General features: G+C 37.7%; 2 protein-coding genes across 4 annotated transcripts; one reads left to right on the top strand and one right to left on the bottom strand.

The window, feature by feature from the left end:
- Positions 1–27370: 27370 nt before the first annotated feature.
- Positions 27371–41904, bottom strand: Aasdhppt (aminoadipate-semialdehyde dehydrogenase-phosphopantetheinyl transferase). The gene is made up of 6 exons (XM_013009839.1): positions 41624–41904; positions 39625–39850; positions 32836–32957; positions 32170–32331; positions 30093–30164; positions 27371–29108 (listed from the first exon to the last, which is right to left on the bottom strand). Exons 1-6 carry the CDS (start codon positions 41804–41806, stop codon positions 28944–28946), a joined length of 930 nt encoding a protein of 309 aa, XP_012865293.1. The 5' UTR covers positions 41807–41904; the 3' UTR covers positions 27371–28943.
- A 251-nt stretch (positions 41905–42155) lies between these two features.
- Positions 42156–55385, top strand: Kbtbd3 (kelch repeat and BTB (POZ) domain containing 3). Of its 3 annotated transcripts, none has more exons than XM_013009431.1 (4): positions 42156–42251; positions 45195–45232; positions 49995–50239; positions 52718–55385. In XM_013009431.1, exons 3-4 carry the CDS (start codon positions 50019–50021, stop codon positions 54318–54320), a joined length of 1824 nt encoding a protein of 607 aa, XP_012864885.1. In that variant the 5' UTR covers positions 42156–42251; positions 45195–45232; positions 49995–50018; the 3' UTR covers positions 54321–55385. The 3 variants fall into 3 exon arrangements, with proteins under 3 accessions (XP_012864885.1, XP_012864887.1, XP_012864886.1); XM_013009432.1 differs by lacking the exon at positions 42156–42251 and adding an exon at positions 42653–42712; XM_013009433.1 differs by lacking the exon at positions 45195–45232.
- The last annotated feature ends 16704 nt before the right edge of the window (positions 55386–72089 follow it).

The raw sequence follows: 72089 nt of genomic DNA, 5'->3' as shown, positions 1-72089 counted from the left end.
AGCTAGCCTGGGCAGAAAAGTCCTCAAGACTCATCTCAATTAACTACCAGAAAACCAGAAATGGCCCTGAGGCTTAAGTAGTAGAGCTCTAGCCTTGAGCTGAGGAGCTCAGAGACAGTGCCCAGGCCCAGAGTTCAAGCCCCATGACTGACAAAAACAAAACAACACAAAAGATAATAAAAATATTCAAAAACAAAAATAGTGTATTTATGACACCTAAGGAAAAGAAATACATCCTATCATAGGACTGAGCTCTCCATTGGTGCTGTCTATAAGACTGCTCATCTCAGAAGAGGGAAACACAGCAGATATCTTAAATAAGGAGAGAAATAGGTTAAGCTAGCAGAGGTAGGATTTCATATAGACCCTACAGTTATTTTTTTCTTTAAAATAAGTGAAGATTTGTAAGATGCAATTAGATGATACGTGGTATTGACTAGATCAAACTATACATTTTATGCCTCAATTATTAATCTCATGCTGTGTAATATTATCACAAATTTAGCATCCCAAAGTAGCACACATTCATTATCTTGCAGTTGCAAAGAGCCAGGATTCCAAGCATTGCTTAGTTGAATTCTATACAAGGCGAGCGTTGGCCAGCACTATATTCTTATCTGAAATGCTGTGTGAGGAAGCATTCTTGGCAGTAAACAATATTCAGTTCTTCTCAAGCTGCCAAACTGACGGTCTCAGTTTCTTGCTGGCCGGAGGCTGTTCTCAGTTTCCTTCTTGCATGACTCTCTCTCTCCATAAGGAACTCAACAAAATGGTAACTTGCCTCCACAAAATGAGCAAAGAGGAAAGGTCTCCTCAGGAATTAGAAGTTATAAACCAGGCACTGATGGCTCATGCCTGTAATCATAGCTACTCAGGAGGCTAAGATCTGAGGATCAAGTTTCCAAGTCAGACCCGGCAAGAAAATTTGTGAGACTCCTATCTCCAATGAACCAGCAAAAAGCTGGAAGTGGAGCTGGGGCTCAAGTGATAAAGCACTAGTTGGAGTAAAAAGGAGACAGGGAGCCGAGCGCCGGTGGCTCATCTGTAATCCTAGCTACTCAGGAGGCTGAGATCTGAGGATCACAGTTCAAAACCAGCCCATGAAGGAAAGTCCATGAGACTCTTATCTCCAATAAACCACTAGAAAAGTGGAAATGGTGCTGTGGCTCAAGTGGCAGAGCGCTCTCCTTGAGCTGAAGAGTTCAGGACAGCGCCCAAGCCCAGAGTTCAAGCTCCACAACTGACCAAAAAAAAAAAAGAGAGAGAGAGAGAGACAGGGCCCAAGCCCTGAATTCAAGCTCCAGAAACAACACATACATACGTAAATTAGAAGTTATGATCTTACTTAGTTTAATTGCATAGATATAATCCCATACATTCTGTCCCCCTTTACATTATTCAATCAGATAGAAGCAAGTTTCAGGTTTGTGTACTTGTAGGGGAAGGGATTCGATGTTCACACCTCAAGACGTGAATACAGGAGATGAAATCCTGCAGACCACATTAAAAGCTGTCTAATCCTACTCAGCACCACAAAGATAAAGACCTACTGTTCTCCAATCCCAGACCATAATATTGATGTTCAAGTACTTGGTTGACTCCTCTACTTAAATATTAATCTCTTGCTAACTGGCTTTCGGCAGCAAGATTATGAGAGCTTCTTAAGCAGGGATGACTTCAGAACCTAGTTGGTTGGCTGGTTGCGTTTTTACAATTTATAATCCATACCCCATTCATATACCACTCTCTTACTAGTTTCATAAAGTATTTGAAAACTCCTAGTCATAGTGTTTCTTCCTTATCTTTATCTCCATTTGAGAGCTGTATTAAGTATTAGGGGAATATCTTGACCAAAAAATATCTGGAAGGCAGATAAGTGGGAGAAAGTTGGCCTTGTACTTCAAATATATCAAAGAGGCTATATTTAGAGGGGCTAATGGCATTGCTTCTATCACAAGCTTATTCCAACACTTCACTAATCTTATCTTTAGAGTCATTTCCAGGAGTACAAAGGCAAAGAGCATTTGAATTGACTATTTCAGTTGGCCAATGTACAAACCTCCTTTAACAACTGTTTTAACCTTATCTTAGTTCTTAGACCGGTTAGAGATTTTTAACGCAAAGCTATTAGGACTAACTCTGGGAACTTTCGTCCTCCTCCTTTGCACAGACGCTGTATGCCAAATGTTTTGCAGCAATGTTGTTTGTCCTTATATAGCAAAAGTCACAGTATGATTTTTTCCCATCCAACCGTGAGCAAAACAATAGCAATCACAGAATAAATCTCATAAAATGATAGCTAAACAGATTGACTGGTTAGTTCTAATAAGACACCGTATAGAGCAAAAGAAATTGCTTGTGTTCAGTTTCCAGTCTATTCTTTCTAAGCACATTCACATGAAGATTTTTAAAGCCACAAGATGCATCTATAAAAGAAAAACATTACAATAAAAATTGTCCTTCAGGCAGATTATAAATAATAATCTATCTGAGAGGCTCACCTGCTAGAGAGCAGGGCTGAAAAACTATCTGAGCATATAATACCGATGCAGAGAAAGAGAGAGGGAGAGAAAGAGATTGAAGCAATTGTTCAACTCATTCTATTTATTAATTGCCATTTCTCCTACTCGTTTTCTTTCCCTTCTTCATTTCCTCAACCCTGGTAAAGGCTTACTTCATATTCTCCTTGATACTATTTCTAAATTAGTTTTTTAAATTGCTTTTACCGTGAGGTTGAACTGAAAATGCTAACACAGAAACATGTTCGCCAGACCAGGGAGCGGCTACTGAAGATGGATCAGGCTCAGTATGAGTCCAATTTTTGTCTAAATACATATAAATAATATAAAAATGAATAAGTCATACTGTATGAAGATATATATGCATATAAACAGATTAAAATTCTGAAAATGCATCGTTAACATTTAGTAATAGGGTTGTGGGAAAAGGTAGAAGTTGGGAAATTGAGATATATATATAGCTATATATATATATATATATATATTCTTAACCCACTATATAAATTTTAACTCTCAGAAATAAATATACTACTTTTACAGAGACAAATTAATATTTTCAAATTGCTGTTTACACAAATTCCAATTATTCTTGATGCTGTCTAGTTTCTACTCTATTATTCACAACACTGAACAATTTTGACAAAGATCAATTTCTTCCTATCAACATACAATGCCATTCCTTACAAGAAATATTGCCTAAAGTTAAGCTAGGCACTGAAGTTTATAGCTGTAATGAGAGGCTAGTATCAGGAGGATCAAAGTTCAAGGTCAGCTTGGACAGAAGAGTTCATGAGATTCTTCTCAATCCTTAGCTGGGCATGGTGACATAAACCTGTCATCCAAACTTTTCAGGAAGCTGCAAACAGGAGGACTGAGTTCCTAAGCTGAGTTCTGTACCTGGGCAGAAAAATCACCCAAAGACTCCATCTCTATGAAAAGCTGAATGTGGTGGAAAGTTTCTGTCATCCCAGGTACGGCAAGAGGTAAAAAATTAGAAGGATCAACGTCCAAGCAGATGCCTGTACAGGAAGCAAGACCTTAACTCAAAAAAGGGTTGTAGATGTAGTTCAGCAGTAGAACACCTATCTAACAAGCACAAGGCGTTAGTGCTACAGCCAACTATATATAAGTTAGAGTGTATAATATATATGTGTGTGCATATATATATATATATATATATATATATTCAAAGCTAAACAAGCACCCCTTCCATTCAGCACTCTTCAATTTTTTCTGTATTTCCATGACACCTGTCTCTTAGAATCTTCACTCCTAGGCTGGTCCCATAATGGAAAAAAAAATGTGCTGCTGTGCATTGCACCTGCCTCAGCTGTCAGGTTTATTGAGTTAGCTAGTAAATAGTTCCCCAGGGAGAGGTAGCATGCCATTAATAAAGCAAATCTACTGCAGAAATGGGAATCCAGAGAATAATTTCAAAACCAATAATACTCCAAATCATAAAACTTTCTACTTGGAGAGTCCTTCATACTTCTTGATCTGCTTTGTGGTTTGTTTTGATTGTTTGTGGGTTTTCCCTTTTTCTCTTGATTCTCACAAATCTCAATTTGGTATACTAAGAAGCATGTACAAAGAATGTCTGATTTTTGCCTCTTTGCATTTATATACAACACTGCTAAAATCCTTACACTTCATTTGTTTTCCTGATTAATTTGCTTCATCATCAGTTCACCTTCAATGTACAGAAAAATCTCACTGCTTTGCTATCTGGAAAAACATAGCTGAAATAAGCATTTTTCTTCTCCATGGAGAAACACAGTGTAAAAAAGAACATGGAGCCAGACAGACTCCTGATCTAATCTCTGAATGTCTACTTACTAAGTCAGGCAGTCTTAGCCAACCTACTTAACCCTCAAAAAAATAACTCAATTTCTCCCACCAGTAAAACAGGGATTGTAATCTCTGTTTAACAGGAGCATTGGAAGGATCTCATAAGAATCTAGGATAAAGCAGCTAGCTGCCTTAGAGAAATCTCACCAAGCATTTGAAATCTGGCAAAAATAAAATAAAATAAATCTTTCCCCTGGCTCCATCTGCTGGAAATAAGCAGTAAAGTCATGTTAAATAATTAAGTAAAACAGCTTTTTAAATGTCACTATTCTATGGTTCAACCTCACTTATAAAAGTTCCTGATATCAAAAGGTGTTCTGCTTTTTAGGAATACTGAATTTCCATTGATGGCCTTGTTACAAGGTCAAGTAAAGGACACAAGTCAGGGTCCTAGAGCTAGAGCTGGTAATGGAAGTTCTCACTTGGAGTCCCCAAAGTCAAAGAGAAGATAGATGGCCTTCAGGGAGGAGGTAACCGTTGTCCCAAGAAGCAGTGTGGGTCACCTGGGTGTGGACCTCAAGGAATGGTAGCAATGGAAAAAGACATAGTATAAGATCCTACCAAAATAAGATACCCCAAAAGACAGTTGACGCCATTTTGCCCTTTGAGATTTATTTAAAGTTGGTCAAAGCTGTCAATAGCTCAGAAAAAAAACAAACCAACAATATTCTCGGAAAGCTTCTACCAATTTCCCTGTTTGGCTCCATTTGTTCGGGGTGAAATGCCTTTCTCATCTTAAAACCCATGGCCTCAAACCACCATCACTCAGTGCCAAACTCAATGTAGACCCGGCTTGACACAGAATGTATTTTTTTCTATAGAAAACTTTGCTGAAGGTTTGGAGGAATGATGTCATTCAGTGCTGCTAAGGAAGCTGTCGACATGAAGTGTTGGATGTTCATGATCCTTTAGAAGCTGTTTGGGACTCCAGCTTCCTACCATACACTCCTTTCTCCCTCGAGTCTCTCACCTCTGAATTCTCCTACCTTACAAAAAATGGTATTCTATCACATTCATTAATTAAGCCCATTGAAATCACATTCCATCCAATCTGAGTATTAACCATCTGAAGCACAGACTAGAATGTCAAAAGATTTAGGTCTTAGTTGTTTCTCCTCAAATCCCAGAGTCTCTGTAAATAAAATACAGCAATATAGATACTGACATTACTCCTGAAAAAAGTTAAGGCCAACCTTTCCTCCTCTTTTTCTCTAATATACACATAAAACTAGAAGACATAGGAGCTACAGTTTATTATGACTTTGGATTGCAATTTGAATCCCATTACTGAAAGAAACAAAAGAGGTCAGGACTGTTAACTTGCCAGTTAAAAAAGAAAAAGAAGTAAACATGATATTATCAAGAACACGCAATTGGAAGGGAAGGCAGTTGGAAATGATGAAGTCTCTGGTTTTGTGGCCCCTGAGTCCGGAAGTCCCTTGTGCTGATAACACATCTAGGCTCAGAGGAGAATGAAGAGGTCAGCATTTGGAGTTGAAGATGACCTAGAAAGCAACATAAAAGGCATAGCTCAAACTATGAGAGAAGCTGTGCTCTTCAAAGAGAAAGGAATGAAAGGAAGGAAGGAAAGAACAAAGGCCCAGCCGTAGGCAATGCCCACAGTGAACAGCTGGTGGGAGAAAGAGAAAACACAGCTACACACAAGGAGCCTTGGCATTGTGGAGATTGGGAGATAACCAGAAATACAAAACAATAAGAGGCACAGCCAGATCTTCCAGTGGGAGTGAACAGTAATGTCAGAAGGCCAAGAGCATTGCCTCTAACACTATGCAAAAATCCAGGGCATTCTTAGCACCTTGACTTGCAAGCTAGTACCAGAACAGGTGTTTCCAACTATTTAAGAAGCTTGTTCAAGTCCCCCAAACCTCCTTGTTTACTGTGAATTTTCATGGAAGGAACGTGAGAACTTTCTTTTCCATTCCTGCAGTTTTCTTTTCCCCTTACTTCTCTGAATGCTGGGTATTCACTAGGCAATAAGAATTTCGGACTTTCATTATGCTGTTAGGCATCCACCAGTATGTATGTTTTCTACTCTAACCAAAAATCATTATGCGGTACCTAACTGTATACTGAGATTTTTTTTCCAGCCTTGGAATTGTGTGTATCATCAGTTTTAAATAAGATTTTTTTAATCCTGACCCCTCTCACATTTTCCCAAAATGTTTACCTTTTTCCTGCTATCAATTTTATACAACATATGTATAATTTAGGTATTTATACATTGAGTAGAAAGTGTCATTTACATATGATGAAAAATAGTACGATTTTAGCTTTTCTTATCATCCTTCTGTAAAACTAAAATATATTGCTTCACATTTTTCTTCACCCAAGTTCTTTCTTTTATGGGCTGTAGTTCACAGCTCTTGATAGAAGGAGTTCTTAATCGTTGGTTCATGTATTGCTCCATTTATTCTGTCAGTTTTCATTAAAAATTATAAATGAGGATACAAACTTGCTTAAAAGTATCCTCGAACAATAGAATCCTATAAATTGCTGAGAGATCAGCTGCTATGGCTTTTACACTAAAAAGAAAAATACAAGAGAAAGATAATCTCTCTGGGTAGGTAGGTGCATATCTGTGATCCCAGCATTTGGAAGGGTAATGCAAGAGGATCATGAGTTCAAGGCCAGCCTGAACTACATAGCCAGACCCTGTTCATAAAAACCATGGAGGTGAAGAAATTCTGCTACCAGCACACCTATGTTTTTAGAGGCATTATTTATCATAGCTAAGATATGGAAGCAACCCAGATGCCCCTCAGTAAATGAATGGATATATCCAATAGAATTCTATGCATCCATCAGAAAGAATTGACACTGCCCCATTTGTAAGGAAATGGAAGGACTTGGAAAAAATCATATTAAGTGAAGTAAGCCAAACCCATAGAAACATAGGTACTATGGTTTCCTTTATTTGTAATTATTAGTATACATCTAGGATAATCTTAGCAAATGAGCAGAACAGCTTAATAGCTATGTACATATGAACATATAGGATGATGCTAAGCAAAATGAACTCCAAGACATGGATGCAAGATGTTCTTCTTCTTCTTCGTTGTTGTTGTTCTCAATGTACTACATGACTTTTTTTTTCTTTTGTGTTTTTTTTCCCCTATGGTTTATCCCCTGCTGTCACTGTATTTGATTTTGGTACCCTGGGTATTGTATACACGTTTATCTGAACTAGGGAAGGGAAGGGAACAACAAAATGGTGAGATAAAGGACAAAGTGGGAACCAATGCAACAGCAAAACTCACAAGACAATATGTTGGAAAGGATCTATACAACTTGTGGGGAGATTGGGCGGAGGGAAATAGGTAATGAGGTAGACAAGAAAGGTAATCACTACTTTTGTAACTGTAACCCCTCTGTACATCACCTTGACAATAAAATTAGAACTAAGGGAAAAGATTTTTAAAAAGCATGGAGGTAGGATTGCTTAACATAATTGTTAGTGCAGCATTCACTTTAACAAACAGCCTTCTCCTCTTCACTCTCTCTGCTCTTCTATGGTCAAGCAGATGGTTCAAGAATCCCAGTAACAAGATCAGAAATAGTCGACTCTCCTCTGTGCTCTCTTCTAACATGAGCATTGCAAGTGACCAAGAATTAATCGAAGTTTTCCCCCACATTCTTCTCCTTAGCAATACTAGCACAGGCTCCAAAAGCACATTTAAAATACAGTGGGATAAGCAGGACCTATGTTTCAACACAGAAAGTCCCATTTGCTTTACTGTAGCTGACTACCCCAACTTTGCAAATGAAGCTGTAACATCTGAGATTAGAAGGGATCGCACAGTAAATCACTGGACGTGAGGCAGCATCCTTGCTGTATTTCAGAACAGCTTTTCCATTAATGAGGTCTAATAATTTTAAGAGTTTAATGAGCAATTACACTAAAACCAATGATAGCGCCAAGGTGATTTGTCATAAGTTATTGCTTTTGCTCAGGTGTGATTTGTAACAATGGTGCAGGCAGGGTCAAGATTGAGGTTTTACCAGTATCTACAACACCATTTTCATTACAAAACGTGGCTTCCCACTGCCTGGTACATCCAACAAGTGGAAAGGGGGAAGAAGAAAACTTACATTTATTAACTATCACGAGCATAGGAATATTCTTACATATTACTATTTAATATATACCTAAATAGCACTATGAGATAAGTTTGGGGATCTGGTGGAAGAGGTTACTGGGGTTTGAACTAAGGGCTTCACCTTTGTTTGGTTTGCTTACTTGATTTGCTTGCTTGGTTTGCTTGCTAGGCTGGAGCTCTATCACTTGAGGAATGCCTCCATACTGGCTTTTTTGTTATTTAGGCGATAAAGACTAGGGGATTTTTCTGCCTCAGCTGCTCTCAAACTGAAATCCTCTGCTCTCTTAAGAGCTAGAATTACAGGTGAAGGACACCAGCACCCAGCAGGCATAGGAATTTTTAAACATGAAGAAACACAGGCTTGTATATATATTTAGGAAGTTCTCCAGGAATAGTAGAAATCACAAGAACCATGTTTAAATCTAGTACTTGTTCCAGCTTATCACTTTTTTTATAACATTGTAATTGTATATTGTTCTTAATTCAATGTCCAAAACTAGTATTTAACTTCCATTTCCATTTTTATTTCTTTTCTATTCTAGTCTATTCTTGCATTGTTTGATAATTGATAAATGGATTTGCATACTACTTTTTGTTTGTTATTTAGGTGACTTTATGTGTCCAAAGACACTGTCCTAATTTTAATAAGCTCATATCACATATATGTGAAGTCTAGCTATTTTTTTTCAGGGTTCATTGCATTTTATTTTTTTTATTGTGAAAATACTGTACAGAGGAGTTACAATTACATGGGCAAGATAATGAGTACATCTCTTATCAAGCATTGTAGCCTCCTCCTTTGTTTCCCCTTCCCATCCCATCATCCCCCGGCCCCCCCAAGTCTAGCTATTGTATAAATAAACTTTTTTGTTTTGTTTTGTTTGTTGGTCATGGAGCTTGAACTCTGGGCCCGGGCACTGTCCCTGAGCTCTTCAGCACAAGGCTAGAGCTCTACCATTTGAGCCACAGCACCACTTCCAGTTTTCTGGTGGTTAATTGGAGATAAGAGTCTCATGGACTTTCCTGCCCAGCCTGGATTTGAACCATGATCCTCAGATGTCAGCCTCCTGAGTAGCTAGGATTACAGGAGCGACCCACTGGCGCCTGGTTTAAATGAACTTTTTTGTTAATAGCTATCCATCTACTACTGTCACAACCATCTTTACTGAACCCTTTCTTCTCATTATCTGAATAAATAGGAGCAATATGAATTTCTGAGTCCTACAGTAAAGTCCTATGGTAACATTCACTAGCTCCTCGTGACTTCCTAAAGTCACTGCTGATTTTTTTGGAGGTACTGAATGCAAGGACCTTGTACTTGCTAAGCAAGAACTCTAAATACATGAGCCACATCCCTACTCCTTCCTTTTTGGCCCTGCTAGTCTGGAACCACAGTCTTCCTACTTATTCCTCCCATCCCAGCTAGGATGACAAGGGTTTGTTGCAGTGTATGTCTGTGGTGGTGATAATGGGGGTGGGGGGCGGGGGAGGGGAAGCAGATCTTGCTTTTTGTCCATGCTGGTCTTGAATTGTGATCCTCCTGATCTCTGTCTCTATATAAGGGATTGCAAGCATAAGACATCAAACCTAACCTTTTTTTATTTTGTCTCCTATCTGCTACCAAACCTGTTCAGGATCTTGGTCTGTAACCACTGTTCCTTGGTCCATAACTCAAAGGTTTCCTAAACACAAAGCAAATATATAGATGAGATATACAATGAGAGTAAGGGCCTTTCGTTTTCCTTAGAACTCAGGGCAAAAATTAGTTGCAATTCTTGTCTTGGAAATGTCACCATCTTGGGATTTGTTTTTAACCATCTCCACGAGGTTTTGCTTATAACCGTGCTAGTTGAAACCTAGAAAGTTTGTATCATTTTAAAAGCTATCATAAATCCATAACTCTTAATTGTTGGAAGTGATAAGCGAATAAAAATGATATTGTAGAATCTATCCCTGTCTTAATTTAAGTCCTCCAAACCATGTTTATCACAGTAAAAACCAAATAAGTAAATTTTTCATTATTTATTTTGCCCTTTGGGGAGCTTATGTAATGTCAATAAAATCAGATCTCAACCTGAGAGGTAATAAAGAAGTAACTTAGCAATCAACATCATAAGATTCATTTCCCATTTATTTCCCCAATGCCAAGCCCAAGTGCATCTGTTGTGGGAAATTTAATCTCTGCAGAGGACTAAGGTCATCAAGTGTGGAATTGCCTGACATTTTATTCTTAAGTTGGCCCAATGCCCCATCAAGCTGAAATTCTACAGGTACAATTTAACTTGGGTTCCTGTTAAATGGATTTGAAACATTCTAAGTTGAAAACAATCATTCCCAAAGACATTAGAAAATTGCCCTGGAAATGAAAAGTGATAAAATAAAAACTTGGTTTAAATAACTCTAACAAGTCTAAGAGTTAGTCCAAAGGAAGGCTGCCAAAGACTCCAGGGAGAAGAATGACACTAACCGCTGTGCTTCACAGCTTCCTGGCCTAGGAGAATGAATTTACAAACTACTTCAAATGTCTATGGATCAAATGCATGGTCATCAAGCTCTATATTAATAAAAGGAAGCTATTTCTTTACGCAAAAGATGATGACAAAATGTCATGTTGGGGAAGCCAATGTGCTCTAACAGGGAGTAATTATCTGAAAGGAACTTCAGGTCCTGGTTCGTGGATCTACAAGAGGCCAGTGATCTGGCCTCTTCTGACTTCTCTGTATCCCTGACTTTCCATCTTTTCCCCCCGTGATTTATTAGTAGCTTAGATAACAGACAATAGCATGCCAAGCACCTTAGAGGAGGACAAAGGGTAGGGGTTGGATTTGTTCAAAGTACATTAAATACATACATGAAAATGTCATGATAGAAGCAAAAATGTACCCCCAAAAGGAAATAGAACCAGCTTTCATTAATTTAAATGGAGAAAGGAAAAGAAGGAATGAAAATTATTCACATTTGCCTCTATCAATAAGTGATAGTGTATCATAGTCATTTTTCACCACTAATCAAAAATATTTCTTAAGAGTACCTATCATTTGCCATATAAATATATCTAGGAAACTGAGTTTTCAGAATTCTATTAAGGCAACACTGAAAGTTCAGTGTGTGTTGTCATGTAAGATTAAGGATACTACAAACCAAATGCCCAAAGTCATATTCACTTCTAGATCTGGCTCTTGAACGAGATCTCTTACCACTTTTATACTCTTACCACCTTTATACTCTGGTCCTCTCCTTTGTAGACTCTAAAGGCCTGGAGATTCTGACCTGTGCAGGTTCAAATTCATTCATTCCTTTACTCATTCTAGCTTTTCTGGGTACCTCCATGTTCCAGACATTGTAGACTATATACACAGGAGGTTAATTCAATAGACTTAGAAAGTAGAAATAATACAGAGGATGACTGAAAAGGGGAAGTTGGGGAGCATGCAGTCAAACATTCAATGTATATACTAGAAATTGTGACTTGTACAACTACTTAAAGATAATTGATTTAAAAAACAAAAGAAAAATAAATGAAAGATACACGTTAGAAAATTTGGATTGTCTTATTTCTAAAATAAGGAAATGTAATATTTGGATGCCAGTGATTTAAAAAAAAATCAATGATAGGGGCTGGGAAGGTGGCTCAGTGGTAGAGTGCTTGCCTTCCATGAATGAGGCCCTGGGTTCGATTCCTCAGCACCACATAACCAAAAAGAAAAAAGCCGGAAGTGATGCTGTGGCTCAAGTGGTAGAGTGCTAGCCTTGAGCTGAAGAGCTGAGGGACAGCACCCAGGCCAAGAATTCAGGCCCCACGACCGGACCCCCCCAAAAAAATTTTTTTAAAAATCTATGATAAAATTTGGGGTAATATAGTTAAAAAGAGCAAGCCTTTGCTTTTACTCCCAAAGAACCAATTTTCACCCTTTTGGGGGTGATAGCACTCTTGTTGAGAATACAGGCCCCAGAACTAGCTCCCAATTTTCAGGAATTGCAGGACACAGAAGGAGAAATTAAACAACACCACAGGCTGCAATCATGAAAGCCAAACAATGTGTGTGTGTTTGTGTGTATGTGTGTGTGTGTGTGTGTGTGTGTGTGTTTAAACAGAAGAACACAATAAGAACATTTTTGAAACATGTACCTAGAAAGGAGTTAACACAAGGTTGAACAGGCACAGAAGCTGAATTTACCTTAATGTATCTTATTTTGTACAACTGGTTTTGCAAATATTCATTTGCAAATTAAAATGTAAAAACCTAGTCCCCAAAAATGTGAAATACAAAAGTAAAACAAATGAACATAGAAGTTAAACTATAGTAACCTCTTCCTACCCAGCAGTCACTAGATATTAGTTGTCTCACTCAAGGTCATAACCTTGAGTGAGGTAGCTCCTGGGGAGAGATTCAGCTATGAGCCATCACTATGAGCCTAGCTTCTGAATAGAGTGATGAGGGCCTTGATTCTGCCAGAGTTCCCAGAAGGCACCAGAGACTCCATTTCAATGTTTGCTATTAATCACAGGACATTAATCTGTTTCCAATATGATCTGAGAACATCTGCTCTCAGTCACCCACACAGTTCATTGTGGCACACGCTCGAGTAGCCTTGCAGAGTACCTCAAGAAACACCAAGGTGCTTTAGATAACAAATCTCAAGAAGATGAGATGGAAATGATGATAACTAATTAGAATGCAAGGTTGAAAACAGCATTCATAATCAGATGCAGAAACACACCGTCCTGGCATCAACACACGGTCCTGGGGATTCAAGAGAGCAATATTGTTTCCAACTGAGTAACAAGAAATATTTTTATGGAAATGAGAGTAGATGGAGTAGAGTGAGACATGAAAGCGCTAAGATTTGAACACAGGGAAACAAGAGTGGGAGCTAGAGCTATTCCAGGTAAAGAACTCTAGAGAGCTCAGATGAGGAAGAAGAAATAAACTTTCATTTGTTGAAATATAAGAGTAATGAAACGAGGTAGAAAAACTTTCTGTAACAAAGGAAGTTTGAGGAATATTTCCCAAAGGGTTAGTGAATACTTGGATTGATGCCATAAGGACAGAAGACCTACGGAATGAACTACTTTGAGCTAGAGAATGACACATTAGAGGCTTTGTTTCAGGAATGTGAATGTGGATTAGAAGGAAGCCTAGAACTCTCCAAAAATCATGATCATCCACTCTTTAATGAAGAAGGAAAAATCATAACAATTTCTGTCATTCAATTGCTTAGTATATTTTACCAAATGTCAATGTCATGGTATTTCATTTACCAAACTTATCTTCTTCCAACCGTGTCACTATTTCAGCCCTGGCTTTTAATCTTTGTCCAATAGATGTTGTCTTTAATCAAGCTTTTTCCAATAATCATATACTTTAGCCACCAGGATCACTCAGGGATTGGTCACTTCTTTCAGCCTAAGATCTCACAAAGGCCAAGGTCAAAAGGTCAAGGGCACCTAGCAGAGACAAAGTCAGTGCTCTGTCACCCTCAACCTTCCCAAAAGGAAAAAAAAAGAATTCTATATTTAAAAAAGCTAAATCAACTGCTTGTTGATAAATATGTCATGATTTCTAATAGATAAACATAAAAGACACACTGTTCTATTACAGTGATGATATCTCTTGCCATTTACAACCTGTACTATTTGTCCAAATTATTAGATAGCCTTCAGATTAATATTTCTTCTGCAAATAGGACAACTAATTGTATCTGCCTCAAGTGATTTTTAAAGATTATGTGAATTAATATACCCACAGCCTTTACAAAGTACTTGGCACAAAGCAAGCATCCAGCAGATGCTCATCATCATCATCATCATCATCATCATTGTCATCTTGCCAATTCAGATCACTTATTCATGTAACTTGTTCTAAAGATATACATGCATATTTTTACATAGTTTGGTATATGCATTTATCAGCATCCAATTATTTATTATTATTATCTTAGTCAACAACTAGATCTTTCATTGATAGGCCAAATTATGTTAAAACAATATCCAAATGGAACGTGTGTGTGTGTGTGTGTGTGTGTGTGTGTGTGTGTTTTAAGTCTGCCAATCCCTCAGTAGTTACACTTTTCCATCTGCTGCCTCCTCCTCTGTCCTGCCACCTCTCCTTCCCACACTTTGTTCAGAATTGTGGAACAGATAAAGCAGCAGTCCCTGACCGTTGCAAAGAACTATGTGTGAACTCATAGTGAATGTTTCATAACCGAACTACACACTCAGCCAGCCCAATCCCTGCCCATTAACCCTGTTCCCTCCTTCTACACCTTTGTCACCATAGTGAGGGGAGTAGACAGAAGGAAACAGGCAAGCCAGACTCTTCTGCTTCTATACATTTCTTTCCCTCTTGATTCCACTGAACACTTAGTGATTGGGGTAGCACATTCTCTGTGGGCAATGCCAAAAAGCCATAACTACCCTCTCCCTTCACCTTCCCTCTTCTAGATCATGTTGTATTTCAGACCCTGAAATACACCTGCCCAAGGGCCACATCCTACTTCTAGGGCCTGCTGCTCGTATCTTTTCTCTAGGTCTGGGGCAACTATTTGTGCAGTGTGAACACGGCTTGATTGCGTTGGCCAAGATGCCCAAGTATATGCAAATAATAGAACAAGATGCAGGCCTGGAGCAGAGGTGAGGGGCTCCCTGGCCACGTGGCCTCAGGCAGCATAGAATGAAGGGCAACTCGAGTTTTCTGAAGTTGCACTTGGCCTTCCTTTCTAGCCATGGTGAGGATAGAAGCAAAGTGGGATGACAGAACATATTTTATTTAATGTTTTTGTTTTTGAATATTTATGTTAGAGTCTCCTTTTGGGCTTTTAGTGCCACATGGTGCTAGTCTGGGTATTTGCTTGCAGACTGCTTGAGTTCTCCATTCTTTCAGAACCAAGTAGCAGGGGCTGGGAAGGTGGCTTAGTGGTAGAGCACTTGCCTTACATGCATGAGGCCCTGGGTTCGATTCCTCAGCACCACATAAGCAGAAAAAGCCAGAAGTGGCACTGTGGCTCAAGTGGTAGAGCGCTAGCCTTGAGCTGAAGAGCTGAGGGACATCGCCCAGGCCCAGAGTTCAAGCCCCACAACTGATCAAAAAAAAAAAAGAGAAGAACTAAGTAGCAGCCTAAAAGCTCAACAATCTAAACGAACTTGAGTCATAAACCAGGACAGATTTGTCCCAACCAAGAGTCCTGAATTTGGTAAAGTTAAACACATTAAAATGCCTGCATGGTTCACATATCTGTGCTAACTCAGTACATAACTGAATAGCATTCAAGATTTGACAGATAAAAACTAGAGAATGAATAAATGCAAACCTACCCTACAGGAGATAACCCTGTCCTTGAAGCAGCATTCATGTTACTGGTGCAGGTGTCTGCACGTAAGAAGCTGTAGAGCCGAGGAACAGTGTCAGGAGATTTGAAATTTGCATAAAATGCATTTAGGAAGAACTATTTTTTTCTGCTTTTAAACAACACATTGAGGCACTCACACATGTAAACCAGGGAAATTACACTTGGAAATAAGCACCACTTATGTTCCTCTCCTTGATTACATATTCAAATGAATGTACACAGTGTTATTGGTATGTGTAACTCCATGTGAATGGGAACATTCTAACCAACTCATTCGGTCCATTTATTTAGATCTCTGATGGCTCATTTTGGTAAAATGCATGTACTTTCCCTCATGTTTCTCCCAACACCGTTAACTAGATTGAACATCACTTAAAGTACTTTGTTAAAATAGCTGTAAGGATATTGAGTTACTTCTTCCTTTCTTCCAGGTACTGTCACACTGAACTCCAATATATAGGAATGTGAGTACCTCCATGAAAATGACCTCTGTATTCTGTATGACCTTTATAACATTCTATTGAGCCCAACACCCTGCGCATAGCAATGTGTATGTGTAAAGAGGAAGAAAAAATCCTACTAGGAACTAAAAAAAGAGAGTTGCTGCCTTGCTATCCTTGTGCACTGAGGTTGGCTGGGGGTAGATCATTATGTTTTCATCACAGTATAAAGGTTTAGCAGGTGGAGCGAGGGGAAGTTTTAGGAAATGAGGCAAATTTTTTTTATTTTAATTTTAATGAAAAGTGATATTAAAAGGGGTTGCTTTTACATAAGTAAGGTAATGAGTACATTTCTTTTTCAACAGTGTTACCCCCTCCCTCATTCTCTCCCACCTCCTTCCCATTCCTCTCCCCACCCCAAGTTGCAAAGTTCATTTCCAACATGGTGTCTAGTGAGTATCACTGTTAAATTGGTTCACCCTTTGTCCCACCGATTCAGTGATTCCCCTTCCCTTCCCCAAATCAGATAAACTTATATACAAGATAAAAGGTACAGAAATAAGTAAAACAGTGACAGCAGGGAATAAACCAAAGGAAAGGAACAAAGAAATAACTGCAAACAGTACAACTAAAAACAAAACAAAACACCTCTGGCTGGGAATGTGGCTTAGTGGTAGAGTGCTTGCCTAGCATGCATGAAACCCTAGGTTTGATTCCTCAGTAGCACATACACAGAAAAATCCAGAATGGTGGTGTGGCTCAAGTGGTAGAGTGCTAGTCTTGAGCAAAAGAAGCTCAGGGACAGTGCCCAGGCCCCTGAGTTCAAGCCCCAGGACTGGCAAACAAAACAAAACAACATTTTGTTTCCATTTCTTGCAGTTCATTCCAATAATCATTTTATATGGTCATATGTACATAGCTATTGAGCCATTGTGATCCTCTGCTAAGAATATCCTAGACATCTTCTAGTTGTTACCAAAAACATGGGGTACAAGGGCTTCTCTAACCCTTATTCTGATATGATGCATGATAGGCTTGGAGCTGAGATTCCAAAAGATTAATTAATTAATTAATCTACCAGAAATTCGAAGTTCTCATGATTTACCCTGAACATAACTAGCTTTTCTATTTGATTCCTACACCATCTATGGAGATGTTAAAATATTCACCAATCTAACATAAATTCCTACAGACTCCTTCTCTAGTCAACTTTGAGTCTCTTTTATCACCAAACTACTTCCTCCTCTTATTTCATCTACATTTCTACTCCCTAGGTCTGGCTTTTTTGTAGTGGCACAGGCATTCTTGCTTTCTGAGGTAAGCTTGTGCCCACCTGCCTTCATCCTCTGAGGCTACCCCCTGCAGCCTACATCTCAAGCATTTCTTTTCCCTCCTTCACCTTGCCCAGTTCTTCTGTCTTTGTTGGCATTTTCTTCACTGGAATTCCTGGCTCATCATTCAACATTCAATATATCCACATTCACCATATGATTCTTAGGTCTGGATCGCTAGTTCCAGAGGCACATCCAAGCTCCAGCCTCATATTTCCACCTGCCTGATAGAAATCTTCTGGCCTTCTTCTGGATTTTTCTAAACAAGATTACCCAAAAAGAAACTCACCAGCTTCCCTCCCAAATTGCTTCTTTCTTCCCAATATTCATGCTCCCAGGCAGTCATAATCAACGTCCATCATTCATTCACTGAAAAAAACAAACAAGCAAAACTGTAAACACTTGGCAAACAGTCTTGGGCCTGCCTATAAGCCAGCACAGGTTTTCTCCTGCTTCACTGTTATATAGGGACAGCACTTGGATGGACAAAATGGCAAAGTACATCTTAGATGGGAAATGTAGAGAGATTACACATCTTCCCGTCTGGATACAGGTCCTCTTTCAGCCTCTGGGTACCCATTCTTGCCTCTTCCCCCTTTAATACCTACTCATTTACCTCTGAGTCCATTCCTTCCTCTGTCCTTCTTCATCAGAGACAGACTCAGGACTCCGAAAATGCGAATACCATTATTTAAAGCCCTTTCACTTGTCATTTCACTAATGGAACAAAGCATAGAAAGTTTTGGTTATGTTTTCTAAAGGAACTCCCAAATGTCTACCCAAAAACATGTCAGCTTTTTAGTTTAGAGTTTAGGTTTTCATGCCTGTCGTAACTTTGTTTTGCAAACGTCATTAGGGCATATTGATTGTGCAAAATAATGGGTTTCATTATCTAGTTTAGATTTTGAGCCTTATCTCTATCTAGGTATTGCTAGAGAAGGATTGCTTATCAATAAGCTATTGAACTGTACAAGTAATTTGCATTTGCTCTTCTATTTCAGCTCACTTTTTCTCAACTATTATTCAATCATTTGTGCAAAGTTTTACATTAAATATTGTGCTAGATAGCAAAGCTTCCAGCTCTAGATAGCAAAGCTTCCAGCTCATGGTAACTGTTATGTATATCAAAAAAATAAAAACAAAAACAAAATACATCATACCTCCCTAAAGCCAAGGCACTACTTTTACTTCCCAAACTCTGCCCAAGCCCTCAAATGGACTCAAGTTTCTAATCCCAAGGGCATTCTCAGCTTGCCTTCTTCCCTGCAGCAGGCCTTAGTCCGGGAACTATCACTCAAACTTGTTTGTTTTTAATCTTTGTGTCCCCAGTCTTCACATTGCACACATGGGCTTTCTTTTTAAAGAATGCAATTTAAGTAGCTTCAGCTATGCTTGGCATTGTGAGCAAACAATCCAGCACAAGAGTTTTGAATTAAGTTTCTGCATATAGAGTGATGATGAATGCTAAGCAGCTTTACAAAAATGTTGTACGGAAGTCAACCAATTAAACAAGTATAACACAAATCAGACGAAACAACAATCGACTTGACTGCATATAATTTTAGATGGCCCTAATAACTTGCATTGGGATTTTTTTGCTGAAGTCGAAATAAATAAGTAGTCAGAGGTGTGAGCATTATTGCATCACCAATGTCATATATTCTTTGTAGATGTAAAGAAAAAGTGCACAAAGCTGAACTGAATGAATTACCTGGGTTAGAGTTAATCTATAGGCAAGCAGATGGCTTATTGTCATATAATTTCTGTAAATTCTTTTTCTTTCTGAAGCCAGCCTCATTAAGATTTATGAACTTGTAAATAATTCTAGAGATGTGAATGGAGCCACAAAGTTGTCATTTGAAACAGTCCATTTGAGGCTTGGGGAAAATGGTCAACAGGTGACTTGACAACTTCCATGTGGCTCCAATGTAAGACTGATTTATCAATGGATAAGCTCTTTGAAAATATCAGGTATCTTTTTGTTTGCCCATCTTAAAATTCCGAGTGCATCAGAAGGATAAAACCACTGTCATGAAATTCAGGCAAAGCTTGAGGGAAGATTTTTTTTTCAAGTAATAACCACAGCTTTATTAATCATCAAAGTAATCCACTGCTTAAAAATCCTCCCAATGGCTTCCCACCATGTATAAAATAAAACTCAAATTCCTTTGCCTGGTGAATGATTAATGATTGGCATATCTCCTAGTACTAGAATCCGCCTCTAGACCTCCTTGCAGGTATGTTATGAACCTCAGAAGCTTTATACTTTACCTAATCGCCCATTTGCAACAACCAAAGTCCACTATGTCTTTGCTGCTGCCTTCCCTCTCCATTTTCTTCCCCATTACTACAGCAAATAACACTTACTTTGAAGAACCACATGAAGCATCCACTCCTTCTACTCCTCTCCATCCACCCAGCAAGAATTGAGCAGGTCTTTTTGTTTCCAACCCATACTCTGCATATGTTCTAATGACACCAATAATCAATTGTTATACTCATGTATATATCTATCACTCACTAAAACAGTATAAACTCTTTGAGGAAAGGGACTACCCTATCAAGCTGGGGGATAAGCATCTTATAGATTCTGTACTTGAACCTTTATACCCTTCATGTATAAAATACAGGGATTAAAACATAGCTTGGCATACATTTGATAATAAAGGGTGGGCGAATAAACTTTCTCTACTCAAATTCCAAACAGGAAGAGAAGTTGAAATGAGAAGTTTAGCACAGACATGTCAAGCATCTTTTAAAAATTATATTTGAGTTCAGGAGTAGCTTAGTTGAACACTTTCCTAGTACATCCAATCATTTGGGGATGACAGACAGATCTACTTCACATGCAGCATAAAACTAACATCCAAGCAGGTCTTTCTATTGAAGATAAAATCTAAGACATGACAGCTATAGGCTTATAAAGTGTCCTTAAAGTCTGAGGTGATAATCAGAAACATCTGTTTATTCTATCCTGAAAACCAATTACTTAAACAACTAATTTCTTTTAAGAGAGAAATCACTTCTTATTTTGAAGGAATTGTTTTAGAAGATGATCCTTTAAAATACATATTCTTGAGCCCCATATAAGTCCCAGTGAATAATCTGGAATCACTGAGAATAAGGGCCCTAAGGCTGCCATTTTGCTGCTGTTGTTGCTGCTTCTGCCGATTTCCCAGTGTTTCCTAAAGTTTGACATCCAATTCTCCACAGATGCTGGAGGGTGATAGACATCAATTTATGCCAGACATTCTAGGCACTCCTAGTGACTGGGATTGTTTTTCATCTTTTCCTTACAGCTCTCAGAACTGGAGCTTTCCTTCTCTGATGTAAAGCTAACAGTCCAATTACACATGACCTTCTAACCCTACCAAATCTTATTGCAAAGCCTATTTTTTGAGATCTGCTTTGAAAAAAAAATGCTTCAAAGTACAGATAATTCAAAGATTTGCTGGCTTCTCTGATTAAAATTCTCAGCAGCACTGAGTAAACCCACCTATGTCTCAGCAGAATCCAATTTGCTGCAGGGCACAGGTCTAAGGGCTTGAATTTTAGCAATCGAATGGAGTTCACGTATGTATTCAATATGAATTCATGCATGTAATACACAGAATACATTATATGCATAAAATTAGACTTTAAATAATTTATGAAATCATGCTATAAGTAAATGAAACAATGTAAGATTTTGTAATGGAGTACTTTTGGAGGTACTTATTAGAAATAAACTTTCAAATCTTTACTATCAATCAAAGTGATAGTATGGTATATTCAGCCAATTTATATACAAATGCTGAAGGATCTAACAATAAAACTTGCCAAGCTATTTTATTCTTTTAGCTTTGAGAGACCTGAAGTTCTCCAGATTTGAAAGCAATTGTATTATGCTTTTATTGTTGGCCTCCTGGAGCTTTTCAAATCGATGAAATTTTCAGGAGGTGAGAGAATTAGATCTATCTGGACTTAGGAACAGGAAACTCGGTGGGCAATGATATTATCTCCAGGTTTTAGAGAAAAGGAAAACAGAAAAAATGAGACAATATCGAAGTGGGAGGAAGAAGAGTCAAGAGAAGTTCTTTAGTTTTTTAGGATTTTTTTATTGGAAAAAGTAATGCTTCTTTCTGGGAATATTTTGAAACCAGGAAAACTTTATCCTGGTCACATGCTAAGTAAGGGCACAGGAGATAAGGCTGACCTTCCACTTCTGTGAAGCAGCAGGGAAGGCAAAGAGGTTGGCTACAGATACAGATCAGAGGGTGGGCGCAGTGCAGGGTTCAGGAGAGGGGTTCTGAAAGATGTCATACTTCCAGTGGAATATGGAGCAAGATCAAGAGCTGAGAGCAACGATCCAGTATGTCTTCATTGTTGGAGGAGAGAAGAAAAGTATAGAAATCATCTGAAGGGATGGGAAGGGGAAACAAAGGAGGAGGCAACAATGCTCGATAAGAAATGTACTCATTACCTTGCTCACATAATTGTAACCCCTCTGTACGGTATTTTCACAATAAAAAAACTTATTAAGGAAAAAAAAAAGAAATCATCTGAGTGAGCATGCTGATCAGGAAAGGTTGGTATGAAAAAGGTGAAGGAACAGATTTGGGGTTCTAGGAAGCAGTGAAGTGTACTGATTATTGTAAGCCATATTGTAGATGTTATACATGAACCTAAGGGATAAAAGGGATTGTCCTGTTTTTCAAGCAAGGCAATAGCATAAGCTAATTTGGTTTGCAAGAAAGACAATTCTAACATGTAGACATAGGCAGGACTGAAAGTTTATTCTTGAAGAGATACTTTGTGGTACTTAAAACTCCTCCTTATAACCAGAAAATGTAGTTCAGTCTACAAAACCAAACTGATGAATCAACTGTTTCCTAAAGCAATTTTGTTGAAAAATCTAAACCCAGGGTGAGTTTTCACTAATCTTCTTATTTAAGTGGCTTTCCTAAGAACCTCATAAATATGAACTCAGAACTCTAAAACAAATTTGGTTCTTTTTATGCTTGCCTCAAGGCCATCAGGAAGAAAATCATATTCCCCTGTGATGCTAAAAGGAAAGAGGGAAATAAAGCAATTACTCACACGGTAGAAAATCTGCATTATTACTTTGGACATAATATACTGTACTTGTTTCTGACTGAGTCCTTCAACATTAGGCTTTTAAATGATCAAATACTGGGCATTTTAGCAAACTCCCTAAAAATAGCATGCAACAAAAGTGATTGGAATATAACATAAGTGAACTAAGGACATAAAAGATTCATTTTCCAGTAAAATGTGGACTAACTGCCTTGAGAACATTTTTTTTCTTTTTGATAACTACACAGATAAATGTATCTTGACTTACAATTTATCAACTATTTTGAGAAAGACCATTTTAATGGTAATTCTAAGTACAAATGTGATTAAAGTCTAGGACGAGGTAAATACGTTTTTCCCTTAGTAAATTAATCATGTTCAAAGTTAAAAGGATGACAGTTTTGCAAGAGGCAGTTTCATTAACATGATGTGTTTAATACGTGAAATGTGTTCCCTGTGAAGGCAAGTGTGGTGAAGCTGCATCCTCAAACCCAAACCACATGCCATTCTTTTTTAAACTCTGAGATGCCCTGTTCCAAATGAATACTGTCTTCAAAGAGCAGTATTTATCTGTATTTTTTTTTTCCTAAGGAACACAAATACTCAGACCATCTTAGAAAAAAAAAAGTGCCAAGATTAGGCTTGTCTAAGTCCAGCTGGATTCCAAAAAAAAATGGTTTTAATTCATATGATTCAAGTTTGATTAACAAATCCTGCATACACAAATATTCAATCATTTAAAAACAAAACAAAACAAAGATCTTCAAGATGGGTGCCAGTGGCTCAATGCCTGTAATCCTGAGGCTGAGGATCACAGTTTGCAGCCAGTCTGGGCAGGTAAGAGACTCTTATCTCCACCAAACCATTTCCCAAAAAAGCCAGAAGTAGAGCTGTGGCTCAAATGGTAAAATGATAGTCTGAGCAAAAGAAGCTCAGGGACAATCCAGGCCCTGAGTTCAAGCCCCAGGATGGGCACAAATCAAACAACAACAAAACTTTCAGCAATGAAACAAATGAAATTTTACTAGGCAATATTCCTATCGCTTTCAAGTTATTCAATGATTAATACCTTCACTCAACTTAATGGTCAACGTACTCACTGTACAGGAATGCCTAAGAAAACAGCAGGAATTCAAGCTTGAAGATCTAGACTATTTCTAGGCATTGTATATGCTTACTTGCTGCAAATGTTTCATTGTATACAGGGTAACTCTAGACCTATTTTAAGTCACTAAATGCCATTCTTTAAATGTGTTGATTATCTGAAGTGTAGTTCATTTAGTATACATTGGCTTTAAACAAAAGTAAATTTGGATAAAATGGCATAGTCTTTTATTTATTTATTTATTTAGGAGCTACGTAAACACAGAAATTGAAGACCAAGAAGTGGCTTCCTTTATGAAAACATGATTTCTGTGCTTCCATGTCCTGACCAATTTAAAAGCTATCATTGAGGAGAGCAAAGGAAGGAGTAATACTGTCCAAAAAGAAATGTATTCATTACCTGACTTATGAAACTGCAACCCCTCCATATATTACTTTTATAATAACAATAAAAATATTTCATAATTGGCCACTTGATTATCATCCCCAAATTCAGAGCAGTAGTTTGGATGTGGAATAATCACACTGAAATCTATTTCCATCTGTGTACCAAAATGAGAAGTACTGACTACTGTCTTCCTGTGAAGGTAATGATTTCATGATTAGTATTCACTATATAAACTCGATGAGGAAAAGGATAATTTCCATTTTTAAGAAATCAGCTATACCCAAAGTGAAAATAATAGTCACCTAATTTAAACTGACTTTCAAAGTCAACTATTGTAATCACTGAAGCTCTGTCATTTCCTTAAGTTCATGTGCAATGCTTCCAATAAAAGCAATGACCTATAATGTTGAAGTCACATGCCAGTGGCTCATGTCTACCCACTCAGAAGGCTAAGATCTGGTTTGATAGGGATTATAGCAGGGCAAAAAGCCATGAAGAAAGTAAAATACATGACATGTTAAATAGTAGTATCAGAAAGAAGAAGCAGGAAAGGGAGCTAGGAAGTGTGGACAGTAGAGGGTAGAATATGCCCTAATGAGGGGACATTTGAGTGAATGTGTGGTAGAAGGACCAAGTGAGCCATGCTGATATAGAACATTCCAGACAGAGGGAAAGTAGGAGTGTGTAGCATAGCAGTCAGTGTGATTACAGAAGAGGGACAGGATGAGGGGAGGTGCAAATGAAGTCGGGGAGTAGAGACCCAGATAGGGTTCTACGTGTACTAGGAAGTCTTGTCTTCTACTGTGAGCACAGTAGCTGCTATGTGGAGAATTAACTGGGACAGAAAGCCATTAAAAGTAGGGAGTCCAATGAAACTCCAGTGTCAACCATCCAAGTGAAAAACGGCCAGCTTAGAGTAGTAAAAGGACAGGGTGATGCATGACTACGATGTGGTCTGACAGATGTACTTGAGTACTATGTGTGGAGGTGCGACATCTCACCCGCCACCAATTACAAGTGTTCTTTGTTCCCTCTCCCTCAGGAATTTATCTATGCATAGGCAACCTGATCCTAACATCCCACTTCCCTAGGGCTATTCTTGGTACAAATTGTTTTATTATTCAAGGTTGCTGCAAGAAACAGATGGCATATCCAAAAGGAATATCTGAAGGAGAGTGTAGACGAGTAAAAGAAACAACAAGACATGAAGCAACACTGGCTAAGTAGAAACAAGATGCTTCTATTCCTAAAATGAAAGGGCAAGGAAAACGTGTAGGAGAGAGCTATATCGGAAACTGTGATGCTGAGGAAAGTAGCTATTTCCAAACTACTGCATGGCAGGGAGAAAGGCAAGAATAATCATCCTGCCTTCTTTCCCTTTTCACTCAGTCTTACCCTAATGGCCCCTTTCATTTGCAGAACCCAAGGGATAGGAAGTCTGATTTATCATTGAACATAGAAGGAAATTGGCTTCCTAGAGTATTGACCAAAGTGAAAGTTCTACTAGTCTTGAGAAGGGGAAAAGGCCTAACTCAGCAGGCTTCTCACATAAGAGTTTCAAAGGGAACGGAAAATCACAGTAAAAAGAAAGGGGAGGTATTATCAGGATCATCAAACATATGGGTTCCTTTTCACCAAATGCTGACCACTCCCAGACCAGCAGGGGTGGGCTGACAGATGGGGTACTCTCCTGAAGGTGAATGGGGTAAAAGGGGGGGGTGAGAAATTGCACAAATTTTGTGCTACTCCCTAAGTATGGAATGTTACTTTTCTCCTAATTTTGGTTCCAGTTCAATTTTTCCACTAAATAATGACCCTAAAGGCAAAAAACAAAAAACAAACAAAAAAAATGACAGTGACTATATTAAAAACTCTTACTTAAAATGTGGGCACATTTATATTCTATGTTATATGCTTATTGGCTGATTATTAATGTTCTTTATAAAAACTTGGTAAAGTACATTCTCTAGGTGCCCACTTGCTACTTTATAAGTTAACCACTGAGAACACTCCTCTAAGTGAGAAGTGAGCTCAATTATTCTGCCAGTTTTACTTCTTAACTAGGACCCAGTGATTCCATCCCAATAATTCAGTCCTAAGAAAAGAGGATTATAAGCACATGCACGCGCGCACGTGCACACACACACACACACACACACTGTATGCACTAAGAGTATATACTCATATACACAATAAAATTACAAGTATGATAAAAGTTATCTCTGGAGAAGAAAGGATGATCAAATGGAAGCAGTCTTTAGCTGCATCTGCTTCAATCCTGAGATACAAAAACAAAAAAACAACACACCATGAATATCAACAAAGTCTTGAGAGTAATCAGTAATACAGACAATGAATGACAGTAATTCTGCTAGAGGATAAAAGGAGAATATGGCTGGAAGCTGGTGGCTCACAACTGTAATCCTAGCTACTCAGGAGGCTGAGATCTGAGGATCATGGTTCAAAGCCAGCTTGGACAAGAAAGTTGTGAGACTTAGCTCCAATTAACCATCAAAAAACCAGAAGTGATGCTGTGGCTCAAAGGGGTAGAGCATTAGCCTTGAGCAAAAGAGCTGAGAGACTTGGCCCAGGCCCTAGGTAAAAGCCCCACAACCTGAAAAAAAACAACAAAACAAAAAAAAAAGGAGTGTGTGCAATGTTAGCAAGAAGCTTTATATTGGTAATCAAATGGAAAATATGAGTGAAAGCAATAAATGCAAGTTACTTAAGATAATTAAAAGTAACAACAAATCAGTTTGGAGTTGGAAGTGGCCAGGTCCAGTGATTGGTCATCACCTCTAATACCAGCTCAGGAGATGAGGCAGGAGAATACAGAGTCGGAGGCAGATCTGAGTTACACAGTGAGTTCCAGGATAGTGAGATGCATAATGAGAACCTGTCTCAAAAAAAAAAATCCTCTGTGGTGAGAAGAGGTGAAACTGCTTGTCCTAAGGACAGTTAAATAAAGGAGGCAGTCATAGTAGTAGTATTTTTCTTCAGTAAAAGTAAAATATGGATCTATTTGTTTTGAAACGATGTGCATGTATAACTTGATTTAAAAACAGAAAAATGTAAAACCAAAAGCTAGCATACTGTCATGATCATAAAAATTCTGGAACTGTTTATCATTTTATTATTACAATGACAAGACAGGTGTTTTTCATATCACTATTACACTCAGGTAAATCTTCCTTGGTCATCTATAATGTTATTTATTATGCGTGGCATAACTGACCACACTTGATAAAATTAAGAACAAAAAACCATACTGTAACTTTTTTCCTAAGTATCTAATTTTATACAGTTTACACACAATTTTTAATGTTAGTAACAGAAACAATGACATTATTTTAGTTCTTGGTATTTAACAATTAGGCTAAGTTCCCAAGACATGCACTACAGCTACATAAGAGATTCTGTCATCAATATGATGGTCTTGACATCTTAATATATTATGTTTGCACTTTAAGTTCTACCCACTAAAGCGATGAACAAGAAACTCAGAAAAAAAAATGAATACAAAGAGCTGATAACAACACTGACATACCAAACTCATTTGTGATGAAAGAAATATAAATCTTAAAAATGACCAACTTTTCATTTATAAAGGCACAGAAAAAAAAAATCTATATAGTTGCCCAGGGAGTACAGAGTAGTAGTCACATGTTCACTTAACAACTTGAAGTATAACTTGGACAGCCTTTGTGAAGAACAAGCTAATACTTAGCAAATGCTCTAAAAATGTTAAGCCTTTTTAACCAGTCATTCCACTAAAAGCTTCCTTGAGAGCATAATTAAGCATGTACTTCAATACGAACAAAGGTTTTCACTGCACCACTGCTTAGAGTAATAAAATGGAGACAATAAAAGTGTTCAACCCGGAAGAAAACAAGGATACTCTGGCACAATTTTCTTACGGCAGGAAGGAAGCTTCACCTCAATACCATTCTCCTACACCTGCCTTAACATCTTCCTTTCTAAGAGTCTACTAATGATGAAAATGGTCACATGTTGCAACTAGACATGAGTGGATGGGGGAAATCTGGGGGTTTGGGAGGAATGTCTTCCTCCCTGGTAAAATCAACATTATAGAAGAAGTGGTCTTGTAGATGTAATTTGACGAAGGTAAAAAACTGAGTTATAGCAGCAGTTATTAGGATATAGGAAGAGGATGAGCTTAAGGCAAACTCAATAAATTGAGGCCAAGATGTCCTTAATATCACCTCAGAACTTGGTGTTAGGCAAAATAAAAATCTCTCCTTAAGAGCATCCTAACTTGTATTAGTCATACAAGAGTACTTTAGAACCAACACATTTATGTAATAGAGATGTTATGAGCAGGGGATGTAGTTTTTTTTTTAAATCCCAAAGAAATATGTTCCCTTAAAAAAAAAAAAAGACCCTGTTAATATGCATTCTTTTGATCAAGAAAACAGTCCGGGAAGATACCAAAGTTTTAAGAGTAGGTATCTGAAATAGAGGATTGAAATGCTTCCTTGATCATATTTGCATTTTTATTTTTTTTTACAATGCACATGTATCATCACCCTTTTCATATCCCTCAACACAATGCAATTTGGACTGGAATAGGTAAACATAAATTCTACTGGGCTGTGCTGAACTGGAGTTCTCTTTTGTAGTACTAAGAGTTTTGGGGTATTTTTAAAAACTTGGTTGTGAAGTCTGATAGTATCAAGTATTTATTTTTTTTAGTGAATTTGGGAGATTACAAACAATTTTCACTTTCCTTTTCTACGTAGGGAATCGTATCATGACTTAGAGCCATTTCGTATTAGAATTTCTTCTGTGAAGCAAAAACAGTCCCAAAATGAAGGGTCTTCAGGTGTCATGGGAACAGCAGATGATATTAAATCATTAAAGGTAAGAATAGTGAACTGCCTCTGGGATGGCTTAGAATCATCCTGAGCAGGGACCTAAAAGAAAAAATAAGTGTTTCATTACATATTAACCTTAAGATTGGTTTCATAAGAGCAAACTACACTGAAGTAGTATTAAATTACAATGTAGAAAATTACAACATATTAAATTATAACCAGGTATTGTTGCCTTCTATGTTACTATTGCCAATATAGCAAATAAAAATAATGAAACAGGAAGCATGGTTCTCCAACTTTTTGTACATAAAAGTTAATGCAAATGTCTTACAGCTAACATCCAAAAAGTACAAACCAGTAACCTTAAGGTAAAGGGATCCCCAAATCTGTAATTTTAGCAAGAAGTGGTCCACCAGTAACCTTCTGAGAAATATTATTTGTCTAATAACATATCTTTAGGAAATTACTTAACATGAAATTTAAACTCATTTCTATTCTGAAATAGATCCTTTGTTCAAGAACCTAACCCTAACCTATCCTTTAATGTTCTAATATAGGTCAAGCACCCCAATGAGAAAATCTGAAATCTAAAATGGTCCATAAATCCAAGCTTTAAGTCCAACATAACTCCACAAATGAAAAAGTCTATACCTGACCTCCTATGACAGGTCACAGTCAAAACATAGGCAGACCAAATACACTATATAAAATTACCTTCAGATTCTGTGAAGAAAGTGTATCAATGAACTGACAGTAACATATGGCATGCTATGATACAGTCTCCCACGTGTTTGACCATAGGGTATTACTTTAAGGAGGAAAGGAAGTTCCATTTTCAAGGTAATGCTATTACTCACCCTTTATATTCAATACAGCCCCAATTTCACCAAAAATAAACTCCTGTTAAACATGACTCAAATAGTGAACATAGTGAATTTTGATAGGAAGTATGAAGTAATACCAATTTTTTTTGCAGCACTTTTTTTGTATAACAAGCACATAACATGTTCTTTGGAACAAAAAACAAGCAACAAAAAAAAATCCACCACAATCTCTAACCAAAAAAAGCCAAAGAAACTTTACCTCCTGATATCTAGATCCATCAGGTTTCCTAAGAGCTACGGCAACAAAGTGGTGATCATCTATTTTGCTTTCCTAAAATATGAAAGGCAAGTAAATACAGGTTATTAAATATATAAATCTAGATAGTTTAACTTTTTTGAAGTCTCCTTAGTCCCTCCTTCTCCTTCTCTAAGTCAAATAATAGACAACCCAGATAAAACTTTGTACTCAGTTGTTAATAGTAATTTGCCTTTGTGTATTATAGCATCAGTAATCTGAAATAATGCTCATTTTTAATTTGATGGTTCTTAATGATCACTGGCTCACATATGTAATCCTAGCTACTCAGAGTCTGAGATCTAGAGAATCTCTGTTCAAGGCCAGCCTGGGCAAATAAATTCACTAAACCTCATCTCTAATTAGGATAGTAGGAGTTAGCAGGTTGTGTTTTGGCTACCCTGTGGAGTATATATAGAAAAATGATGGCCAAAAAAGGCAGATGAAACAAAACTCTTGTACTCTGTTTATATGACATGGAACAAAACTCCTTAAATGACAGAATTGCTTCCTGTCTTAACAGGTTTGGGGGGCGGGGGGATCCTGGAATTTGAACTCAGGGCCTGGATGTTGTCCTTGAGCTTTTTTGCTCAAGTGTAGCACTCTACCACTTGAGCCACATCTCTACTTCCATAGTAACAGTTTTTGGCAAATCTCTTTGGCAAAATACTTTTATTCCCCTAGTTCCTGATACTGTTCTCTCATTTTACATCTTATCATTTTAGTTAACTCTCTTTCTTATCTTCTTCCATAAATACGAGTATTCTCAGGCTCTGACCCAGGCCTTTCTCTCTTCTAAATGGCTTCAAGCTGAGCTTCTCTTCGTACATTCAATTTACAGTTGTTCCTTATGTAATCTCATAGCTTCAACAACAAACCCTGTGGTTTCAATTACCCTCACCAGGTTAATGGTTATACAGCATCTTATTAACTCAGCTGTCCTTTTCACTGGACTACTTGATATCTTCATTTGGGTGCTTCAGTGCTATCTCAAACTTAACCCCTACTTGTTATCCATTGTCCTACATCTCAATGAACAATCCTATAAGCCAGAGTCCAGCTCCTAACATCTTTGACACCTCATTTCCTTAATCTCCAAATACCATTCCAAGTGAGTTGGCTCTTTTAAAACACAAACTGGACTTTATCATTCTTTTCATTCTCTTGAGGAAATTAGCATGTCTCCTACCACGTCTACTCACTACCATCTTCGGGAGACCTGACCTCCTTTCTCAGCATATTATTCAAGTGATTATAGCAGAAGACCACATAATAATATAGCCCATTTGTTGGGCCCTTGACACTTAACAAGCACAGGACCTATCACAGCAGACCCCTTCCTTGGCCACACTGACTGGTCTAGAAGCTAAGTCAGGGAATCCTTTCTCCAGGGTTTTGGGGCTTGGAAGAGAAAGGGAATTCATCAGTTGAGTTTTCTAACTGTAAGCTTCATGAGCGGCAGCAGCCATGTTTCCTGATCAGATCAGAGAAACTGAGAAGGCTGCTGTGTAGAATGAAACTCAAAGATGAGGGAAAACAATCCAAGACATAAGAAGGCAAAAGTAAGTGATAAAATAAGCAGAGTACTTCAGCCCTACTTGTAGCTCATTCTGAGGTTCAGTAACTAAATCATGATTAGCAGCCTAGAAACATGTCTTCTTGGCTTTAATGAGTCATTAGCATCCAAGGATTACTAACGGCAGAAAGAGGCCAAAAATCTTTTAATGCTGCTAATGATTCCCCATGTGTGATCTAGCATCCTAAGTCTGAATCTCTCAAAAATCCCCTCATCATGACAGAGCCAATACCAACTACCTTCGGCTGCTCCCACACAAAGCCCTACTACAGGGCCTCCATTTCTTTCCTAGTCTACTTAACTTATTGTGACACATCATTCGAGCGTTCTCTATCGCATCAAGCATGCAATTCAGGTCCTATTAAATTTTAATCCCTCTGTACATCACCTTTACAACAACAATAAATTCAATAACTAGCCACCCCATACTAATCTTATACAGGAAAGAATACAGGATTGTCTTACCTCAAAGGACCATTCTTTTTCTTCCTCCCCATCCAGGAATAAACGTGTTTCTTTATAAACTTGGCCTATATCCAGGTTTAATGGAGCTATATCAAATTCAAGGCGCTGTAATTCAAATCCAAGTCCAACACCAATGGCTTTTATGAAGCTCTCTTTCAGTGCCTAAGATACAGACATTTTGTTCTCTGAATTAAATAGGTAAAGTTGTTCATAAAAATCTCTAGTCCCAACAGATCTGGATCTCTAGCTATATACCATGTTATGGCTGTAGGCTACATTTTTTTTTCTGTCCAAATTGTAGCATAGAAACAAACTATGCATGTGACATTCTGGAAAAATCACTCTAAGCGTTCTGTGCCTATGTTCTCATGTGTAAAATGTAATGACAAAACAGCATTTTCCTCCCCACAGGACTGATAAGAAAACTAAGTTAAAGAACAAGTATCTTCTAATTGAGCTCAAAATATATATTATTTACTCCAAATAAATGTTATTATAATGTAATACTGTGTGTATAAAAATCATTAAAGCTCTCAGGTAATCACTCAGTTACCTGGAGCACTCCATAGTACTATGCGGTAACCAAAGGATTTTTACTCCTACTTTTAGAGAAAAGTAATGGAGCCACTATAGATCTTTGTATTTAAAATTAGAAAAAAATTATACCCAGTTCCTGTAAAACATATCCAGTTGAGTCCATTCATCATTAAAACTTCTGATTGTTTCCCATTCTTTGTTGGTAAACTTTCTTTTCATAATATGAAAGAATTCTGGAATTGAACCACGTCCTGTCAAGTAGAAAATATAGAATTAAAAATAGCTGTTTTATTAAAAACAAGAACAAAAAGACAAGAACAAGAACAAAATATCAGAAAATCCAGGTAAGGCTGAATGAAGGCAATAGTCTACCATAAAATGCAGGTTAGCCTAGACACAGAAGAGTACTTTAAGAGGAATCAATAGAATTATAAGCTATTATTAAATAAACCGAAACGCATATATAGTTGTGCCAAATGACGTTACTTTTTCAATGCTGTGATAAAATTTAGCAGCCAAATCCATTGTCTTAGGCTTCTTTCCTGTGGTAAATTTTAAATACCTAAATCAAAGTTCCTTTTTTAATTGATTCATTTTATTTATTTTCCTTGTGATGCTAAGGATCAAATCCAGGGCCTTTCCTGTGTTAGGCAAGTGTTCTACACCTTAGTAACATTCTTAGCCCAAATTTCTTATATTTAATAGAAAAACTTCTCAGAAATCCACAAGAAACACTCCCCAAAATGGAGTTGTAAGGAAGTAATTCTTTTGTTGCAAGTATCTTCCAACAGTTTCTTCAAAGAGAAACAAATTTAATTTTGTTGTATAGTTGTTTCTGTGAAGTTATTTTCTTCTTAAATCTATCTTTAAACTCCAATATCCCAAAGACAACAATATATTATGTAGTATTGGAAAAATAAGTGGAAAATAAGAGATACAACTCAAAAGATTAGATTTTCAGAACTAAACTAAAACACAGAACAAAACACTTGGTAAGCTTTCTCTATTTTTCCAAAACATTAAGATTATATGTTCATCTTTACCTCTAGACAGTTACTTTATATCATTCTTTTATTCCACAAATATGCAGAGTATGTACAAATATAATACAATTATGCAATACATTAACATTAATAGTTTAAAACATATCATAGTTCTTGACATTGTACATTAGGCATATAATAGATCCAAGGTTTGGAAACAGAAACATTTGTCAGATGAAGAGATGAATGTTTATTTTTATTTATTAAGTTACTTCCTAAATGTTCTGTATCTTTTATCTTTAGTTTGTTACTGCATTATTTCCCAGAAAACCATTTGGAGGTGAGTCCCAGTACAGGCTCTGTGAATGTAGCTGATTTACCCCAACATCCATTTCTTTTTTTTTTTTCCTAACCCTAACCCTACCCGACATCCATTTCTATACAATGGAATGCTATACTTCTCTCAGAAAGAATGACACTGCCCCATTTGTTAGGAAATGGTAAGACTTGGAAAAAAATCATATTAAGTGAAGTAAGTCAGACCCAAAGAAATATAGATCCCATGTTTTCCCTCATTTGCAATAATTAGTATATGTCTAAGATAATGTTATCAGATGAGCAGAAAAGCTATGTACATATGACCATGTAAGATAATGCTAAGCGAAATGTACCCTAAGATATGGACACAAGAGCTCTTTCTTTGTTGTTGTTGTTTTTAATGTACTATGTGATTTTTTTTTGTTTCCTTTGTATGTTCTTCCCCCTATGGTATATCCCCTGTTGTCACTGTACTTGATTTTGGTACCCTGAATCTTGTATATACATTTGTCTAATTTGTGGGGAGGGGAAGGGGAATAACAAAGCAATGAAACAAGGACATAAGATGACCCATTGCAACAATGATAGCTGTAAGACACTATATTGGAAATGAACTTTACAACTTGGGGGGGGGGAGGGACCGGAAGGGGGTAGAGAAGTGAAGGAGGTGGGAGAGGGAAGGGATAGTGGGAGAACATCAAAGGAGGGGGTAACAATGCTCAACAAGAACTGTACTCACTCATGTACTGTAACTCCTCTATACAGCATCTTTACAATAAAGTTTTTTTTTAAAAAATACTCAACTCCAAACATGGCACTACCAACTAGTTGGCTACGATTTTTAAAGAGACAGCTGCCAACTCACTTCTTTTCTGAACTTCAAAAGGTTGTAAATGGGGGGGTTACAATTTAATATGTCCACCTAAGTGTCCAGTGTTCCTGAGTAAGAGCCACCTCTTCTCTCATTCTCCCCCAACCCGTCTGTTCACTCCCATCCCCACTCACGGCACATTTCCCACTCTTTATCACATAGGTCCATTGTGTATGCTTGCTCTACTTGTCCTCTATTCCCATATTTATTCATTCATTCAACCTCTCATACTAGCCTCCCCCTTAATACCTCATTCTTTATAGGCATTTCTTATAGAAAGAATTAAGTCTGGGGGGAAAAAATGTTAAATGCTGTAACTGAATTACTGGAATGTAATCATTAACTACCCCATGGAATTCAGCAATTAGAATTCTAAAAACATTGAAGTGCTAGATGTAGGAATATGATGAACAAAACATACCCTGCCTTTACAGAGCATAATTTCTCCAATAGTAACCAAGTATCTCTCTAGTACTTAGGTCATTACTCCAAATTCAGATGTCTTATAGTCTTCAAAAACATTTCTGATGTTCCTATGTGATACTTTAGGTCACAATAAAAGTTCCTGTTCATTTTTTAAGCACTGAAATATTAAACTGCGATGTTAACAGTCCTATCCTTTGGGGTCAATGGATGGATCTTTTTGATGGTCTATAGCTTATTTTTCATTTCCTTACTGAGAATAAGTAGAAGCCACTCAATGAAAACTGCTTTATTCCTGTATACCTAGCACGAGCAGGCTAAAGAACACCTAAAAAAAGAAAATAAGCTTCCAAAAATTACTATATCTGACTAAAGCACATGAGCAATAAACTGTTTCCTCTTGAATGGACTGTAATAAATATTATATATGATAATAGAAGGTCCAGCTTAATTTGGATTTGGAAGACAATATTATTTAAGTGGAACTGTAGTCTTTACAAAAAATCCCAAACTCCTAAAGTTAAAAAGATGTGCCTGTCATGACTTTACAATATCCTTTTGTTGATTTCTTCAAGTTTTCATTTTATAACCTCTAAGAAGCCTTTTCAGTTTTAACTAAATATAAGGCAATCAAGAGAAAAATTAAATATGTATGCTTATTTAAAAAACTGATTACACAATCACAACCAAGCAATCATACAACTCATTAACTACGTCTAAAAGTTCCCAATATGAACACATGTTCATATACTTTTGAGACATCTAATCCACAAAATAAGAAATATGACAGCATGAGGAACATATAATTTTGTAACTATTAAGCCAAAGCACAACAGCACCACACTGTGGCATTATGAGGGAAAACCACAGCTTGCAAATATTCTATCGAGCGTATAGTTTAAAAATCATTGGAAATCATAAGAAATAAATCTACACTCAAGGCTTTTAGTTTGTGCAAATGCTTCCATTTTCCATTATCTTTTATGATATTAAATGAGGAATAAACCAGAAAAATCAGGAAAAGTCAGTAAAGAAACTAAAGACATAAAAATAAAAGCATCAAGTGTTCTACCTACTCTGGATACTAGGATACATGATTTTTCTTGCAAACCCATTATGGAAGGCCTGCTGTCTTTCAGAATTTATAAGGAGAATAATAACTGTGACATACTTTCAAGGTAACTTTAAGGTAATAATAAATTAAAGGTTATGGAAATAATAATAAAGGAAAATCTCTTAGGCATAGTAGAAAAATAAACTGGTCCTTTAAACTATGTATAGTTATTGGACTTATAAATTAGCAATCCTCCTAATAATACTATACACATTCAGGTATGTCAGTTTTCTATTTAGTCATCTGATTGAACATTTAAGAACTTAGTAAATATATTTATATGTAAGATAAATGGAAAACGAGTTCGTTTAATAGAGATTGATCCTTCATCTTATAGCTTTTATCTTTAAGGAAGGTAATGTTGGATATTAAATATATGTTTTGCAATGATAAGAAATAGTAAGACCAGAGAGCTACTGATTTTTCCTTCCAACTTTTTTCTCCCTTTGAAATGGGAATGTCCATCCTACACCTAGGCATAAGCCCTGGGAACCTGGTCTTCCAGCATCATTCTTAGTGATATTACTTACTTGACATCTCTAGAGGAAAGGAGTTAGGTAGTATAAAAAGTAAAGTACTCAATAAATGTTAGCTTTAAGGTTGTTGAGGTAGTTATTATGAAACATATATCCCCTTTCACCAACTGTTTCATCAGATTTTGAAATGTTTTCCCCAAGTACATTGTGTGGTTAATCTTATGGTTTCTTCTTACTCTTCTAAGCTTAAAAAGATATCCTTCCTTCAGATACACAATTCTCCTATGTTCTAGTAACTATTACTTTTGTATAAAGTTCCCATGACCTACTTGACAAGGGACATACACCTAGGAGAAAAACTTTCTTTTCTAGAGCTATCATTATAATCTCTCCTGCCCTGCCACCAACAATGGGTGATGGGGGAAAGAAATGGCTTACCTTAGTGAACATGGCAAAGGCAACAAGGAAAAAGACTTTCCAATTTCCTACCTGAGACTTTCACTCAAGATGATGGATTATCAAATCCATCACTTGTTTCTTTCAATATACTATTGATGCCTTCCCCCAAACAGACTGTTTTAAACACACTTTCCTCACCTATACTAATAAGCACAAGCAAGTCAAATCATCCAAAGAAACAGATCACCCTACAAGTAATACTAAATCCATTACATGGTAATAATTCTAGTGACAACCAGAAAATACCTCCTCTTATCAAGCCTACCTCAGAAAGATAAATGGTGCACGTTCTTGTATAAGTGGAAGCTAGAGCTAAAATACAACTATATATCAGAACTTGTACATGGAGTTTTGTATTTCCACCCAAACTAACTAAAGGAGGGTACATGAAGGGGAGGATTACAAAGGTATAATTCCTCTGAACATCTAAAGGATGTAACTTGTAAGGAGGGAGGGGAGGGTAAAAGTGAAATAAAGAATGAAAATGCCCCAGAAGCATTGTACTCACACCTGATTTATGAAATCGTAACTCAAAAGTAACTATTTAAAAAAATCTCCTTTATGTGTCAGTGGACACAGTGACAGCTTTCTGGTGATAGAACAAGCAAAAGAAGGAAGAGGGCACACTTATATATTGTGATTAAATAATTGTGATTAATCAAAGAAGATCAATCAGAAAAGCTGGGAGGAACAAAAAGTTGAATAAAACATTAGAAGAAAATGGAATCTTCCTTTTTTGCTCTACTACCTTCTCAACTAAATGCCTCAATTAGGCCAAGAACTAATGGCTCAAGCCTGAATCCTAGCTATTCAGGAGGCTGAGATGAGGATTGAGGTTTGAAGCCAGCCTAGGTATGAAACTCTGTGACTCATGTTTCCAGTTAACTATTAGAAAACCACATGGAAAAAATTGTATTAAATGAAGCAAGCCAGAAACATAGGCCCTATGGTTTCCCTTATCTGCAATAACTAGCATATGTCTAGGACAACCAGAAGCTATGTACATATGACCATATAACCTGATGCTAAATGAAATGAACCCCAAGATAGGGACACAAGAGGTTTTATCTTTGTTGCTGTTCTTTTTAATGTAATTATAATGTACTATGTGATTTTTGTTTTGCTTGTTTCTTTGTATATCCCTGTATTTGATTCCAGTGTCCTGCATCTTGTATATACATTTTTCTAATTTTGGGAGGGGAAGGAAAATAACAAAAAGCTGAAATAAGGATTCAGGATGACTCACTGTAATAATGAGATGTACAAGACAGTATATTGAAAACGAACTTTACAACTTTGGGGGGGGTTGGGGAGGGAAGGAATGGTAGGAAAAAACAAAGGAAGGTGTAACAATGCTCAACAGGAAATGGACTCATTACTTCGTTCATGTAACTGTAACCCCTCTGTACAGTATCTTTACAATAAAAAAATATATATTAAGAAAAAGAAAACCAGAAGTGAAGCAGTGGTTCAAAGTACTACCCTTGAGCAAAAGAGCTCAGGGATAGCACCTAGGCCCTGAGTTCAAGACCTATGACTGACAAAAAAATAGTTTCAATCAGTGGTTACTTATTTATTCAGTCTTAATCATAAATCAACAATGCACACCAAGTAAAATGGTAATAAAGTCTGTTTCCCACAGGCACTACGGCCAGGCAAGTATTAATCTGTTGAGCCAATCTTTACAGTATAGTTGTGCTCTTAAGGATTAATGGCTTCTACCTTTCTGATTTTAGAAAATCTCAAGAACAGCTCAAAGCTACAAAAATTTACAAGTTAGCCAAGCTCTGACAGCTCACACACACATGAAATCCTAGCTACTCAGGAGGCTGAGATCTAGAGGATCAAAGTTCAAAGCCAAACCCCTCCCCCCCCCCGAAAAAAACCCACAAAAAAAATGGTGAGACTCCATCCTCGATTAACCAGCAAAATGCTGAACTGGGGATTTAGTTCAAGTGGTAAGAGTGCCATCCGTGAGCAAGAGAGCTGAGTGAGAAGATGAGGTCCTCTGTCCCAAACCCCAGTGCCATCAAAACAAAAATAAAAACTAAACTTTACTTCTGGGCAATGCATTACATGTATCCCTAATAATGTATAATTTCTTGTTCTTGTAGAAATCTGGTGATATTAAGGGGAAAATATCCTTTTCAGATGTATGCTGTTGTATACTGAATATCTTTAGTATATCTCCCAGCCTGCAATTACACAATAATTAACAACTGAGATATCAAGGTGCTTAACTTCAACTTCTACATAATAAAAACGTAACATTACCTGGGAAACTAGTCTTCATTATATCAATCCCAACTTGAAGCTCAGGTTCAGCAGCAAGCACAGCATAGTCCCCTTGATGAGAGATGTTAAAGTTGAAATTGGGGTAAGGATTTAATGAGTCCTTTGCAAGAATTGGTTTTCCCTTTGCTGTTCTTTGCAAACGAATATGATTCCAAGGAATATGCAATTTCTCTGCAATTAATTTCCTTATCATCAGACGACCAGCCTGTTAAGTATATAAAACATTAATTATATATGGACATTACTAAACATCATTATACATTACTTTGTAATTATACATTATACATTTACTTTGTAAAGTTTTGAAAGTACATATATATTACATGCATATCACATTTCTTAGTAATTACCTATCTATGTGCTTTAAGTATTGAGGATTATTTCATGTTTTTATGTATCGATTTGGACTGTTAATTAGAGCAAAACATTTTGTAGTATTGGGGTACAGTATATAAACTAACTTCTAACATTGACTATTTCTCAGTTTCTAGATTTTCTATTAAAAAATGTTGCAAGAAGGCCTATTATACTTACATCCACACACATACAAGTTTTCAACAGCCTCTATCACTTAGCTGCAAAAAATTAGAAAGGCATAACCCATTTTGTTCCATTCACTCACACCTCCATTAAAAAATCACTAAAAATGCACAAAAATTCTCTCAAGGATATGAAATGACAACACATATGGTTGTTTTGAAAATATCCTTCCAGATTTTTAGCCTTCCACTAAAACAGTAACTTTAAAAAGATTTGCCAATTCACTTTTTTTTCCCATTCCTTATAAACCATAAGGAGTGTCATAAACATTCACCCAATATGCCTTCAAAAAACATCAACAATGCCATGTGTCAATGGATCACACCTGTAATCCTGCTACTCAAGGAGGCTGAGATCTGAGGATCCAAGCCAGCCCCTGAGAGAAAGTCTATGAGACTCTTACCTCTAATTAATCACTGATAAAGCAGAAGTGGCCCCGTGGCTCAAGTGGTAGTTATCCTTGGGCAAAAGAAGCTCAGGGACAGCGCCCAAAGCCAGAGTTCAAGCCCCAACACAGGGGGAGAAGAAAAAAAGTGTGTGTGTAAAGTCTAGTATATATTTGATTTAAAGGTACCAATAATTTCAAGAAAAACACATCTTGGAAGTGACAGTGATCAGCGATTATTTCAAGCTACACAATTAAGATGCTTATTTTGAAATGCAATTCCCATGTGTTGCTCGAAAACATATTAAAATACACACTTTTTTTTTTAAATAGCATTTCCCAAGCTATCTAGCCAGGAAATTCACAACCTGGGCTTGAATTTGTTAACAGGCTGGCCTAGGCCTCTCCCAGTCTCACCACGCACAGAACTGGGAGCAGTTAAGTCACACTGTCAGTGTTTTCCAGGGTTTCACATGTACATTAGCGGTTCGGAGAGTGCTGGGATTAATTTGGTAACATTAAAAAATAAAATAAAATCAAAGTGCCTGACTCAGTCCTCGCTATCCAGGAGGCTGAGAGCTGAGGACTGCAGTTCCAAGCCAGCCCTCGCCCGGGCAGGAAAGTCTGTAAAACTCAACTCCAATTATTTTTCTCAAAGAAGTCAGAAGTGGAGTCGTGGTTCAAGTGGTAGAGCGCCAGCTCTGAGCAAAAACCAGCTCGGGGACAGAGCCCAGGCCCTGAGTTCAAGCCCTAACTAAATGATCATGAAAGTATTCACCACGGGGGAAAACACTGTCACTCGTAGGCCTTCGGGGCCCCGCTCCGCGGTTCGCAGGGTCTCGCGGGGGTGCGCAGGGCCGGGCCCGGCGGCTGACAACGCGGGGAGCAGGCCGCACGCCCGGGCCCCGCAGGCCGGCCGGTCCCGCCCCGGCCCCCCACAGGCCGTAGGAGACTGGGACCCACGGCCGGGACGGAAGGTGGGTCTCCGCCCAGCCCAGCCCGCCGCCCCCGACATCGACTTCCTCGGTGCTAGATACCAAAGCCCTGGAGTACCATGGCTGCCTTGGCGTCCCGGGCGAAGACGAACTGGCCAATGCGCTCCTTCTCCTCGGGCTGGATAGATCGCACCGCCAGCAGCCATTCGGCTCGGCTCGGTAGCCAAGTGCCACAGGAGAAGGCCCAGCGCACGCCCTCCATGGATGGCACCAAGCACAACCGCTTGGCTGGGAAAACCATATACAACACGGACCGGGCCGCCACCTGAGGACTGATGGCGCGGATGCTACGCGGCCCCGCCCCTTCTCCCCTCCGCGGCGGCTGTGCGTAGAAGGCGGGACATCCTTTACGTCATCAGTCCCCACCCTTTTTCCCAGGAAACTGCGAATAGGAGTGCGACGTCGCGCTACGTCAAGAGGCACGTGGTCCATCCGGAGCTCACGCTGCCCCGCCCCAAACTCGGCGGTCTCCGTTTGGAGAAAGCGGCGACGGAGATTCAGGCGAGCTGCGGCACCGCGTGACGTCACGTAGGGGCGTGGCCCGGGAGGACAGGGCGGGACTAAACTCGAGCGGAGCAGATTTACGCCACTCACACTGGGCGCAGAGCTAACGGGGCAGCGGTGTTAACCAATAGCAAACCAGCGCTCGAGAGGCCGGGAGACTGGGGTGGAGACTGCGGAGGCAGGTGCGTGAGCCTGGGGGTCTAAGGGAGGAGTGGGCTGGGGCCGGTTCCTAAGTCCCAGAGGGAAGATTTCTCATTGCTCCGTGGGGTTGTGGGTCAGGAGAGAGGTGTCCGCGGTCGGGCCGGGGTGGCGGGGGCAGGGAGGATGCTGATCGTTCCCGTGGTCGTGCAGCGCGACGGCCCCCGAGTTGCAGCGTCACCCAGGACACCCTTCACCCCAGCACCCGTCCACCCCGAGCCCCCCCAGGCCTGCCGGGGCTGGCGTCCTCCTCCCCACCCGCAGCCCCAAAACAAGCCCTTGGGGACCACGTCGTGCTTTGGCTCCCGGCCTCGCGGTCCTATGGGTGGGGGTCGCGGTCTCCATAGCAGACACACCTGTAGTCCCCGTTGGTGACTCAGGGCCCTGCTGGATCAGAGTCCTGCGGGGTTCGATTCCCGGGTGGGAAAGTTATCAGCAGACGAAGGTAAATACGTAGATTAAATGAGATACTGTGGGATTCAGTCCTGCCACCAGGTTAGGTCAGCAAGTAGTACTAATTCGTATAATTGCCTGCCTGTCCATGCTGTCTTCCGTTACTCGGATTTTATTCTGGTCTTCTGGACTGTTTTGTGGTATCATCAGCCCCCACGAAGCCTTTGTGAATAGATGGGGTATTGAAGGCACACATCCTCGTAGGATGTGAATAAAGTCCTCAGAAAGAAAACAACGCCAGTTGAACTGTGTCACACCTTTCTGTCACTTGGAATTCTCCAAGTGTATATGTACGCATGCACAGATGTACATTTACATTTAGAATGCATGTGTGTGCACATGAGCATGCATACCCATACATGTACATACGTGTATACATATATGTGTATAGAGCGAGGGATATACACATATATGTAGAGATATACATCCATAGAAACACCCCTGAAATTAATAGCAGACTCTTGAAAAAGTTGCATTAAGTAAGATGCAACCATTATGCCCTTATAGTTCCTTCCCACACTTCACCCTCCTCCAGCCCAGGTAACCAATCTCCATGTCTACGGTTTTGTATATCATCTATTGTTAATGTGTATCAGTCGTTGTTTTCAATGTGTGCATTGTGAGAATGTGGTTGAATGGTTTATTCATAAACATATTTGATACAGTTGTGGTTGTTGCAGGTTTTTTTTTCCAGTCATGGGGCTTGAACTCAGGACCTGGCCCTGAGCTTTTCTGCTTAAGGCTCTTGCTCTACTACTTTGAGCTGCAGCACCACTTTCAGTCCTCTGGTGGTTAATTGGAAATAAGAGTCTCACAGACTTTCCTGCCTTCACAGACTTTCTCAGCTTCCTGAGTACCTCCTTCTGTAGCTCCTCCATTACAGGCAAGAGCCACCAGCACCTGGCAGTTGTTGCAGTTTTTGACTGTACAAATGAACCTGTTATGGGGCTGGGAAGGTGGCTCAGTGGTAGAGCACTTGCCTTGCATGCATGAGGCCCTGGGTTCGAATCCTCAGCACCACATAAGCAGAAAAAGCCAGAAGTGGCGCTGTGGCTCAAGTGGTAGAGCACTAGCCTTGAGCTGAAGAGCTGAGGGACAGCGCCCAGGCCAAGAGTTTAAGCCCCACAACCAACCAAAAACAAAACAAATGAACCTGTTATGAAGCAACACAAACAACTTTTTATGCACATAGAAGTTTTTATTTCTCTGGGATAAGTGCTCACAAGTATAACTGATGAATAATATGATAAGTATATGCTTAGTTGTTTGGTTTTTTTTTTTAAAGAAACTATTCCCACCAACTATATGTCGATGATCCAGTGTTACAACACCCCATCAACCAGCTGAAATGATCAATATTGTCCTAATTTTCTGATAGAGAAATCTTTGACATCTTTATATTCTCTTTGGAAATAACCTTCAGGCCCTTTGCCCATTTTTAAATTCGATAGTTTGCCTTTTTCCTCATGAGTTTTCGGGGTTGTTTTTAAGGATTCTACTGATTAGATTTGATGTGCAGATACTTTCTCCCAGCTTATGTCTTGCTTATCTCTGTCCTCTTAACAGGAAAAATTTAATTTAGATGAAATACAGTCTATTGATTGTTTTTCTTTGGTTTATTAGGCTTTAGATGTCATGTCTAAGAATTCATTGACTAACTCATAGTCACACACACACAAAAAAACTAATTTCCCACTCACAAAAATTCTTGTTGAGAGTTATTATCCATTATGAATTAAATTTTACATATTATAGTTTAGGTTAAGGGATATTTTCCCCTCATGTGGATCTATGTTTGTTTCAGCATTGGTGAAAAGACTTCTTTTGTTTGTTTGTTTGGTTGGTTGTTTTTTGTCTTTCTTCCGTTGTATTGCTTGTACCTTTTTAAAAAACGTGACTTGGCTGTATTTGTGTAGGGTTATTTTTCAATTTGTATTTTCTTCTACTGATCTATGTATCTCTTTGTGCCAATATCACACAATCTTGGCTACTGGATTTATAATAGGTCTTAAAATAACATAGTTTACTATCACATTGTTACTCTTTTTAAAATTTATATTAGATATTTTAATTTATTCCATATCAATTTTACACTTATCTCAATAATATTTACAGAAACATCTTTCTGGAATTTTGACCTATCAGACTTAACTGTGTTAAGTCTGTATGTCCATTTGAGGAGAGATTGGCTCACCTTTCTGTTTTGACTTTTCCAGTTCTCAGAGGTGGCATCATTTCTGTCCACCGATTTAGGTACTCATGGGTTTCTTTTGTTAAAGAGTTGGTAGTTTTCAGCATACAAACCCTGTATCTATTTTCTTCAATTCATAGCTCAGTATTTTTCCCTTCTTTTCTAAGCGATTACATTTTACGTTTTGGTTTCCCTGCAGTTCTTATTATTACATAGAAATATAATTGATTTTGTGTCTCAATCTGCAGTGTCTCTAATCTCTAGCTTTGTTTTTATTTTGTAGAATTCTCAGGATTTACTATGTGGATTAGCTTATCATCTGTAAGTAGATAGTTCTTTCCCCCTCTTCTCAATGTATATGGCTTTTTAAAATTTTTCTTCAGTATGCTGACCAGAGCCTCCAGTACTTTGGTGAATAGCAGTGGGAAGGGTGGGCAAGCTGTCTTCCTCTTAAGGAGGAAGATATTCGAGCTTTTATCACTTAGTATGTTGTTTGTCTTAGGTTTTTGTGTGGATAGATAGTCTCTATCTTCCCTCCTTCCCTCCCTTCCCCCCTCACTCCCTCTTCCTTCCTTCCTCTCCCTCTCCCCCTCTCTCTTCCTCCCTCCCTTCCTCTTATTCCCTCCTCTCCCTTTCTCTCTGCCTCCCTCCCTCTTTCTTCCTTCCTCCCCGCTCTCCCTCTCCCCCTTCCTTTCTCTCTCCCTCTCTCCCTCCCTCCCCCCTTTTTCTTCCTTCCTCCCCTCTCTCCCTCTCCCCCTTCCTTTCTCTCTCCCTCTCCTCCCTCCTCTCTCCCTTTCCCCCTCCTCTCTCCTTCTCCCTGCTCCTCTCTCCCTCTAACTCCCCCCCCTGTCTATCCCTGTCCCTCTCTCCCTGTCTCTCCCCACCCCTACCCCCAGTCCTAGAGCTTGAACACAGGCCCTGGGCATTGTTTCTAAGCCTCTTTGTACTCAAGATCACTTGCCACAGCACCACTTCCAGCTTTTTCTGTGTAGTTTATAAAATACTGAAATAAGGTTACAGGATGACCCATTGTAACAACAAGATGTACAAGACACTATGTTGAAAATGAACTTTACAACTTCAGGGGTGGGGAGGTGGGGAGGGAGAAGTTGGGGAGGTAGGGAGGGAAGGGATGATAGGGGAAAAACAAAGGAGAAGGTAACAATGCCTGATAGGAAATGTACTCTACCTAACTCACATAACTGTAACACCTCTGTACAGTATTTTTATAATAAAAAATATGTGCAAAAAAAGTTTCTCAGACTTTTCTGCCCAGGCTGGCTTCAAATGATGATCCTCAGATCTCAGCCTCCTGAGTAGCTAGGATTACAGGCGTGAGCCACCAGCACCTGGCTCTATTCTCTATTAAGTTGGAAGTGAGAAATTTCTCCTCTGGTCCTCATTTGCTAGGAATTTTTTGAAGATCGCTATGGTATTTTGTCAAATGCTTTTTTGTATGAGTTGATCATTGTTATGTAATTTTTCTTCCTTAGCTTGGTATATGATACATTGCATTTATCTTTCAAATATTGAATCAATCTTATATGCTTGTATGACCCTACTTGGTCATAGTATAGATTCACATTAAATTCTTTTTGTTAATATTTAGCTAAGAAGTTTCATATCTACATTTGTAAGGAATATGGGTCTGTAGTAATAGAGATTTGTGTGTTTGTTTGTTTGGAGTACTCTGTCTACATAATCTTATTGTCTACTACAATAAGATTGGCTTCATAAAATTGTTAGGTTTTCTTCTGTTTTCTAAAGGAGCTTTTAACTTCGGATAAATGTAAGTTCCTTAATGATTACATGGCTGTTCAAATTATATTTCACATTGGATGAGTTGTGATCTTGTAAGCACACAGTGCTGTAAATTTTCCCCTCAGTATTATTTGAGCTGCATTCCATCTGATACGTTGTATTTATAGCTTAATGTATTTTTAGGTACCTTTGAAATTGACCTATGTATTACTTAGAAGTTTCCAAATACATGCATATTTTTATTTATGTGTGATTAATATCTAGTTGGGTCGATTGTGGGCAGAAAACATTGTATTTGTGGTTTCAGTTCTTTAAAATCATTTGAAATTTGTTTTATGAAGCAGGATATGGTCAAATTAGGTATTATGTGCCTTAGGCACTTAAAAATATAGATTATGTGGTTTATAGGTCAATTTTTCTTTTTGTTGTTGATTAGATTCTGTTGGCTAATGGTATTGTTAACTTCCTTCACATCCTTGATATTTTATGTTCTAGTTGCATTAATTTTTGAGAAGGGGATATTTTGAAATCTGATTTTCTCTTTAGTTGTATCAGTTTTTACTTAATATATTTTACAAATCAACTATTTTATGCATTTAAATTTAAGAGTTTCTAGTATTCTTGATGGAGTGATGTTGTATAATATTCCTTTCTATTCCTGAAAATGTTTGTTGCTAAAGTCTATTTTATACTGTATTGACATTGCCATGCTTGTACAGCATACCTTTTTTATCCATTTACTTCAACTTATTTTTGCTTTTTAAGTGAGTTACTTATTGGAAGCATGAAAATGAATCACTCATCCATTCCAGTAATATCTGTCTTTTAATTGCTGTACATAGACCATTTGCACTTTAGTGTAACTATGGTGTTAGTATTTAAGTCTACTATTTATCTTTTCTGTTTATTTTCCCTAGTCTTAATTTGTCTGTTTTCTTTTTTCTGGTTTTTTTTTGTTACTAGAACCATTTTGAAAATTCCTTTTTGATTTATCTATGGTGAGTATGAGTGTTATATCTTTGCAAACATTCTTAGTAGTTGTTCAGCCTTCTCTGACTGAACACTGTAGTGGAGGGATAGGAAGAAGAGGGCAGAAGCCCCTTATTATAGCCTACTGTGAGCAGAAACTAGTCTCTTCATTGTTGCTTCGCAAGTAGCAGTTGAGAGATCCACAAAACTTGATGGTGTTCATCTTGGATTTTACTCTAACACTTTTCTGCATTGCTAAATTGAGCATTTCCTGGACCTGCATGAAAGACATTAAGTTTTTCCTGGGGCTTTTTTTTTTTTTTTTGGTCAGTCCTGGGGCTTGAACTCTGGGCCTGAGTGCTGTCCCTCAGCTCTTCAGCTCAAAGCGAGCGCTCTACCACTTGAGCCACAGTGCCACTTCTGGTTTTTCGGTGGTTTATTGGAGATAAGAGTCTCATGGTCTTTCCTGCCTGCGCTGGCTTTGAACCGCGATCCTCAGATCTCAGTCTCCTGAGTAGCTAGGATTACAGGCATAAGCCACTGGCGCCCGGCTTCCTGAGGCTTTTTATGTGCCTATTCATTACTGTTTCTGGTTCAGCAGCTTCTTTGGAATCTGGCATATTTTCAGCAAAAGGAACATCCAAGGAACTCACTGTCACATCGTTCCTCAGGTCCCAAACTTGTTTGCCATTCTACTTTCTTCCAAGCTGCTTTTCATAGTCTTTATGTATTTGTTATTGTATGCTATTTGTTTGTGTGTGTGAGTATACATTGAAAGAAGGGGGGGTGTTTTGTTCTCAGCAGAAAAAATAGGGAAGGATAGGCCTTTAAAAAAATAAGGATTAAATATCATGGAACAAATACTCAGAAAATGTTAGGTATTTTTATAACATTCATCTTTGTTACCAGGAATGCTCTTTAGCTGGACCTGCTGCATATCTATAACCCCCTTCAGGGGCCGGGGGAGGAAGATCAAGTGTTCAAGCCAGCCTGGACTACATAATAAGACTCAGCCTTTAAAAAAAGGGGGGGGGCTGGGAAGGTGGCTCAGTGGTAGAGCGCTTACCTTGCATGCCTGAGGCCCTGGGTTTGATTCCTCAGCACCATATAAGCAAAAAGAAAAAAGCTGGAAGTGGCGCTGTGGCTCAAGTGGTAGAGCACTAGCCTTGAGCTGAAAAGCTGAGGGACAGCGCCCAGGCCCAGAGTTCAGGCCCCACGACCAGACCCCCCCCCAAAAAAAAAGAAAGAAAAAGCTCATAGAACTCATAAACTTTATAGACCATGATAAAGACAATTTGCCCCATGGAGGTTAGAATGTTAGAATGTTTGTGACTTTACCTAAGTATTACTATCCCACAATACTATGAAATTTGTGACATGAATGTAATCACTTAATCACAATTAAAAAAGTTTGCAAACAAAAAAGGATGAAAACTTAAAATGTCAGGGTACCTCTTAAGGAGTGCATTTATGATGGGATGTTGTGGATGTTAAAGTTGCTATATATGCTTTCAGTGATTATTAAACTTGAAGGTCATAGTAGTATTGCAGAGAATATGGATTATGAGGGAAACAAGCAGTGTTCTTAGGCCTGTTGCTCTCCACCTCCTCCTCCAAAATCATCAAGCATTTTTTCCATGTGTTGCCTACTCTTTAGATGAAATGTCAAAACAAACATATTGGACATTTAACCCAGTAATAATAATAATAATAATAATAATAGTGACACTCGTACAGTGACAGCTTAGACAAGCACACCCTTCTACAACATCTCCATTTTTGTATTTAACCCAGTTATTTTCTTGTTGTGCTGGGGATTGAACCCAGATCCTTTGTGCATGGTAGACAAGCACTGTACAACTCAGCTACATTCCTAATCCTATACATAATTGTATAGTCATAAATATTAGACGTTAATAAGGTGCTTCTTAATTTCAAGGAGCTCAACATTTGTGAAGATTAAAAACAACATTTTCGGGCTGGGCACTGGTGGCTCACGCCTGTAATCCTAGATACTCAGGAGGCTGAGATCTGAGGATCACGGTTCAAAGCCAGCCCAGGCAGGAAAGTCTTGAGACTCTTATCTCCCAGAAACCACTAGAAAACCAGAAGTGGTGCTGTGGCTCAATCGGTAGAGTGCTCCCTTTGAGCTAAAGAGCACAGGGACAGTGCCCAAGCCCAGAGTTCAAGCCTCATGGCCAACCAAAAAAATTTTTTTTTCATTCAATGCCAAGAAATGCCAAGGTTTACTGTCATATGATTGTTCTTAGTGAGCGTTGTGAACATTGTTGTATAAGGGGGAAAATGTTGAAGTCTGAAATGTTCATTTTTTTTCAATTGTTTTTCATTCTAGTTCTAAAAACGGGCGGAATTGGCTATGGATAATTCATATGATTTCAGTGAACGAAGTTCATGTAATGGAATTTCATCTGAGAGGAAAAACAACTTCCTTGTGTCGGAAGATCATGGGCAGAAAATCCTAAGTGTTCTGCAGAATTTTAGAGAACAAAATGTCTTTTATGATTTCAAAATAATTGTGAAGGATGAGATCATCCCCTGCCATCGGTGTGTGCTAGCAGCCTGCAGTGACTTTTTCAGGTATCTTGCCTTATCTATGCTTCAGATTTTTTTGTGATATCAGAACATGTAACCGTAATATTTAATTCTGAAAGAAAACCTCATTCGAATTAGGTTAACTAATGGTTTTTTGGGTAGGAGAACTTAAGGCTGCCTTTTCAAAAGCACGAGTCTTCCCAATTCAGAATTTCCCAACATTCTATGCAATGTAATCCTTTGAAATGTTCTGAGGAGAGGTTTTTGTGTTTTGTTTGTTTTTTTATGCCAGTCCTGAGGCTTGAACTCAGGACCTGGGCACTGTCTTTGACCTTTTCTGTTCAAGGCTAACACTCTACCACTTGAACCACAGCTCCTCTTCTGGCTTTTTTTTTGGGGGGGGTAGTTAATTGGAGATGGGAGTCTCAGAAACTTTTCTGTAATCCTCAGCTCTCAGCCTTCTGAACACATCGGATTACAGGTGTGAGCCACTAATGCCCAGCCTGTTCTTGCTTTGTTTGATTTCGTCTGGGGTCTTCTTTGTTTGGGAGTTCCCTGTAAGATGCATCATTTTAGAAAAAGATGAAACAACAAGATAAAAATGGAAAGCAGAGTTCAAAGAAAATGAGTCAGAGACAAAAGTTAATTTCAGTTGAATACTGTGTCCATGAATTATCCAGTGGGAAGGACTGTGACTCAGAAGATGTAGAAGCAAAGGTATTTCTATCGTAGAGATGTATCTCTGGGGTGTCCACTTCCCAGTTGTTCTGGTTCTGAGCAATAACTTCTAAACGAAGCTTCCTTTCCAACATAGCCTACTAAGGATGTCCTGATCATGATTCTGTAGAATTCCATATGCTGACAGTGGCTGTAACTCCACACAATTAAGGGTCAGCCATCTTGCCACACTCATTGTTGCAAGGTAATACCAGCCTGTGTGGCCTCTTGGTCCTTACAGACACATTTCTTTGTTTAATTCCTGGCCTTGAGTTCTCCTAGTCACACTGTAATTTCAGTATTTTATGTTATGTTCAGTTTTGGAAGCAAGGTAAGTAGAGTTTAAATCTCTCACAAACGTGAGAAAAGCAGAGTTCTGTTTGAAATAGAGGAATAAGATGGCACTTATATCACTTTTTATCCTTAATTTAGCTTGTTTTTTTTCTATGAACATTGAATTATGCTTAGCCATTATTGCCTTTAGAATAAATTTTATGAGGTGAATTTTAGTTAGAAAATGATTTTTACGTGTACTGCTTGCTAATCACTCTAAGATATGTTGCCTTTGAGTTTGGGAGCGGTGACTCAGTGCTACGTAGTCCACTGGATGCAGGGATGCTGGGACAGCATTACATTAACTGTGTGTTTGTTAAAGCTGTAAGTCATCTAGTCTTTTCATTTCTTCTCTTCAATAGTATATTGGTGTTTGAATTCCCTTGAGGACCTAAGCATTATACTTTGCCACTCCCCAGGGCCACCCAGGCCTTCCCTCCTCTCTTCCAGTCCAGCTTTTCTGCCATGTAATTTTGGCCTTATATTTGGAAGTATTGAATAGCCTAGTAACAATTATTCAAATTTTGGGACCTATCTCCATCTCTCAGCTGCTGTTACCACAGACGCTATTTTTTTTTTGGTCTTTTTTGGCTTGGTGTGGTTAACTGGTATTGTTTCATTCAATGAAACCACATCCCTTTCTTCCTAATCTATGATATAAAAATGTGTCTCATTAGGTGGATTTTTTTTCTGTACAGAGACAAATTCATTGGAGACATTTGGGCTATCTTTTATGTTTCATTACTGTCCAATCAAAAATTAATTTGAAAGAAAATGTTAAGGCCTAAGCCCCGTCAGCATTATATTGCAAGGAATTTTAGCTTTCTATTAACACAGTTGATATTAATTTACTCATAAAGAGATTCAGCCATTAGAGAACTTTTGCCCTAATTCTGTGAATTACATAGGAGCTAATCCATATACAAAATTTGAAGTCTTTTGTAATCTTTTTTTGGATTAGCTATTGTATCTAAGTTATATTGAATGAATTTTCATATCAGTTATAAATTATATTTCTTAGCAGATATATGGCATATATAATTTAGATATTGAAATAATTTATTAGTATACCATTGAAATATGATTTTGTAAATATATTTTAAATCAACCAGAGCATAAAGGATGTTTCTTTAAGGTGATATTGACAGTAATCGTGGAAGAAAATAATGCTGTCTAAGCCAGGCACCAGTGGCTCATGCCTGTAATCCTAGCTATTCAGAGTTTGAGATCTGAGGATCACAGTTGAAGGCCAACCCAGGCAGAAAAGTCTTCATGAGACTCTAATCTCCATCTTATTATTCAATAACCAGACGTAGTGCTCTGGCTCAAAGTAGTAGGGTGCCAGCCTTGAGCAAAAGAGCTCAGGGAATGTTCGCAGGCCCTGAGTTCAAGCACCACAAACATAAAAAAAAAAAACAAAAAAATTACTGTTTACTTGTTCTTTTGTGTTCCTTATTATTTTGTCTTTTGCAGGGCTATGTTTGAAGTAAATATGAAAGAAAGAGATGACGGAAGTGTTACAATTACTAATTTATCCTCCAAAGCAGTAAAAGCGTTTCTTGATTATGCCTATACTGGAAAAACAAAAATCACAGATGATAACGTGGAAATGTTCTTCCAGTTGTCATCATTTCTTCAAGTTACCTTCCTCTCCAAAGCTTGCAGTGACTTTTTAATAAAAAGCATTAATCTCGTCAATTGTTTACATTTATTATCTCTATCAGATAGCTATGGCTCTGCCCGTTTGTTTGACCATGCTTTATACTTTGTACAGCACCATTTTTCCTTGTTATTTAAGTCGAGTGATTTCTTAGAGATGAGTTTTGGAGTCCTGCAAAAATGTCTGGAATCAGACGAATTAAATGTTCCCGAGGAAGAAACAGTACTGAAGTTCGTCCTTAGTTGGATTAAACATAACTTAGAATCAAGGCAAAAGCATCTGCCCCATTTGATTCAAAAAGTAAGACTGCATCATTTATCTGAGGATACACTTCAAGACTATCTGCTCAATGAAGAATGTTTACTTAAAAGCACTAACTGTTTTGACATAATGGTAGATGCCATTAAGTGTGTGCAAGTTTCTAGTGGCCTCTTCCCTGATGCTCGGCCATCCACAACTGAGAAATATATATTCATCCACAAGACTGAGGAAAATGGAGAAAACCAATATACATTCTGCTATAATATTAAAACGGACTCATGGAAAATCCTACCCCAATCACATCTGATTGATTTGCCAGGGTCTAGTCTATCTAGTTATGGAGAGAAAATCTTTCTGACTGGTGGCTGCAAAGGGAAGTGCTGTAGAAAGGTCCGCCTTCATATTGCTGAGACTTACCATGATGCCACTGATCAGACCTGGTGCTACTGTCCAGTCAAAAATGACTTCTTCTTGGTATCAACTATGAAAACACCAAGAACCATGCATACTTCAGTTATGGCACTCAACAGGTTATTTGTCATAGGTGGAAAGACTAGAGGATCTCAGGATATTAAAAGTCTCCTAGATGTTGAATCTTACAACCCGCTCTCCAAAGAATGGACATCTGTGAGCCCATTACCCAGAGGCATATACTACCCTGAAGCAAGTGCATGCCAAAATGTAATTTACGTTCTTGGATCAGAGGTAGAGATTGCAGATGCGTTTAACCCATCACTTGATTGCTTTTTTAAATACAATGCCACAACCGATCAGTGGTCTGAACTAGTGGCAGAGTTTGGGCAGTTTTTTCATGCTACTCTCATTAAAGCTGTCCCTGTGAATTGCACACTATATATATGCGACCTTTCCACATATAAAGTTTACAGTTTCTGTCCTGATACTTGTGTTTGGAAGGGTGAAGGGTCTTTTGAATGTGCAGGATTTAATGCAGGTGCAATTGGAATCGAAGATAAGATTTATATTCTAGGTGGGGATTACGCACCAGACGAAATCACAGATGAAGTCCAGGTCTACCACAGCAGCAGATCTGAGTGGGAAGAAGTTTCGCCAATGCCCAGGGCCTTAACTGAATTTTACTGCCAGGTGATTCAGTTCAATAAATACAGGGACCCATGGTTTTCCAATCATTTCTAAAGGTAGTATGTGCTCACATATTCTAAATCTGTTCCAGTTCTAGTAACCTACAGGTAAATTTATTTATTGTAAGGATTGGCTAAAAGGTCTTTGCATCTTAATATTCTTCCTATAAGAGAATTACCATGTATGTATGCTATCTATGAAGAAAGAGTTCCCAGATATTTTAAGTGAAAAAGACATTGTATCAAAAATTAGGCTGAATTATGATTTAATCGCAAAGATTCCAGAACACTTAACATTCTCAAATGTAAGTAAAAGTTATAGGCTTTGATGCTTTGTTTTTTATAAAGTATTTTAACCATGAAAAGTAGTAAGAAAAAAAAAACAAGAGTTTATAGGTCTGTGCAATTTAGGTGGAGGAAGCCCCTTGTAATAGTAAAAAGGTAATTGTGAAACTAAAAGGTAAAAAGTCTATTATGATGTTAGAAGCAATTTAGAAAATAAGAGCTGTTGAATTCATTTTTTCAGGTCCTTCTTTCCTTTAATTTTTTGTCAGACTTTTTATTGAAACATATTTTCCTATCCTTCTAGTCAGTACAATAAATTTTTTTGTGTAAGAGAAAGACAGAAAGAAAGAGAGAGAGAGAAAGAGAGAGAGAGAGAGAGAAGGAAGATTACCTCTTCTTTAATAGAATATTGTACCAGTGCTGGAGTCGTGGCCTAACTGGTAAATCCCCTTTCTAGCACAAGTCCCTGAGTTAAACTTCAATATTAGGGGGTGATGGATGGGGGAAAGCGAAGGAATTTGTACTAAGCTATAACACATCATTGACGATTTCTTTATGTATTTTTAAATTGCTAATTTTATTAGCTTTCCATATCAGATGGTTACAATTTTAGCAGTCATATTTCTCTTATTCTCTGGTTCAGCATTCATGATTTAGGTAGTAGTTCTGAGTAGTCGTTCTAAGTTCCATGAGGCCTGAGTTTATCATAACATATAACCCGTGAGTGATATTGTTAATATAACTGAGGATATGGAACGTTGGCCCATGTATTGCTTTATCATTATTCTATATATTTCCTTCCTTCTTTTTTTGACAATGCTAGGATTTGAATTCAAGGCCTCCTATTTGTTACGCAAGCTCTCTTTTTTGCTTTAGTTATTTTTTGAATAAGATGTTAGCATTTCTTGCCTCCAAGTAAGTCTCAATCTGATCCTGAAGATCAATCTGTACCTCCCAAGAAGCTGGAATTACAGGTGTGAGCCACTATGCCCAGCCTAACACTTTTTAATCTTTATATACATTTGAGCTAAAGTAAGAAAGTTCATGATTTAATTAATCATCAATTTTCTTTGTTTTCTTTCTCTCTTTTTTTTGGTCAGTCATGGGGCTTGAACTCTGGACTTGGGTGCTGTTTCTTAGCTCTTCAGCTCAAGCAAGCACTCTACCACTTGAGCCACAGCTCCACTTCTGGTTTTCTGATGGTTTATTGGAGATAAGAGTCTCAGACTTTCCTGCCCAGGCTGGCTTTGAACTATGATCCTCAGATCTCAGCCTCCTGAGTAGCTAGGATTACAGGTGTGAGCCACTGGCCCCCGGCTTCATTTCAGTTTTCTGTAATGACATACCTACATACTATAAAGCACCATATTGGTTTATTACCTCAGCAAATTACTTTCTAAATTAAAATGCATGGCTTTTGGTATTGATAGTAGAACTTAAAACTTTCATCATGAACAAAAGAAGGATAATGATCCATCCTTCTTGTTCTCAGCCAGAAGAAGTTTTTTTTTTTTTTTAATTTAGCTCAAGAAATGCAGATGTTTTAGGTTTTAAGACCCCTGATTTACATCTCTGGTAATACATGGGTTGTGTTTCTCTGATGCTTCACTCAGTGTTAATAAAGATAAAAAAAAAAAGTAAAGGTTAAAAAAAATAGGTATTTACCGGAAAGAAATGCCTTTTTTTTCTTACAATATAAATGCAAATGTTAAACTTCAAACATATTTTTCAAATCACAAATAGTAGAGTACATTTTCTCACAGTTCCAAAATCAAGGGCAGTCTCAAATCAGATGAAAGTCACGTGAAAAGTATTCTGTAGAATTGGCTGCCCTTCCTGTCCAAGCACGTGTGTATTTAGGGAAGAGGATATTCAGTGTATGTGTGGCATCGGAGGCAAAGTATATGGCAATGATTATAATAGCACATAATCTGTCTACTAGCTATAGATTTATGGAACTGCTAAAAATAGGTTGATAAAGTACACATAAATAGTATTGTCATTCTAGGAATTGTTCATCTCTTTCCAAAAGGGAAAAGTAAAGCAAAACTAAACCCCTTCTTATTCTTTTATGATACCATTTGCTGTCCACCATTTTCCTCATTGGCTATTGATTTATGATGTTTCTAGACATATCTATCAAGACCTATGTGACTCCTACAAATGATTTAATATTTTTTCAAATGTTGGTTTTCTGCCTTAGTTGATACAATAGCTATGGATTGCTGGATAATCATTTTTTTATTTATTGCTATCTCTGTATCAGCATCTTTATGTTCTTCTCCATGATAAAATACTCTGTCAAAGTCATAGAATCCCAGACTCCTCCTTTATTTCTTTTCCTTTATCTTCTTTCACTCAAAGCAGTCAATGCTGGGTGTGGCTCTACTAACTGACCTCTCATTTTGCATGTCTTCCCAGCAATCTGTTGGCTTTATTGAAAAATGGTTCCCATTTCGAATTAGCCTGGAACCCAATCACATCGTGTCTGACTACACTGGCTATATCCTTTAGCCTTGCCAGTCACTGGGGCCTCAGTCTTCATTTTGGATCTCTAACTTGCAAATCTTAAATCTTAGTGATTCTTGAAGTCTTTTTTCCCCCTCCATCCATTCAAAATAATAAGAGAAAGATTCCAAGTGTGAGCCACTGGACCAGGTTTGTTTACCTTTCTTTATACTCTTCAGTCTATTTTCTGGCATAAGACACATAATAATTGCTCAGTATCCAGACTGCTGCCATTCCTATGGAAAAATTCTATTTAACATTCTTAGTTCTTCCTCATTGTCTTGCTTTACCATAGTTAGACTATGCATGCAAAAACTTTGAAGGTTGTCATATCTTCTAACTTGAAAGTAGATAAGTGCCACGATTACATATGAAAGCATATTAAACAACATAGGAGAACAAGTCGAAGTTAGTAGATATCCCTGGAGCAATCTTCAGACTTGAGTAAAATGTATGTTTTGTTCATCTAAAGACTTTTGAGACTAAGTAGTATATAGAATATTTGAGTAAAAATTCCCATTCTCCTCAACTCTGCTATTGGGAAAGAAAAAGGTCTTTATTGCAGCAGTATTCATAACTAGCTGTAATGAATTTATTTGGAACTTGCTTGGGAACAACCACATAACTGCAGTATGATGCCAATCTCCCAGTTACTATTAGGAGCGATTGAACGGTGCATTTGGAATTCTTGGCTCAAACTATATCCTTTGAAAACTAGGATCTAGCACAGAGGCATGTCTCTGGTATTAGGAAGCAATAAATGTTGTAGTGATTAAACTATGAAATTAAATATGTAATGTTACTTTTAGATCACTATCCACAGTTTAATTGGACCCAGTGTCCTGGTAGTGTTTCCCCTCTATATTTGGAATTAAAGGGTAAAATTGCAAATTTCCTTCCAGGGGACAGCTCTGGAGCATACCTATAACAAGATGTAAGAAATACGTTTACTCCACTTTATATGGCCCTAGATGACTATAAGACTTAATAAGACTCTTTGTCAAAGACTCCATCCAGCATGTGACAAGTTATTAGCTCAATAATTTTCCTACACAGGAATGCATGACCAAAGATTTGTACCTACTATTTACACATACTGGGCTTGATCATTTTCTTACATAAAGCTACTTTTTTCCCCCTCCAGCTTAGTCAGCACTCTAGGGTTCATTAGTTCTAACTATTCAAAATTCTTCAAGGACTTAGGTCTTAAAGCTGTGTCCATTGAGCCTTTTTTTTTTGAAGGGAATATTGTGCTTATTTTTAATCATTCAGAAAAAGTCCATCAAAGGTGCTGATAGTCATAGTGAGCCACTAACTAGGATCTTTCCATCTATTTAATATAGGTATATGTTTGCTTTATAACACATGTAAAATTAAAGACCAATAACAATTTTTCTCTGAATTATTATTTTCTTTAAAGCTGTATTATTGTAACCAAAGGCATTGATTTTAGTTAAGTACTTCATTTGAAATGCTATCTTTATAGCTTAAATTTTTATCTGGGCATTGGTGTCTTCACAGGAGGCTGAGATCTGAAGATTGTGGTTCAAAGGCAGCCTGGGCAGGAAAGTCTTGTGACTCTTGTCTCTAGCTACCAAAAAGCTAGAAGTGGAACTGTGACTCAAGTAGATTAGCCTTGAGTGAAAAAGCTAGGGATCATTGCCCAGGCCCTTAGTTCAAGCCCAAGTATCTGCACCATTTTTTAAAAATTTAATGTTAGTTATATTCAATGACTAATTATTAGTCCGCTTTACTATCGAAACCGAGAGTTTAATTGCAGAATGATACTATTACACATTTATCAAAGCTAACTCCTGTCATGGATTCATATTCGAATTTGAAAAGAACCTTGAGTTCTAATGTAGTTTCCTAAATCCTAAATTCCAGCACACTGTAGACTCATTATTATTTTCTTCAGCATCTAATTCAGTACTTTCAGGTGCTAAAACAGCTACCTTAACCAGTTTTTCCTAATAGTAAAAATAATTGCCGTGCTGTATTATTGACTTATAGCCATTGGCCCTGCATTGCTCTTCCTGCATGCCAGCCATGCAGCCATTTGAATGAGTACCATGACTCTCAGCCCTAACAAACAAGGCCTTCTTTTCTTTCTTGGTTAGGGGCTCAGAGCTCCTAGCCTCACCCCCTGTGGCTGGGTTACATGGCTTCTCTTTGTGGAGTTGCTGCAGAGCACCTATCCTAGGTTGAATGGTAGTTTTGATGGATTGAGCCTGAGCAGCAGGGCCGATTCTGTTGCTATCTAAATTTTTCCTCTCACTGTCCATTCTCAGTGTACTTGAAATTTTAGAGATCTCATTCAGTCATAGCTCTCCAGTTCTCATTTTCTCACCTACTTCACTAGCTCTCCGGCTCACTTAAGTCTAGAGCCTTCCCATGTCTCCTCCTACCTGCCTTTTCCCAATCACCGAATGTTAATAGCAATCTTTTGTCATTGGATATAGTCTTCAGAATTTTAGAAGCACTTCTAAAAAAGACTTCAGAAGATCAATTTTTTAAAAGGAAACAGTTATATCTTCGTTGGTCGATGAGGATGACTCGCAATAACTTTAAATTTGGAAACATTTAATATTTTTAATTTGATATTAAGTCAAGTTAGACAGAACATAGTATTTTTATAATTAAAGAACTAGGGGCCAGGTAGCTTTATTCATCTCATTAACTTTGACAACATTTTCCCACGCTTAAGGATGTAACTAGCTCAACAAGTTATTCTTTTGTAAATATTTCTTTACCTGTTGGGTATTCCTCATTTCACTGGAACCTCATATACGTAGGGACACATCTTCATCATTTTAAGACCCATCTATGAGCACAGTGCCTGCCAACTAGAAATGCATCCAATACACTGGTATTCTCTCAGGCAATATATGAAGCAAAATGTATTTATAATATTTTTATAAAATCAGATTGGTACATCTGTACATTCTGTTTTCATGGAAAATGGAAATTATGTTATGATTTCACATGTTAGAATGTTACCACATTTTACTTTATCTACAAATGTGTATTAATTGGTTTTTACGGTATTTGAAATTCACTATATGTTGAGGTAACAGATAAAATTGGTTTGGTAGTTTATGTAATTTTAGGGTTTGTTTTTAGTATTTGAAAGAGTTAATCTGAAGCATTTTATGGGAGAGAAATCTCATTTTATGCCCCATTATCCCCCTTTGGAGAAGTGTCTAGTTGGTTGTATATTTATATATGTATGGTTGGTTCTGGAAAGCAAAACTATAGATTCAATGTCACTTATCCATATTTTCTTCAAAGGCTATAATGGAGAAGACACTGATTGCAAAGTCTTAGTACATATGCAGCCTCCATTTTTCCTACAGGAGCAATAGCTTCCATGACCATTTTCCCATTGTGGGGAGGAAAATAGTACAGAAGCCTACTTACATTGCATAGTCAGTAACTTACTTCATTTCTCTGTTAGTGTAATGTGAGCTTTTGCCCTAAAGCTCTGAGAAATAAAAGTAATCATTCTTGCAAGTCTGTATCACCCATATTCATGTGCAGTAAAGAATTTTAGTTATATAATCAGTAATTTATTAAAATGTATCTAAAATAATATTGTCTGTATTTATTTTTATTAAAAATAAAGAGAAAGGCGAATGCCAGGACTCGCTCTCTCTCTCTCCCTTTTTTGCCTCTTTCAAGATGTCCTAAGTTCCTGAGCAAAGCTAATGGATATCAGAAGTTCTGAAAGAGTTGGGGGAAGGGGAAGAGGAAGTCCTCTAAGATATGTACATTCATGTGGACTTTAAGATAGCTTATGTCTGTAGCCTCCAGCTACTAAAGGAAGTGAGATTGGGAGCCCCAAGTTTGGAGGCCAGCCAGGAAGAAAAGTTGGTGACAGTCCATTGCAACAAACAAGCTGGATAGGGCAATGCATGTCTGCAATCCCAGCCGTCTAGGAGGATCTGCAAGACTAGCCCTGGACAAAATGTATAAGATTTTACCTGAGAAATAAGCAATAAAGTGCTGGGGACATGGCTTAAGTGGTAGAGCACTCACCTATAAACACAAAGGTCATGAGTTCAAACCCCAGTACTGCCAAAATTAATTTTAATGGTAGGAAATGAACAAAGTCTCTGCCAGTCTCCAGGTTAAGTCACAGATTGGGAGAAACCTTCAGGCCCTGCCTGAAAGGCCAGGCCGTGTATGTACAGGGCATAATCAAAAGCAATGTCTATCCATGTGTTTAGGGCCACAAACTGCCAAGACCCTGTCCTACTGAATAGAGGAGGCTGCCAGAGTGTCAAGGTTGAGAGTATAGATGACTCTCTGAGAGTGACAGATACTCTGTTAATTCTAGATCCTATCATTTTCCTTCTCTCTGGAAAGAATCATTCCTTTTCTGTCATGTTTTTGTTTTTCCTAGGTGAGGAGGTCTGGTTTACTAAGCAACTTGGGTTTACAAGGTCCAGACTGTGGCTCACGTTCAAAGAGTTCCTCGTTAGAAACCCAACTCTTGCAAAATGAACTCAGTTTGTATCTTCCATGTCTAGAGAAAGCCAGTTGTCTTATTTTTGAAGAGCTTTGCTGCTGCTCATCAGTCTGGCTCCAAACGTGCTGCTCCAGGCTTCTGCCCATATTACACCCAGTTTTCTCTGAGCCACTTGCTCGCTGCAGTTCATTGCTTCCAATGATTGACTCAGTCCCTTCTTTTCTAGTCTCTCCAGAGAGAAACAGAATTTATTAAAATTTTAAGGGCTATTGTAAGTATCTGGCCTGCCACAAAGTTATGCAACTCTCAAATCAGAGGTTTATCTCAGCATATTAATACTCCTAAGCTCCAAGTGAGTGACACTTTTGATCAATAGTCTGGTTAACCATACAGTCTGATGTATTGGCATTTGAAGTTCTACCCCTAAATGTTAAAGCTGTCTGAATTTCCCCTCTGTTTTTGAAAAAGGCGGAAAAGGAAGCCTCTCAGTGATAAGTAGCAATCTTCAACCTTACAGGACATGAATTGTGTAAAGTATTAAAAAGATCAGTTGTCCTCATTTCCAATCACTAAGAGTTAAGAACATGTTACAACTCTCTTTTATGTGTTTACATTGTAAGTTGAAAAATACATGTTGTCAAAACCTCTTTGTAGCAATTGAACCATAATATAGATTCTAATTTATTTATCTGTATCTTTTCCGAAGAAAATAACCCTAAAAAGTAGTACTCCTTTCACTATGGCATCAAAAAAGTTTTGAAATATTTAAAGTATTTTGAGGTTTTTGAAACTAATACTAAAAAATTCCAAAGCAATGTGTACAAGACCAGTCTACAGAATAAACACTGATTATTTAAATCTGCAAATTTTATTAGGAAGTACTTTTTTTAAATAAAAGCTATCTTTCCAGAAAAAAACGAGTTTGTACTTACTAAGTTTTTTTTTATTTTAAAGATTTTTCATAAAGTTTAATGAACTAAACATGTAGTAGCCAACTTAATAAGATTCACGAAAACCTTAAGAAATCTGTGAATCTGTTTTAAAGTAAAATTCATACATAAATATTAAACAAGTCATCCTAGTACTTATAATATTGAATTCAACTGCACCTGATAAATATTTTTGCATTTCTTCCCAGTTCAGGGCTTGTTTAACCTGATTTTGCTTTGGTGGTAATTAGTGACTCTTCCACAGGAAGTTAATTACCCTTCTCTAACCCTGACCAAAATCTGTGCTGTAAAATAAATTTAAATTTTTTAATCAAGGAAAGCTTTCCCTGAGGGATTTTCAGATTTAAAAATCCAATTAGCTTTAATGTTTTTCCTTTCAGAGATTAACCACTCTTTTATGTTATGAAACATTGATTGGAACTCAAACTATAGCTTAAAAAAAACTTTGAACAAGTTTTTTTTACAAATATTATTTACCTTTATTCCAAAGTGTTCTTCCATTTAAAGAAAGTGTACATTTTTCTTACAAGCACAAATTAATATGTACTCTTATTTCTAAGAATTTCTAAACAAAATTATTCAAACGTTTAACGCATGTATACTTCTTTTTATACATGTGCTATATATAAAATATATGAATATATATTGAATATATGAATATATATATATATATATATATATATTGCTGTCCTGGGGCTTGAACTCAGGGCCTGGGACCACTGTCCGCTCTACCACTTGAGCCACTTTTGGCTTTTACCTGAGTAATTCATTGGAGTCTCATGGACTTTCCTGCCTAGGCTGCTTCAACCATGATCTGCAGAGCTCAGCCTCCAAAGTAGCTAGGATTACAGGTGTGAGCCATAGCGCCTGACTCTCAATATTGTACAGGGTGAAACAGTATTTCTCAAACTTGATTTGGAAGATAATCATCTAAGGAGTATCTATTAAAACTATGAAACCTCACTGTCAGAGATATATAGTAAGTAGATTCTAGACTCAGGCTCTGAGAACCCATAACTTTTAGCAAGGAGTGCAAAGTAATTCTTATTGGAGAACAAGTTAGGAAACACAGTAAAATAGAGATAGAGAACCTAGTTCTGAAGTGAGACAGGCCTGGATTTTGATCTTTGCTATTGTACAGAATAATTCATAAGTTGTAGAAGCTTGAGCAATGTTCTGAAACATTCTGTACCCCAATTTCCTCATCAGAAAAACTGAGATCATAGTTATACCCTCCACAAAAGGCTTTTTTCTAAAGGAATCTAATTATGTGATGTGCTTTCCACTGTGCTTAGTAAATGGAAAAGAGTCAATAAATGTCTCTGTGTTCTTTCTGTTTCCTTGTTAATTTCAGTGGCAATCATCTTCTCTTTCCAGACTCTTTTCCCACAATAGACATAATATTTTAAATTTGAAAAGTACTATCTACCTTGGCAGAGAGAATTCATGTTTCAAAAAAAAAGTTTGACTAATATACATTTTAGTTTTGACCTGACCCTTCATATCCTCTCTCTTTCCCCTCAGTTTAGGCTCAATGGTTACTTTCTCAATTTTTAGTTTATTCACTGCATTGAATTCCTAGAGAGTGCTATTACTATACTGGTCTTTGGAGTGTAATGGCAAAAAAAAAAAAAAGCAATCACCTCCCTCACCTTCAATCACAGAGAACTCTGTTGCTTCTATCCATCTGTTGGTTTCTATTTTCTGTCACTTCTATTTCTATCACATTCTATTGGAAACTAATTTTGTTTTCCATCCTCTCTGAGGACCTTGAGTCGTCAGAGTTCCTAGCTTTCACATCTACCCTGCTCAGGTGAACATTGCCCTTTGCTCCTTGACCCATAGTTCTGAAACTCAACAAGCACTGCTGAAGCTAATGCCAGATAAAGAACGGTGCCCAGCTCACCTGCTCACCCATCAGCAAAGGAGTCAGACAACCAGCGCTCTGGAGTAGCCTAAGTGAAGAGCTCTTAGCAGCCTGCAAGGAATTTTTTAAAGCCATTGCATTTTTGTATTGTATTTTGATAAACTCCCATGGATAAGAATGAATTCAGCTTTGGAGGGATAAAGTTCAGTTTCTTTCTCAATGTACTATAAGAAAGAATGTATTAGGTTGGTTGGCAAGTCAGATGTGGTGCAGAATACTTTCATAGTCTTTATAATTGGAATACATACTATTTGTCATGTGTTACCCCATCTTATATCTTCAATAAAAGAATGCACACTTGGACATCATAAGGATGTCCAGTCATGAAAAATTCCACTTAGACACAATGACCTCTATCCTTAATAACTTGAGCTTTCCTTTCTTCTTCCTGCAAATATAATTAGCAGAATTAAAGGGCTGAAAGAAAACAGAAGCGGTCAGTATAAATTTCATATTATCAGGAATATTAAATAAGTTAAAACAATGCAGATTTACAACCTCACTAATAAGGGACAGCTGAAGGACAGAAATTGGTGATCCTACCTAAGTATCCATAGCTGCTGTATACTACCGATAGCAGCTGGATACTTTCACTCCTGAGCCCTACTCTGCTCATTATGTGTGCTATGCTTACAAATGGCCACATATTATGCCTATCTTTTTTTTTTTTTTTGGTCAGTCTTGGGGCTTTGACTCTGGGCCTGGGCACTGTCCTTGAGCTCTTCAGCTCAAGGTGAGTACTCTACTGCTTGAGCCACAGTGCCACTTCCAGCCATTTCTCTGAACAATTTATCCCTTGATGATTAAATACATTCATTAAAAGACAACATAGATTTGCAGCTCCTGCTCCTTCATAAGCTTAAATGGATTCTTTTATTACTGGATTGATTTAATACTTTAAAGATGCAAATATGTGTTCCCTTTTTTGCTGAAATATATTTTAAGTGGAATACAGTTTTTGGTGCCCTTTCCCCATCTTTTCTTGGTCCTAGTTTCTTCAACCACATTAGAAATGTAAATCAAAGAAGAAACTTTTTTTTTTTTTACCTAGACCGAACCTGTTTAGCTGTATGATAAATTCCCAGAGGAGCCTAGCTACAGATCTGCTCCTTCATGACACAATAGGTGACTTCCTAGACACCAGCAGATGCAAAAGAAAACAGAGAGAGATTGAACAGTATCTACAAACAATTTAACTCTAAATGTGGTATCCCAAAAGCCTTGAGAAAAGAAACTGCAATTATTAGAAAGTCCAGCAGGAGGAGGGACAGTTCAATGTAGCTATAGGTTTGGGGCTGCCAGATACTAAAAGTAAGGGGGTGTCAAACACGTGTTTGTTGGGTAGCATAGTGGGGATAGCAATGGCTGCCCTGGCCCCTAGGACTGTGGTAGCCTTCTGGTGGTGGAGAGGGTGGGTAAGGGTGGATCATGGATTGGGGAAGGATTTAACTTTCCTCCCATCAAGTTTAAGGGAAGATAGCTGTAAGAAAGCCCAAATACATTTACCCAAATGTTTACAAACAAGACCACACTAAGGCTACCAGCACAACTATGTTTATTGCAGCATTATTTACCATAGCTAAGATATGGAACCAACCCAAATGCCCCTCAGTAGATGAATGGATCAAGAAAATGATATATATACACAATGGAATTCTATGCCTCCATCAGAAAGAATGACATTGCCCCATTTGTTAGGAAATGGAAAGACTTGGAAAAAATTATATTAAATGAAGTAAGCCAGGCCCAAAGAAATATAGGTCCCCTGGTTTCCCTTATTTGCAATATCTAGTATATGAGTCAAGCAGAAAAGGTCAGATAAGGTGATGTTAGGGAAATGAACCCTAAGATATGTATTCAAATGTTTTTTTTTCTTTCATGCAATTGTTTCTAACACATTTATAAGATTATTTTTTTGTTGCTTTGTATGTTCCTCCCCCACAGTATAACCCCTGCTTTCACTGTATTTGATGTCGGTATAATTTGTGGAGGGGAAGGGGAAAAACAAATCGTTTAAATAGGGATACAGGTGGACCCATTGCAACAATGAGCTGTACAAATGTTATGTCAAAAACGAACTTTACAACTTTGGTGGTGGGGGGGGAATGGGGAGGATGAGAAGGGATGGGAAGGGGAAACAAAGGAGGAGGCTACAATGCTTGATAAGAAATGTACTCATTATCTTGCCCATGTAATTGTAACCCCTCTGTACAGTATTTTCACAATAAAAAATAAAAATTAAAAAAACGAAAGCCCAAATGACGAGGTTATCCTTTCAGGAACCTGTGATGACCCAGCAGACAGAAATAAGTAATGAAACTAAGGCTAACAGGGACTATAGAAGAGACAGTGCTGATGTGAGCAGCCAGGTGGCCACCCTGCCTTCAAAACAGAGATTGGAGCAACAGATTCCTGTTAAAGCTCTGAGAGTCACGCATCATGCTAAGTATTTTATATATGTTTTATTTAAACATCATAACCTTAATCATGAGGTTGTAATTTTCATTTTGTAAGCACACTGAAGCTGGGCACCAGTGGTTCATACTCCTGGCTACTGAGGAGACAGAGATCTGAAGGACTGCAGTTCAAAGCCAGCCCAGGCAGAAAAGTCCCCAAGACTCCATCTCTAAAATATCTAGAGCTGTGGGCTCAAGTGGTAGAGCACCAGCCGAACAATCAAGGTCAAGCAAATACATGGCTCTGAGTTCAGGCTCTGGTACAAAGTACACTGAGTTTATACCTTGCCCAACACATACAACTGAACTCAGAATAGAACCCAGAAATACTAGGTTTTCTCTATTCGTTTTTTATCTAGTTAGGTTATTCAACTCACTAAACACTTGATTCTAGTGAACTATAGCTGGAAAAATTGCAATTTTGAAAGTTCATTTGGCCCATGTTTTCTCTTTTGCACCTGGAAGAAATACATATTTAACTTTTGTCTAACACTGTATGGTTGTTATTTATGGCCATTATTGTCACAAAGTGAGCCATTCCTTCATTAACTGTAATATCTCAAAGTCTTAGAATGATTGAACCACATTATTGACTAATTCTGAAGTCTCATAGCTGACTGGAAATTAAAATATTCTTGCTCTACAGAAATAAAAACAAGCAGCCAATATACTTTTACTGTTTTTTATTTCTCTTTTGCTTTTCTATTATTTAAAGAAACAGAATTGATTTTAATTTCTTCTTTCAAATCACCTTAGAGACAATGAGCCATAGAAATCCTTTGAGGGTTTGTTCAAATGATTGGAAAACGATTCTCACAATTTAAAAAAATGTAAAGAAGCTTTCTCACTATATTGGAATAAAATATAAATTATACTTGGAAAGATGAATGCTAGTAATTGATTGAAAGATGACTATTATTATAGTATAGTAGGGAATTTTCTTTGTTTAAAAAAGACATGCTACCTAAATTGAAAGCTACACTAAGTGTACAAAGAAAATGCAATGACCTAATCTCAAATAGTATTCTTGTATGAGACAACAATTGTGAAGTAATGGAAACATAAATGCATATGAGCATGTAGAAATCAGCATTATAGAAGACTTAGGCATTCTCCAAGGAGTAATAATATCCTACCTCCAACATATAGTCACTAATTTTTAATATCACAAGAATATAAAAATAGACAAAGATCAATGCCCTTTTTGTAGAGGTGGATATACAACTGACTGGGGTCCTCATAGACAGGCTTTCCACTTAGTTTGTATTGTTGTCACAAAGAAGAATTACAGGACATGTGGAGGTCGAGACTAAGAAAAGTAAAGCAAAGCAAAGCAAAGGCTAGAACACACCCGAACATGGATGCAGATACATCTGTGAAGGGGCACATCGAGTTTTCTCACATTCGGAGCATTGGTGCTAGGTAAGTAGGAAAGGAGGAGTTTTCATGTTTACTTGGTTTCCTCAATATATCAATCACCTGAAGGAGGTGAAGGAGGATTTTTTTTAGATATTTCATTACATTTCAGTGAAGCTAAAAGAATAATGTTTTTGTGCCTATAATCAAGTTATACATGGTGTTTGCTACAGGAAGAAGGCATAACAAAAATGAAAAAAAGAATAAATGTATTTTGCTCTTAAAATTAAGCATCAGCAGGCCTAGAATGGTGGTTCATGGCTGTGATTCCAGCTACTTTGGAGACAGAAATAGGAGAATCATAGCCTGATAGGGCAAAATCATGAGACTCTACCTTAAAAACAAAGGGACAAAGCTGTGGCTCCAGCATTACCATGCCCTGACTTTAAACTTTAGTATCAGAAAGGAAGGATCCAGAATTCCAGAAAGGATTGAGCTGTAGTTGTGTTCTTTCCTATAAACAAAGATGTTGAGAACCTAAACCAAGAGGAAAGGGGATGAGAAACTTTATTTTAAAAATACAAGAGGAAAATTTAACAAGATTGATAAGCTTTGAAGAGAGGGAGATATGCAACTAGTCATATTAGAATAATGACCAGCTACTGGTTTGTTAACTAAAGAAACTGCTGATGGATTCAATTTTGTTGAATTCAATGACCTTTGGTATCCTTGCTTCCCAGCAAAAGTAGTTCATTCCCCATGCATTTGAAAAGTGGCCTGAAAGAACTGTGATTACTTTAGCCAGTGATGCTGCAAAACCATTTTGTTCTCTGCATAAAAGCAAAAAAATATGCTCATGTTTCTGTGTGGAATGATTTAAAATAATGTCCAAAGCCCACATGCATGACTGGAAACAAGTGTAATCAAATAACCAATGGAGAAACTGAGTGTCATGTTTCCTAATAGTGGCTCTCAGTACTGGGCTGCCATCATTTTGGTAATTAACTGCAAAGCACTGCTGAAGTTCCTGCATTTTGCACATCATGTTTTCTTCCTATATCATTTCTCAGAGTGCTGTAGTTTAACTTTGAGGTTAGTTTGGGTTTTGTTAGTGTTGCATTGCTTTCTAAGATAGATAGTCCCGCTGGTTCTCATTTGTTGCTACAGTTTTAAGAAAGGACAAGAAACAGTAAATAATTTTGAGTTAAATGACAGCAAGGATAAACACTGCATAAAAATCCCATTTAAAGAGGTTTATTGCAAAGGAACAATGACTGTTATACATGGTAAACTATAGAACTGTTTTTTAAAACAGAAGAGAACAGAGCCAGTAACCCTGTAAATAAGCAATGGCTTATGAAGGTATAAGCCTGGCTGGCTAAGAAAGCAAATACAAATATAAATTCAACATAACTTAGGATTTAGACACTCTTAACCCAAAGCTAAAATCATAAAGTTTAAACTCCACAAGAACAGAGGATTTTGTTCATATCATACACCTTCAATATGTTCTTGTTGAATGAATAATAAATGTGGCAATCAAAATAGATGAATAATAATAAAATTACCTTTACAAATGCAAAATAGATGACTAATCGATTGCCTTATAGTGTTAATAAAAGAGATGGGAACAAAGGTTATTGCTATGTAATAGAAGATTATTTATTCAGCGAAGATTTATTGTTTGTTAACATGTACCACATACTTGTTGAAGAAAATGAATATGACTCCCGTAATCTCTGGCTTTAGAGGAAAGTATTATGGAAACAAAAGAGACAGGTACAAAACAGAATGACTAGTCAGGGCATGGAAGAGAGGGTCTTTATTAGTTAACTATAGTGAGCATGTTTCATCAGCAAGGACAGGCAGGGTAAGGAAGAGGAGATGATCTGAATGCACAGAGTAAACGATTGCCTGCTTTATCGATTTTTGTCTCTGGCCATCCCAGTTGTCTGACGAGCTTGCACTCTAAAATGCTATTGCTTAAAAAATGATTTTCTATTCTGATACAGCAGAATTCCCTATTTTACAGGAGCTTGGAGAAAATGGTTCAAAATGTCATGAAATGGCAACACAGACATGTCATAAACTCCACCCTTCAATTTCCTTGATGGAAAACAGAAAGAATATTTGCTGGAACAGAATTCAGAATTTCCATTTCCCTCTTAGTCACTTCTTCTTCTCCTCCTCCTCCTCTCCCTCCCCCTCCTCCTCCCCCTCTTCCTCCTCCTCCTCCCCCTCCTCCTCCTCCTCCTCCTTCTTCTTCTTCATGGGCAGTGAAACAAAGTTTAACATTATTTAAGAAAGAAGCCCTTCAAGAAAGGGCTTCTTTCTTAAATAATGTTAAACTTTTTCTTCCCTTACTGAGCATTCACATAGAGGAGCATTTTTGAAAAACTGACCAGAATGGAATAGAAAAACGTGTTTAGTAAAGCAACTGATTGTTACTATGGCAACATTGAATGTGTCTGACATTTAGTCTTTACATTGTTCTCTGTTGCTATAGTAATGAAACCTTGGATTTTGATAGAATTTCCAAATTCTATTAAAACAGAGTGCTGCTCATTCCTAAGCAGACTGGTATTCATTCCTAGAAAGACTGGTTTTGATGCACATGCTGTAGTAGAATGTTTTGTAGCACTAAACTACATATATGATAGACACCTTTTTATGCATTAGTATGTGATATATTTATGAACTTTCAAACTTGTGATTGGGGATCAAAATATCTTCACACTTTTATTAAATTATTCTATATAATTATTAAACACTAAAAATATATTTTGGCTATAAATGACGTTTAATGGAGAAAATGGAGATTAGAAAGTAAAATGAGGAACCCAACACCAGTGGCTGATGCCTGTAATCCTAGCTACTCAGGAGGTCTGAGATCTAGGGATCACCATTCAAAAGTAGCCCATGCAGGAAAGTTCATGAGACTCTTACTCTAATTAGCCACCAAAAAGCCAGACGTTGGACTCTGACTCAAGTGATAGAGTGCTAATCTTGAGCAAGAAAGCTCAGGAGCAGTGTTCAGGCCCTGAGGACCAGCACACACACACACACACACACACACACACACACACACACACACACACAAACACTAAAATGAGGGGTAAGGGAGATAATAGTAAGAATACAATGTAGAATACAAGTAGAGATATTAAAAATAATTTTGTGACAGTAGTGTTAGGAGAAATATAGAAGAAAGAACTAAGTAATATGAAAAAAATAAGCAGAGAAATCAAAAAGAAAAAAAAGCAAAAAACATTCCAAGGGGAATATTTCATAAAACCTGTAGCTGGTGTTATATCAGTTATTGATTGACATGTCAAATTATTTGTGCTACAAAAAAACAGTATAAGTTCTCAAAGAGTACTGAAAATCTATTCATCTCTATAGCAATGTAGAAAAGTTGTTGATTGGAGGTTCATAGGTTAGATGAAGCAAACGAGCTAAAATTAGGGAGTAATATCTTAGTTTCACTGTTTCCTTGTTATGTGATCTAAAGTAATTCTCCCAACTTCTGATATGCCCAAAACACAAGCCTCAGTTTTCCCAAATGCAGTCCCTTAAAAGATATAGTATGTACTAAGTATCAGAGGGAGACGATGTATCCATTTAATAGCTGCTGACACATTCATAGCTAGGAATTATGAAAAGAAGAGGAAAATAGAAGATTGGAAAATGGGGGTCTGTTGTGCAATATCATTTTTGTTTGTCTTGAACTTAAGAAGTTTTGAGTCAAATAATTTGATATAGAAGAACAAGCTATCTGAAGTGCAAAAGTTGGCTCTTAGGAGTACAGCAGTATACAGCAGAATGAACACTGAGCAGAATCTAGGTGACTGGAGACTACGAGTCTCCCAGA

This window comes from Dipodomys ordii, unplaced genomic scaffold (assembly GCF_000151885.1).
Source record: "Dipodomys ordii isolate 6190 unplaced genomic scaffold, Dord_2.0 Scaffold10, whole genome shotgun sequence".
Taxonomy (NCBI): Eukaryota; Metazoa; Chordata; class Mammalia; order Rodentia; family Heteromyidae; genus Dipodomys; species Dipodomys ordii.
The sequence above is the reverse complement of the archived record's forward strand: the minus strand, read 5'-3'. Positions and strand labels throughout refer to the sequence as shown.

Excerpts from the sequence above, each read along its gene's own strand:
- Aasdhppt (XM_013009839.1), bottom strand. The coding sequence starts at position 41,806 with ATGGTTTTCCCAGCCAAGCGGTTGTGCTTGGTGCCATCCATGGAGGGC. Across the intron at positions 39,851-41,623 it reads GGGACGCCAAGGCAGCCATG|GCTGGTCGTCTGATGATAAG; the intron begins GTACTCCAGGGC and ends TATACTTAACAG. Across the intron at positions 30,165-32,169 it reads AAAAAGAATGGTCCTTTGAG|GAAAGCAAAATAGATGATCA; the intron begins GTAAGACAATCC and ends TTCATATTTTAG.
- Kbtbd3 (XM_013009433.1), top strand. The coding sequence starts at position 50,019 with ATGGATAATTCATATGATTTCAGTGAACGAAGTTCATGTAATGGAATT. Across the intron at positions 50,240-52,717 it reads GCCTGCAGTGACTTTTTCAG|GGCTATGTTTGAAGTAAATA; the intron begins GTATCTTGCCTT and ends TGTCTTTTGCAG.